This window comes from Canis lupus, chromosome 4, assembly GCF_003254725.2.
Source record: "Canis lupus dingo isolate Sandy chromosome 4, ASM325472v2, whole genome shotgun sequence".
NCBI lineage: Eukaryota > Metazoa > Chordata > Mammalia > Carnivora > Canidae > Canis > Canis lupus.
This window is the reverse complement of record NC_064246.1, coordinates 8,594,808-8,662,939: the sequence shown is the minus strand read 5'-3', so window position 1 is coordinate 8,662,939 and position 68,132 is coordinate 8,594,808. Positions and strand designations below refer to the sequence as shown.

The 68,132-nt window shown below is 48.1% G+C and overlaps 1 protein-coding gene across 1 annotated transcript; it reads right to left on the bottom strand.

Annotated features, from left to right (window-relative positions):
• Positions 1-33,449: 33,449 nt before the first annotated feature.
• Positions 33,450-67,110, bottom strand: C4H1orf198 (chromosome 4 C1orf198 homolog). Its single transcript, XM_025448433.3, has 4 exons — positions 66,737-67,110; positions 52,383-52,433; positions 39,732-40,280; positions 33,450-36,298 (listed from the first exon to the last, which is right to left on the bottom strand). Exons 1-4 carry the CDS (start codon positions 67,076-67,078, stop codon positions 36,242-36,244), a joined length of 999 nt encoding a protein of 332 aa, XP_025304218.1. The 5' UTR covers positions 67,079-67,110; the 3' UTR covers positions 33,450-36,241.
• Positions 67,111-68,132: the final 1,022 nt, after the last annotated feature.

Sequence of the window (68,132 nt, the reverse complement as noted above, 5' to 3'; positions counted from 1 at the left end):
AGCTCCTCACCAGGTCATTTCTGAGACTGAGGGGCCATCATCTCTCACACACATGTTGTTTATTTTTTTTTAATTTATTTTTTATTGGTGTTCAATTTACCAACATACAGATAAACCCCCAGTGCCCGTCACCCATTCACTCTCACCCCTCGCCCTCCTCCCCTTCCACCACCCCTAGTTCGTTTCCCAGAGTTAGCAGTCGTTACGTTCTGTCTCCCTTTCTGATATTTCCCACATATTTCTTCTCCCTGCCCTTATATTCCCTTTCACTATTATTTATATTCCCCAAATGAATGAGAACATATAATGTTTGTCCTTCTCCGATTGACTTACTTCACTCAGCATAATACCCTCCAGTTCCATCCACGTTGAAACAAATGGTGGGTATTTGTCATTTCTAATGGCTGAGGAATATTCCATTGTATACATAAACCACATCTTCTTTATCCATTCATCTTTCGATGGACACCGAGGTTCCTTCCACAGTTTGGCTATCGTGGTTTGGCTATCGTGGCCATTGCTGCTAGAAACATCGGGGTGCAGGTGCCCCGGTGTTTCATTGCATCTGTATCTTTGGGGTAAATCCCCAGCAGTGCAATTGCTGGGTCGTAGGGCAGGTCTATTTTTAACTCTTTGAGGAACCTCCACACAGTTTTCCAAAGTGGCTGCACCAGTTCACATTCCCACCAACAGTGTAAGAGGGTTCCCCTTTCTCCACATCCTCTCCAACATTTGTGGTTTCCTGCCTTGTTAATTTTCCCCATTCTCACTGGTGTGAGGTGGTATCTCATTGTGGTTTTGATTTGTATTTCCCTGATGGCAAGTGATGCAGAGCATTTTCTCATGTGCGTGTTGGCCATGTCTATGTCTTCCTCTGTGAGATTTCTCTTCATGTCTTTTGCCCATTTCATGATTGGATTGTTTGTTTCTTTGGTGTTGAGTTTCATAAGTTCTTTATAGATCTTGGAAACTAGCCCTTTATGTGATACATCATTTGCAAATATCTTCTCCCATTCTGTAGGTTGTCTTTTAGTTTTGTTGACTGTATCCTTTGCTGTGCAGAAGCTTCTTATCTTGATGAAGTCCCAATAGTTCATTTTTGCTTTTGTTTCTTTTGCCTTCGTGGATGTTTCTTGCAAGAAGTTATTGTGGCTGAGTTCAAAAAGGGTGTTGCCTGTGTTCTCCTCTACGATTTGGATGGAATCTTGTCTCACATTTAGATCTTTCATCCATTTTGAGTTTATCTTTGTGTATGGTGAAAGAGAGTGGTCTAGTTTCATTCTTCTGCATGTGGATGTCCAATTTTCCCAGCACCATTTATTGAAGAGACTGTCTTTCTTCCAATGGGTAGTCTTTCCTCCTTTATCGAATATTAGTTGACCATAAAGTTCAGGGTCCACTTCTGGGTTCTCTATTCTGTTCCACTGATCTACGTGTCTGTTTTTGTGCCAGTACCACACTGTCTTGATGACCACAGCTTTGTAGTACAACCTGAAATCTGGCATTGTGATGCCCCCAGATATGGTTTTCTTTTTTAAAATTCCCCTGGCTATTCAGGGTCTTTTTTGATTCCACACAAATCTTAAAATAATTTGTTCTAACTCTCTGAAGAAAGTCCATGGTATTTTGATAGGGATTGCATTAAACGTGTATATTGCCCTGGGTAACATTGACATTTTCACAATATTAATTCTGCCAATCCATGAGCATGGAATATTTTTCCATCTCTTTGTGTCTTCCTCAATTTCTTTCAGAAGTGTTCTATAGTTTTGAGGGTATAGATCCTTTACCTCTTTGGTTAGGTTTATTCCTAGGTATCTTATGTTTTTGGGTGCAATTGTAAATGGGATTGACTCCTTAATTTCTCTTTCTTCAGTCTCATTGTTAGTGTATAGAAATGCCACTGATTTCTGGGCATTGATTTTGTATCCTGCCACGCTACCAAATTGCTGTATTAGTTCTAGCAATCTTGGGGTGGAGACTTTTGGGTTTTCTATGTAGAGTATCATGTCATCGGCGAAGAGGGAGAGTTTGACTTCTTCTTTGCCAATTTGAATGCCTTTAATGTCTTTTTGTTGTCTGATTGCTGAGGCTAGGACTTCCAGTGCTATGTTGAATAGCAGTGGTGAGAGTGGAAATCCCTGTCTCGTTCCTGATCTTAGGGGAAAGGCTCCCAGTGCTTCCCCATTGAGAATATTTGCTGTGGGCTTTTCGTAGATGGCTTTTAAGATGTTGAGGAATGTTCCCTCTATCCCTACACTCTGAAGAGTTTTGATCAGAAATGGATGCTGTATTTTGTCAAATGCTTTCTCTGCATCTAATGAGAGGATCATATGGTTCTTGGTTTTTCTCTTGCTGATATGATGAATCACATTGATTGTTTTACAGGTGTTGAACCAGCCTTGTGTCCCAGGGATAAATCCTACTTGGTCATGGTGAATAATTTTCTTAATGTACTGTTGGATCCTATTGGCCAGTATCTTGTTGAGAATTTTTGCATCCATGTTCATCAGGGATATTGGTCTGTAATTCTTTTTGGTGGGGTCTTTGTCTGGTTTTGGAATTAAGGTGATGCTGGCCTCATAGAATGAATTTGGAAGTACTCCATCTCTTTCTATCTTTCCAATCAGCTTTAGGAGAATAGGTATGGTTTCTTCTTTAAACGTTTGATAGAATTCCCCTGGGAAGCCATCTGGCCCTGGACTCATGTCTTGGGAGGTTTTTGATGACTGCTTCAATTTCCTCCCTGGTTATTGGCCTGTTCAGGTTTTCTATTTCTTCCTGTTCCAGTTTTGGTAGTTTGTGGCTTTCCAGGAATGCGTCCGTTTCTTCTAGATTACCTAATTTATTGGCGTATAGCTGTTCATAATATGTTTTTTAAATCGTTTGTATTTCCTTGGTGTTGGTAGTGATCTCTCCTTTCTCATTCATGATTTTATTAATTTGAGTCTTCTCTCTCTTCTTTTTAATAAGGCTGGCTACTGGTTTATCTATCTTATTAATTCTTTCAAAGAACCAACTCCTGGTTCTGTTGATCTGTTCCACAGTTCTTCTGGTCTCAATTTCATTGAGTTCTGCTCGAATCTTTATTAACTCTCTTCTTCTGCTAGGTGTAGGATCTATTTGCTGTTTTTTCTCTAGCTCCTTTATGTGTAAGGTTAGCTTTTGTATTTGAGTTCTTTCCAGTTTTTGAATGGATGCAATGTATTTCCCCCTTAGGACTGCTTTGCTGCATCTCAAAGATTTTGAACGGTTGTATCTTCATTCTCATTAGTTTCCATGAATCTTTTTAATTCTTCCTTAATTTCCTGGTTGACCCTTTCATCTTTTAGCAGGATGGTCCTTAACCTCCACGTGTTTGAGGTCCTTCCAAACTTCTTGTTATGATTTAGTTCTAATTTCAAGGCATTATGGTCTGAGAATATGCAGGGGACGATCCCAATCTTTTGGTATTGGTTCAGACCCGATTTGTGACCCAGTATGTGGTCTATTCTGGAGAAAGTTCCATGTGCACTTGAGAAGAATGTGTATTCAGTTGAGTTTGGATGTAAAGTTCTATAGATATCTGTGAAATCCATCTGGTCCAGTGTATCATTTAAAGCTCTCATTTCTTTGGAGATGTTGTGCTTAGAAGACCTATCGAGTATAGAAAGAGCTAGATTGAAGTCACCAAGTATAAGTGTATTATTATCTAAGTATTTCTTCACTTTGGTTATTAATTGATTTATATATTTGGCAGCTCCCACATTCGGGGCATGTATATTGAGGATTGTTAAGTCCTCTTGTTGGATAGATCCTTTAAGTATGAGATAGTGTCCCTCTTCATCTCTCACTACAGTCTTCAGGGTAAATTTTAGTTTATCTGATATAAGGATGGCTACCCCTGCTTTCTTTTGAGGACCATTCGAATGGTAAATGGTTCTCCAACCTTTTATTTTCAGGCTGTAGGTGTCCTTCTGTCTAAAATGTGTCTCTTGTAGACAGCAAATAGATGGGTCCTGCTTTTTTATCCAGTCTGAAACCCTGCGCCTTTTGATGGGGTCATTAAGCCCGTTCACGTTCAGAGTTACTATTGACAGATATGAGTTTAGTGTCATCATGATATCTATTCAGTCCTTGTTTTTGTGGATTGTTCCACTGAACTTCTTTTTAAAGGGGAATTTTAAGAGTCCCCCTTAAAATTTCTTGCAGAGCTGGTTTGGAGGTCACATATTCTTTCAGTTGCTGCCTGTCTTGGAAGCTCTTTATCTCTCCTTCCATTTTGAATGAGAGCCTTGCTGGATAAAGTATTCTTGGTTGTATGTTCTTCTCATTTAGGACCCTGAATATATCCTGCCAGCCCTTTCTGGCCTGCCAGGTCTCTGTGGAGAGCTCTGCTGTTACTCTAATACTCCTCCCCATAAAAGTCAGGGATTTCTTGTCTCTTGCTGCTTTAAGGATCTTCTCTTTATCTTTGGAATTTGCAAGCTTCACTATTAAATGTCGAGGTGTTGAACGGTTTTTATTGATTTTATGGGGGGGGGGATCTCTCTATTTCCTGGATCTGAATGCCTGTTGCCCTTCCCAGATTAGGAAAGTTTTCAGCTAGAATTTGTTCAAATACATATTCTGGCCCTCTGGCCCTTTCGGCGCCCTCAGGAACACCCATTAAACATAGGTTTTTCTTCCTCAGGCTGTCGTTTATTTCCCTTAATCTATCTTCATGGTCTTTTAATTGTCTCTTTTTTTCCTCAGTTTCCCTCTTTGCCATCAACTTGTCTTCTATGTCACTCACTCGTTCTTCCACCTCGTTAACCCTCGTTGTTAGGACTTCTAGTTTGGATTGCATCTCATTCAATTTTTAATTTCTGCCTGATTAGCTCTAAATTCTGCAGTCATGAAGTCTCTTGAGTCCTTTATGCTTTTTTCTAGAGCCACCAGTAGCTGTATAATAGTGCTTCTGAATTGGCTTTCTGACATTGAATTGTAATCCAGATTTTGTAACTCTGTGGGAGAGAGGACTGTTTCTGATTCTTTCTTTTGAGATGAGATTTTCCTTCTAGTCATTTTGTTCAGTGCAGAGTGGCCAAAAAGCAAGTTGTATTGGGAAAAGGAGAAAAAGAGAGGAGAGAAAGAAGGAAAGAAAAGAGAAAGAGGAAAAAAAAGAAGAAAAAAAGAAAAAAAGAAGAAAAAGAGAAAGAAAAAGAAAGAAAGGGAAAAAAAAGGTGGGGGAAGCAAACAAATCAAAAAGCAAAACAAAACAAAACAAAACAAAACAAAACAAAAAACCACGGGGGAGTGTCTTCTGATTCTGTGTACTTTAAGTCCCTTGGCTTCCCCTGGAACTTGTCCGTCTATCTGGTCTTCTGGGGGAGGGGCCTGCTGTGCTGATTTTCAGGTGTTAGCACTTGGGGGAGCTGCTCTGCCCCCTGCCTGGTGCAGGGCTCAGTGGGGGTTGTTCACCCCGTGAGGCCGCAGGAGGAACAACCGCAGTGGCGGGGCCAGCTCTGGAGCCCTGGAGTCAGCCCCTGCAGTAACTCCAGAGCTCTCCGTCTGCAGGGCCTGGAGGCTCCGGGGCGGGGCCGCTGATCTGCTCAGCTGGGGCAGGAGCGTCCTCGCTGTCCTGGGCCCTCCCGGCCTCTGCCTGTCCCGGGGGAGGCCGGATCCTGGGCTGTGTCCCGGCGCCCTGTGCTCCGGGGCCTGCGCTGGTGGATTCGCGCTCCCGCCCCGCAGCCCCCTCCGCGAGCCGCCCCCGAGCCCCCCGAGCTGCTCCCGCCCCGCCCCCCTCCGCGGAGCCGCCCCCGAGCCCCCCGAGCTGCTCCGGGTCCCGCCGTGCGCGCTGCAGCCCTTAGGGAGCTCGGCGCACTCTCCCGGGGCGCAGGTGTCTGTTAGTGTCCCCGGGAGCCCGAGGGCATCCCCGCCCTCCTGGGTCCTGCTCCACCTCCCTGGAGCCCCTTTCCGCCCGGGAAGGTCGGTGCAGCTCCTGCGTCTCCGGGACGGGGCTCTCCTGTCCTGGGGACACTCGCCCCGGCCTCAGCCCGGCTCCTCACGGGGCTCCTCCCCCTTGGAGGCCTTTGTTTCTTTCTTTTTCCCCGTCTTCCTACCTTGATAGAAGCGCGAACTCTTCGCACTGTAGCATTCCAGCTGTTCTCTCTTTAAATCTCAGGCCGAATTCATAGATTTTCAGGGTAATTTGAAGGTTTTCTAGGTAGTTTGGTTGGGACAGGTGATTTGGGGACCCTACTCTTCCGCCACCTTGCCCCTCCTCCGACACGTGTTGTTTAAACACAGCTGTAGCTGCCAGCTATCTGCACTTGAACAAGAACTTCATGAGGTTTGAAAACCTTTGGAAATCAAGACCAAGAGTGGGTAGAGCTTTTTTCCAGACACTGCTGAGGTTGAATTTTTTAGACTCCTTCCAAAATATGTCAGTATTCTTCCCCAAATCCAAGCCACCGAAGGCCTACTAGGATGTCTTAGGCATCTGTCTCTGATCTTGGGCCTTGGTTCTGAAAGTTTAGTCAAACATCACTTTTTAAATGTAAATAGCAAAGCTGTAGAGTCAAACTTTCCTTTTTGATGAAGATTCTCTCTTTGACCAAACTCAATCAGCTTCTTCAGAATCTTCTTCCCAACTAAGCCTCAAATTTTGGACGTCTTTGTTCATCTCCGCATTGTCCAATTTTAGCAAGAATCCTGCTCGGTCAGGTTGGAGCTTCTCTGTCCCCACCAGGTGATGTCTGACGGCCTATCCAGCCCTCAGCAAGAACCCTGTTGGGTCAAGTTAGCCAGAATCCTTCCTTGCCCTGATGTTTCTCCTCCTTTTCCATTCACTGGCCTCCCCTCCCTGCCCTGCTCCTTCCCTGTAAGTTCCCACTTCCTCTTATTCAGAGTTGGGCCCCATCACTCTCCCAGCTGCAAACCCCACTACAGTGGTCTCTACACCTATTACACTGGGCCTCCAGAAAGCCTGCCCTACCACCTTTGCCAAGCATCATAAATAACTTTCCCTGGACATCATGTCCCCCCCCCCAACCCCTCCCACCCATGTCAACCTCCAGCTGGAGTGTAGGTGTCTGACCATCTGCTGCCCAGTCCTACCTCTCAGCCCCTGCTCCTAAGTCAACAGCATTTATTTTCCAGACTAAAACTTTTCCTCAAACAAACCAAACCACAAGCACACATCGCCCAAAGTATTTTTATCACCATAGTGCTGAAAGAAATAGATGGAGATTTATTGAGGTGCCTATATGAATTGGAACAATGCATATAATCCCCATGCATGAGATCACTTAGAAGGAAGCTGCAGGACATTATGTGCCTATTAAATAATGGAAAATGAAATGTGCGCTGTAAAAATAAGCCTTTCAGCAAGATAAATGAGATCATTTTCTTGGAAAGAACTCGGCCAGGAGTGGAAAAACTTCCACCCTCCTTCACACATGTGAGGATGTCAAAAGGCCAGAGGCCAACACGTCCTACGTGCATTCACTAGGGCTGTGGGGTTGGAACTACCTTTCACTCTCGAGGAGGAAGAGAGGAGTGTAGAGAATTCCGCCTCCCTTGCATCTCAACTTTCTGGGCACTGCCCACAGTTTTGCTGACCAGATGGCCCACAGGAATAAAAACCAATGGGCACCTCACTTCCCCACTCCATAAATCCAGAAACCGTAATGTTGGAAGAGGGTAGAAAACGTACCCAGAAGGGATTACTTATTAGTGTTTCTACAGCCTATAGAGCAGAAGTGGCATGCCCATCTGGAGCTCGATGGAAGAGGAAGGAGGAAGCCAAGATGGCTGGTGAGAGACAAGTGGACACGGGAAGTGTGGGAAATGGTGCATCTAACAAAAATGGGTAAATCGGTATGGGGAGCCTGTTTCCATTTGAGATTTGAGGTCACTAGAGAGTATCAATGTAAAGCCATTCTGACAGGAAATGGAAATGAAGGAGTGGATTCTTAGTGGGATTTTAGAGCTGGGCATTTGAATTTGGAAGGTACCAATTCAGATAAGCTATTGAAAAGTCAAGCTTTCACAAGATAATGAGCATAAAAAGAGAACATCCAAGGGACTAGAACCTTAGAGGAGCCTAACATTAAGACACAGAAGGAAGGAGAAACTTTAAAAGAGAGAGAGAGAGAAAGAGAGATGGAGATGGAGATAAGCAGAGAGAAATATAAAGTATCCTGTGGCCCAGGGTTTTGTCCGGTGGAGGAGAATGGGATATGAATTGAATCCTGGGCTGTTTAAATCTAAAGTCCACTTTCCGCGCCATTATTTCCAGAACAAAAATGCAACCCTCAACTCAACCCTTCCCTCCTCTTGGGGTCCAGAGTCTTCTAGAAGTACAGAAAACCTCTGAGTCTTCAGCAAAAGTGTCTGGCTGAAGGTCCCAGGTGAACAGTGGGAGTGAGCCAGCAGTTGAGGCTCAGGAAAGCAGACTCTGCACCGTTCCTGGTCAAGAGTCACAGACCCAGCAGGCAGTAAGCTGGAATTCAAGATGGGTCTCTCTGAGGCCAAAGGCCAGACTCTGTCCACAGTCCTAGGCTGCCAGAAGGAGAACCTTTAGAAGAGGAGAGGACCAACTCCTTACTAACAAGTGAGAGAGGCTTTGAGATGCTGATGAATAGTTTGAATGTGGTAAAAGGCGCCCAGTGGCTTTCAAACGTCCAATCATGGGTGGGCAAGGGGTTGTGGAGGAAGGGTGGTTCCAGAACGCACAGTTGAGAGACTTGACGATGAAGACTGAAGACGTAACATTAGTCAGTGGAGAACTCAGAGTGGCAGCAGGGACAAGGGAAGGCATTTGACTGCAGATGAGAGAGGACATCTGTTTAATAGCAGAGCATAATGAGCTCTTTGAGACTGAGATTGAGACGGGAGAACAAATTCAATTCAGTCAGCCACCAGCAAGGACCTCTGGGGGCCGGCCCTGGGCTAAGCAGTGGTGACACGATGGTGAATAAACCGCAGTCCCTGCCCCCACAGGGGCTGGAGCCTGAGGGCGAGTGAGAAAGGCCACCGTGGACCACTGTAAGACAGAGAACAATGCCCTCCTTGCCACATGAAAAATGTGCTGTCTGGAGAGGGTTGATTGCCTCGCGGTCCTGTGCTTTACCCTCCTGACCCTGTCATTTGGAGTGCCTCCCCTTAGGCTCTGGGACCCATCATGGGACTTGTTTTGTGTTGCCCAATGGGACACAACTGGAGGGTTGAGAAGGCTCACACATTTGGGCTTATTCTCTGCTTCCACCAAAAGAACATTCTGGGCTAGCCTGGAGGTAGAGAGGAGAGACACATGGCCAGGTCACCCTGATGTCCCAATGCTCCTTGACTGCAGATAAGTCTTGACTTATCTTGACTCCAAGATAAAATGGCCTGCTGAGACTCCCAAAACCCTAACCCACAGATATAAGTTAAATGAAGTCCCATTGCTCTAAGTCCTCGAATTGGGATGTTTTCATACAGCCTTTTGTGGCCATACATAACTGATACACCATTTGAGTAGAAAAAAGGGAGAATTGTTTTGGTTTATTTTGGGGTGGCAGGAATGACCGAAAAAAGAGTGAAAAAAGGGAAAGGATGCAAAGCCACATAAGCAGGATCGTAAGGAGATAAAAGTACATGGAGTGGAAGGTGGGGCAGCAGTCGGTGGGGGCAAGACTCAGGGCCGGGGCAGGGGTAGCGTGCCTGCCTGGGAGGGACCCAAAGCCACTCTTGAGAAGCTTGGGTTCGTCCTCTGGACTGAGAAAGGACCCTGAAGGGACCCGGCTGCCATAGGAAGGGAGACGGGGCTTCCCTAAGAGAATGGGGAGAGAGAAGGGACCCATCCAGCTCCTCCCTGCAGCGTAGAGGCAGGAGCAAGGAGACCGTGGGGGAGATTTGAGGCCTGGGGCTTTAGCAGAAGATCCTACAGCCAAGGGATTTAAAGTGGGGGGTAAATCTGTCAAGGGGGGAAGCCAGGAAATTCAGCAGGGAGATGCGGATTCAGCAAGTTGAAAGAAGGCCAACAAGAAAGTCCCACGGAGAGCTGAGCAGGTGTGGGTGAGGGGGGCAGAGCCCCCGCACAAGGAGGGTGTGACCCAAGGGGCATCTGCACCGTCGGCTCTGCCCAGGGCACAGGAGACAGAGACACTGTCCTGGCAAACTGTAGGCCCTGGATAAAGATCTGGGGTGATTACTCCCCTGGGTCAGGTGACCCCGGGTGTCAGGACACCCGCAATTCATCTCTTCAGGATCTTTACAAGATCTTTCGCAATGAGGGAGACCAGAAAATCCAAGACCTAATGATGTCCATGTGGTAGCGCAGACCCGATCCCACTTCTCCTCCGATGCCTGGATCCTCCTCGTTCCCCAGTGCTGGGGCCGGGCCGAGGCCTGGCAGGCGGAAAGGCCGGGGTCAGTGATGCGGGGGTAGTTTATGGCGCAGGGCTCTGGAGCCTGGGCTTCGCTGGAAAAGCCCTTCTTGTTCATCTTGTCCAGGGAAAATATTGCCTCCGTCCTCCGGGAGAGCTAGGTTCCGGCTGGCTGGTGAGGCCGCCCAGCATCTGGCAGGGTATTAACCATGAGCCTTTTGGGTGGAAAAATAAAACTCTCCACCTCTCCTGCCAAAAGGATATTCAAACTGGCAGGCCTGTTTTAAATGGGGGCTAAGAGTTGTCAGGGAAAAACAAAATGTATACAAAAAACGAGCTGCCCAAGAGCATGAATCCTAAGGCAGCAGGTCCAGGGGAGGGCTCTGCCAGCAACTTCGTGGCCAGGGGGCAGGTTTGGCTCGGATTTCCAGAAACAGCCTGTGGTGATGCCTGCAAGTGGAGACCTTTTCTCCCAGAAAGACTGGGGAACTCAGTTCAGATCATTTGCTTTTGGGGGTTCAAGTATTTCTCTTTTTTGCCTCCACATGTTGATGGCTGACCTGGACTGAGGCCTGGCCGAGGATCTTACCCCCAAAAGGCTGGAGCTCTTGGGACAAGAGTCCACCCAGTAAGACTGACTCTGCAGAGGCTGGTTGTTCACTTCATCCAGCTGGTGAGGCTAAATCCCCAGGCTCCAAACTGTCCCTGTTTATGAATTTCTACCATGTCCTAAAGACAGCAGGGACAAATAAGGTTTTGTAGAGAAAATTGACAAAACTACTTCTGTGCATCTAGAAGCTAGGGTACCTTAGGGGCTGTGAGCTACCTCGGACAGCATTTCCTTCTTCAGCAAATGGCCCTGGGGTTCGGGCAGCCACCACCCCCTAATGTGGTGCAGGAGCCACACCAGATCACATCCAGGAGACAGGATGATGGAGATGAGAGGTGCACCCAGCTGCTGCCCAAGGAGACGCCCAGAGCCTGTGGCCAAGGAACAAAAGGAAATGGCTCTAACAGGAGCATCTGTGTCCAATTACTCCGGAAGAGCACAGCACTTTGGAGAGTGCATTTTCTTCCACAACACAAGGAAGAAATACAAGTGCAATCCAACAGACCCTCCCATCCAGCTTCTTCCCTGAGTCAAATCTATCACATGGGCCCCTCAGAGTCACACCCCAGGGTCTGCTCAAAGTCATACCCCTGGGTCCCTTCAGAGTCACACCCCCGGGTCCACTCAGAGTCATGACCCTGGATCCCCTCAGAGTCACATCCCCAGGGCCTCTCAGATCACACCACCCCAGAGTCCCTTGAGAGTTGTATCTTCTGAGGCCAGATTAGGACAATACCCCTATCAATGTTAGAACCTGTGGACAGGACAGAGCACCTGTGAGTCAGAAATCTAGAATGTGTATGATGGAAAGAACCCCAGTGATCACACTGTATAGTGGTTCTTATTTTTCGGAGTCAGGGACCCCTTTGAGAATCTGAAAAGAATACACGGGCCCACAAAAATGCGCACATTGTTTCAGAGTCATAGGTTCTCTGAAGCCTCACCGTGGACTGCAGGTTAAAGCCCTCTGTCTCCTTGAGACATAGATTCAGATTGAGGTGTGATGACTTATTACTTGCAGAGGAGGACTGGTGCCCAGTAACCCAACCCAGAGCCTTCTTTTTTCACTCCATCCATCAGCCTGATGGATTTCAGAGCCTTTGGAGGCCCAGCGGCCCTTCCGTGGAGGCCTAGAGCTTCCCTGGCCCTATGCTAACTTTGGCCTCAACCACACCTGTCTCAAGAACTCCTATCAGGCCCCGCCACCCCTCCCACCTTTACGGCTTGCATAATGGCTTGAGGTCCCAAGCCCCTAGGTAGGCAGGTCAGCGCGAGCTGGGGCTCAGACATCAGCAGGCTCATCTAGGAACCCCGCTTCCACGAAGGAACAGGGCTTGGCATGCAGCAAGCCTCACCGTGAGGCCTCATCTCAGGCCGGCCATAAGGGACCCAAGGAAGTCACGAGGAAACAGCATACCACCTATGTCAGATCGCTCTTCCCTTCCGTGGACCATCGCTCCAACAGATCCCAAGGCCTGCTTAGGGACAGTGACTCGCTCTCTGGCACTAACATCCAGCTCAAGCTGAGCTCGTTTCTGAGTGCACACTTGTCTTAGGAAAGCCCCTTTGCACCCAGGGTCATGGAAGTGCAGGCTGCTCCTGCTGCTGTTTCTTTCTGTTCTGCCTCGGAGACTGTGCCAGCCAGCCTGCCACCATTTGGGGGACTGATGGACGAACAAGAGGAGGAAGTGAACAGCTGGAGCAGCCTGCCAGCAGAGAGGCAGCCACAACAGATGCCAGCTACATGCCGACACAGCATGGCCCACAGAGTTCCTACCCCTAAGGAGCTTATAGTCCAGGGGACATACCAGTAAAGGATGCTTTTAACTGGTAGTGGGAGGGGGAATTTACTTTGTGATATGACATGATTATTAAGACCACAAAGAGAGGAGAGACTCCTACCCATGCCAAGGTTTACTAAAGTTGAATCCAGACAATTCGAGAAGGAGTCACCTATCAGAACTGTGTCTCAGGGAGGCAGCAGGTAGCTGAGCAAAAAAGAGCAGGTGTGAGGGATGAAAGGGACACCTCACAAACCGAGCACCAGAATGCGTTCAACAGCTGCCTGTGGTTTGGGTTTGCATTTGCTACATAAGAAAAATCCTGATACAGTGCAAGTGAGCAATAATTTAAGCTACAGAATATAGATGTTACAAAATGGCAGGGGGAAGAAAGTTTCAGGGAGTTTGCTCTCAGGCTGCTTTCACAGCAAGCTCACTGATAACAATAACATGTGTTAAGTAGTTGCTCTGTGCCGGGCCCTGCTGGCTTTACATTTTCACTCAGTCCTCCCAGACCTATTATTAAAATAATATTTGTGTCCTCCAGGTCCCATATTATACACGAGGGACCTGGAGGACAGAAAAGTTAAGTAACGTGTCCCATGTGATTTACTAATAAGAAAGCACTTAGAAATCCAAATTCATTGCTGTAGGTAATGGAAGCAATGTGCAATTGCACCCCTGACAAGGGAAATAAGTGAAGGCATGAGGGGCTTTGGGTAGGTGGTCTGGTTCTAGAAATCAGGCCGTTCGTGGAATAGCATAGTCTCCTAGGTGGCACTGCATGGCCAAGGGTTCCATGGAACTCAGGGTGCTGGCCATGAGAGGAAGAACAGAGAAACTGTCTGGAAAGCAGGACCTGCAGAGCACCCTCTTGTCCCCAGGAACCCTACATGGACCCCAGCTAGTTTTGGGAGGCAGGGTATGCAAGCTGAGTGATTCCACAAGCAATTGCTATTCTGCTTGCTGCCCAGGAACCACCCTGTCTGCCTCAGGGCATGATCAAAGTAGACCCTAATCCAGAAGAGACCCAAGGCTTGGGGTGAACAGAGCTGGTGTGCCAGAGCCTGAAGACAGAAACCAAAGTCTGTGGGTCCAGTACGTTGGGACCAGTAGGGCCCTGGCCCCCAGCTCTGGCACTCTCCATGCACGTAATGCACTAGGGGAAGAGCTGAGCGGGCAGGAGGCTGGAGGGTGGGAGCTGGTACATTGCAGGGCACCCAGCATGGCCAGGGGCAGGCACCTGACACTCTTGGGAGTCAGGAAAATGGCAGGGCAGGGCAGCCAATCCCACTGCAGGGAGCCTACCCAGCAAGGTGGCATGTAGGAGAAAGCAGAGGAAAGTGCCCACCTAGAGCAGCCTGCAAGTGGGAACAAAGTCGCAAAATGACATCATGCCTTCTAGAGGTGATGGGCATTGTCTTGGAGATGGTGGCCAGGAGAGGGACAGGAACACGGCTAGCTGTATAGAAGTCTGTGAGACTCTTCCCCACCCAACCCTGAGCACTCAAAGATGCTTTTGAAGTTGCATTTTAGAGGATCTGGCTCCTCCCTGGATTGCTCTACCCTGCAGTCCAACAATCAAAGCCACATAAGATTCCAGCAAGGCCATCTGGGGGCGGGGGGCGGGGGCGGGGCGATCCCCTGGGCCCTGACATTGGCACTCCCATTAAACATTGGTGAAGGCTAAGTGTAGCACCATGGCCCAAGGCCATCTCACCCAGAAGAAGGACTGCTGACTCTTCTCCAAAACGGAGAATGTGTCCAACCCATCTGTGTTTAAGAGACAACTCATTCCTGGAGTATGAATGTCATGGCCACTTCGTGCAGCAGCCAGCGCTTGCTGCCTCCTTCACAGGCTGCCCTTGGCCCGCTGCTCTGCCTCACACATACAGCCGTCCTTCTTGCCTCACCTCCTTTGCTCCGCCAACCCCTGGATACTGCTCTAGGCTCTGCTATTGTTTGGTTGGATGCCTTGAAACAGAATGCTCAGCCTCTATGTTCAACAGGAAAACAGAGAATGATGGATACCATCTTCCTTGCGGGGTGAAAGAGTCATTGTAAAAAATGGCCTGGTAAAGATTCAAAACCCACTGGTTGTTTGCAAGAAAACCTGCTACATAAACAAGCTGCTTGACCCAGGGCCTATTTTGTACCACACTTTGAGGTCAGTTTTGTTTATTTTCCTGGCTCGAAATCCCTAAAGGTTGTGATGGGCCAAAAGGCAAACCTGCCCTTTGCAGAGGCCCTCTCTTCTCAAATTAATCTGACAACTCACTGGAGCATCAGGTTGGGAGGGAGTGGATATATAACCTTGAAGTTGGTGGTGGACTCCCTACAGGAGAGACGAAGGAGCATGGGCCCACTGAGGAGAGGTCTCCTGCCCAGCATGGAAAAACCATTTCATTTCTCTGGACTGGACCTTCTCATCCTCATGATAAGGATAATGACACCCACTTTACACTCGAGGGTCCTGCACATTGTCCGATCTGAGCTTCCCAAGAGCCCATGTGTAGCTACCAGCAACCCCCATCTTACAGAGAAGGAAACAGACTGTCAAGCCACAGGGATCATAAGTAGGAGGAAATCTCAGCTTTCTGTCTCTGTGACTCATGGGCATCCAAGACACATCAACCGTAACACAGAGCTATTACAACATGAAGCAGATGGAAAAAGGTACAGGGAAGATACTCTGGAAGGGGAGGAAACTCTATACTATGCTGCCCAGTAGAAATATAATGTAAGCCACAGATGTAAGTTTTAAAATCCTTACAGGGGATCCCTGGGTGGCTCAGCGGTTTAGCGCCTGCCTTCGGCCCAGGGCGTGATCCTGGAGTCCCGGGATCAAGTCCCATGTCAGGCTCCCTGCATGGAGCCTGCTTCTCCCTCTGCCTGTGTCTCTGCCTTTTTTTCTCTCTGTCTCTGTGTCTCTCATGAATAAATAAATAAAATCTTTAAAAAATAAAATAAAATCCTTACAACTAGAAGTCTGTATCTTTTGATCACCTTCACCCAATTCGCAACCCCTCCCCATTCTGGCAATTACCACTCTGTTCTCTGTATCTGTCAGTTCAGTATTTTTTAGATTCTACATATCAGCAAGATCATATAGTATTTGTCTTTTACATATCTGAATTATTTCACTTAGTATAATCTCTTCATGTTTCATCCATGTTGTCCTAAATGGCAGGTTTCCTCATTTTGCATGGCTGAATAATATTCCATTGTATATGTATGCCACGTTTTCTTAATCTGTTCATCCATCAAAGGAACACTTAGATTGTTTCTCTGTCTCAGCTATTTATTGTAAATAATACTACAATGAACATGAGGGTGCAGTTATCTTTTTGAGAGAATGATTTTGTTTCCTTTGGATAAATACCCAGAAATGGAATTACTGGATCCGATGATGGTTCTTTTTTGATTTTTTGAAGAACCCCATACCATTTTTCACAGAGGCTATACCAATTTACGTTCCCACCAACAGTGCCTGAGGGTTCTTTTTGCTCCAGACCCTTGCCAACACTTGTTGTTTCTTATCTTCTTGCTTTTAGCCATTCTAACAGGCATAAGGTGATATCTCATTGAGGTTTTGATTTGCATTTCCCTGATAATTAGTGATATTGAGCACCTTTCCATGTACCTGTTGGCCTATATGCTTTCTTTGGACAATTTTTTTATTTTCGGATAACTACATTTAAAAATGTAAAAAAAAAATAGATGAAAGTTATTTTAAATGTTATATTTTGTTAACTTTATATATGCAAAATATTATTTCAGCATATAATCAGTAGAACAAGATTATCAATGAAATATTTTACATTGTTTTTGTTTTTGTTTTTTTTACAAAGCTTTCCAGGTCTGGTATATATCCTGTACTTCAAGCACACCTCAGCTAGCACAGGCCTATTTCAAGTGCTCAGTAACCGCATGCGGTCCCTGCCTAATCTATGACACAGCTCAGCTCTAACCAACAGCAGGATAAGTTCCTTCTGTAGAGCTGTGTCTAATCCAGGTCAGCCATGAGCTTACACAAGGCCAACTCAGAGGCGTTGGAAAATGAGAAGCCAAAGCAACCCAAACACTTACACTATGCAGTGGTCTCCAATCTTGATTTTTTTTCCACAGCAAAGATCTGATGCAAAGCTTCAATGTAACAAAGATCAAATTAGAGCTCCCTAGTTGAAGGAATCAGACTAACCACCAAGCCTCTTTTTTTTTTTTTTCCCCCACCAAGCCTCTTTAAGGTGTTATCCTGAGGCCTCTCTTGGAGGTGTAAGAATTCAAATATCACAGATTACAAACTTCTGATGGAAGCCAGCTCCCTACCTCACTCAGATGTGGTCATGACTCAGAGGTCTGACTGCATGGCTATCCAACCTCCCCTCTGGCACCTTGAGGGCCAGGTGGCAAGTGCTGATGCCCACCGAGGGCTTGGACTAATACTTACAGGTATTAGTAATATTATATTTGGACTCAGTATATAGAGGAGGAAACTGAGGTGGAGAGAAGAAAAGCTATTTAGTCCAGATCATGCACACATTGATCTGCTTCCCTCAGAAGCCCATGAGCTTCCCACTAGACCACCACATCAGCCCCAGAGAGCTCTCACAATTAGGAGTCTAAATATAGGCCAGGCCGTGGCACCCTTTAAGATAATCAGATTCCTGAAGTTTGAAGAAACACACGTTTCTGACATGCTTCCTAGGCTGTGTAATCCAGGCTTTGAAATAAATACATTTGCTTTTAGTGTCTAAAGCACTATACACCTTTGGAAAATAGTTTTAAATGTCTTAGATAAATATATTTTGTGAGAGACATATTTAAAAGCACCTACAGGCTTGAAACCATGCTATGAAGGAGTGTGGATTCATCTAACAATTACTGAGTGACTATTCTGTGCCAGAAAGTTCAAAAATGTTATAACATGCTCATGCATAATTTGGAGGGAAGGGTAATGAAGCTCAGAGAGGGGAGATGATTGAATACAGTTCTGAAAGCCAGGATGAGGATGGATCCAGGCCAGCCCACTCCTGAGGCTTGCTGCATCTTTTGGTGACTGTCCTTCTGAGCTGGGCTGCTCATCCTGGAAAGGAGACGGTGTTTTCTCCTTCCAGAGATGGCATTCTGGAGATACAGGTCCCCTCTCCCTGTGACAGGCACTGCCACAGTGTGCCTCCATCATGGGCACTCAGGGCCATGTGGTAGACAAGGGAACAACAGCTTTTATTTAAAAGAAAGAAGATCAACAACATTAGACAAATAAGGTGGATGCTGAAGTGACTGGGTTAATTTTTCCACTTTATAATAAATATGCATATGAAGAGAAGGGCCAGTGTGACGCTCAGGAAAATGAATTCTTTATAGCTTTTGTGCTCTATGAAGAGAGGAACATAAAAATTTTATGAACCACAGCTCAGTGAATTTGATGTTGTAAAAGAGGAAGCGTAACGATGTTTCAGAGTAAATTGATTTCTCTTTTAGGAAATGACTACATCCTTGAGTTCAAAGGGTTTTATGGCTTTGGCAAAATGGTCATGCAAGTGATTGGAAGTCAGATGAACAGGGGCTTGAATCCTGGCGTGGTCACTCACTAGCTGTGTGACCTTGAAGAAGTTACTTAACCAATCTGAGCCTTGGTTTTGTGATCTATAAAATGGGATTAATAACAATACCAATCTTACAGGTTTGTAAGCATTAAATGACAGAAAATAAAACATCAAGTATGCCAGCTGGCACATGATAGATGTTTAATAGATGTTAATTCTTGTTATAGTAATTCAGATATATCAGAGAGCTCTTGCTCTCTCAACCAGAAACGATGAGACATACACACCGCTCTATAGCCATGGGGAACAGGCAAGCTTGCCTCCCGAGGCAGTTCCATCTGAGAGTAACAGGTCAAAGTAGCATAGAAAGTGAAATCCTGCTTCTTCTGTGGAGCCTCCCCCTGCCCCATGCCCCTGTTCTCCCTTCTGTGACTCTTCTCTAGATCTCCAGTCCTGATGGGTGTAGGTTAGAAACTTACAGTGACTTAGAGTCAAACAGAGAGTAACAGTAAACACTTTTCAATGGTAGCTCGCTTTGCCTCCCCAACTAGACTTCCTTGGAGCAGTGAGAATGCTTTCTCCTGTCTATATTCGGCCGGGGTCCCAGTGCTGGGGGTGGGGTGCCCTTGCTGGTCCACTAACCACCTTAGCACAGAGGATGGGCACAGGCCATCATGGGAGAGTCTCCCTTGGGTTCTTGTCCTCAGCGCTCTCTCATCAGGCCCCAGCCACCCTCTCAGGATTCTTCCTCCTTGTCCCAGGGCTCCTCTGGGATGGGTGCCATCTGTCATCTCAGTAACGGAGGGAGAATGGAAACAAGGGACAGTGCCTTGTGCATGGCCAAGGCCCTCCAAAGGTAAGACAGGCTGTGCGTCTATCCATTCATTATCACTAAATGAAGCAAACAGTGCAAATAATCATTGAGTGCTTCTATCACACAAAGCGTTCATCTGGCCAGGCAAGGTTTTGTCTGCTTTTTACTAGTTATTCACTTGGGTACTCTGCCCTTTTCAGAACAGAAATGCTCTGTAGACTTTTGGTGGGGGGAGCAGTGGGAAAGACATAGGAGTTATCGTGCTCTCCATCAAACCACACCAAGGTTTAGGGGCTTACAATAGCAACCATTTATTTGCTCCTGACTGTGAATTGGTGTTTGGGCAGGGATCAGCGGGAAGGGTTCCTCTCAGTTCCCTGTGTTGTCAGCCGGGCTTCTTCACCTGTTTGCACTCGGTGGGTGTTATGGCCACATATTTGTATCATCCCCAAATTCATATATTGGATCCCTAATTCCCAGTAGGATTGTCATAAGAGAGGAGCCCCCATGATGGATTGGTATTCTTGTAAGAAGAGGAAGAGAGCCAGCCCTCTTTCTTCTTGTGATGGGAGTGCTCTTCACCAGAAATCAACCATGTTCTTGGATCTCCAGTCTTCAGAAATAAAAGTCTGTGGTTCATGCCATCCCAGTCAGCCTGAGCTAAGACAGTTAGCAAGCAGTAGACTGGCTGGCCCCAATGTCCTTTCTCACACAACTGGCAGTTGGCTTGGTCAACTGACTCAGCCCTCTTCCAAAACTGCCCACCCACCGGAAGGCCAGACGACCTCTCCATACAGAGGTGGAAGCATTACAAGAGAGCATGAGTGTTGGCAGTTCAACTTCTGGAGACTGAGGCTTAGAAGTCACACAGTGTAACTTCCACTACATTCTTTTAACCAAAGCAAGTCTGGGGCCAGCCCAGATTCAAAGGGAAGGGACTCCACCTCTTGCTGGGAGGGGTGATGGTTGTGATCAGGGATGGAAGGAATTGCTAGAGGCCATCTTTACAAACAATGCATCAAGTGTGTTTGTTTAAGAGGTAAATAATATATAAGATTAAACCAACAGTGACACCCAGGCTTGATTTAGGGAGAGCCTATTGCTGATGAAATGGTTTTATTTCTCGTATTGCCTTGACTGTGGGGGATCAGGTTGGCTTTAATCCATACATTATCTTCTCCCAGTCTAAACTGTGGGTCTCATCTGGGCTTTTGTCAGGATGATAATCGATTCCATTGCTCTAGAATGGTGACCCATTTTGTCAAGCTGCCTCCCAAATGGCTCTGAAATCCGTTTTTCCCCATCTCCACTGCTGCCCATCTGGGCCATACCATCATTACTTCTTACCTGAACTATTCATTGCAGTAGTTTTCCATCAACTTTCCTGATTTAAATGTCCCTTCCTCAGGGACATTCTGGTAATCTTACCAGGTAATTAAAAACATGTCCTGTGGTAGGCAGACTAATGTTCCCCTCAAAATATCCCACCGCAGTCCCTGGAATCTGTTACATGGCAAAAAGGGAAGGAAGCTTGCAGATAGAATTAAGGCTGTTGATCTGCTGACCTTGAGCTAGGGAGACCTATCCTGAATTTTCCAAGTGGGTCTCATGTAATCAAAAGGGTGGAAGAAGGAAGCAGAAGAGGAGAGTCAGAGGGATGGAAATGTGGAAGAACAGTCAGAGAAATGCAACATTGCTGGCTTTGAAGACGCAAGAAGGCGGTCATGAGCCAAGAAGGGGGGCAGCCTTTAGAACCCAGGAAAGGGAAGGATGGATTCCAGAAAGGAATGAAGCCCTGCTAACACCTCAATTTTAGCTCAGTGAGATATTATTAGACTTCTCACCTATAAGACTATAAGATAACACATTCAAAGCATTGTTTATGGTAATTTTTTATATAGCATCAGAAAACTAATACCTATCCTCAGCCAATTCATGGGCCTCGCTCTATGGTCACTGCAGATGACCACCTTAGGGGTAAGGATTGGGAGTGGGAGATGGAGTGAGGTCCCTGGAAGGCCCTCTACGACCCAGGAATTGCTCACTCTTCTTATCAATAATAAATGGTGATTTTCACAGTACTACAAACATTTTTATGCAGCTTTGTCCAAATAGCTACTTCAAAATCAAAAGGTCTCTCATCAAATTGGCTATGCAAAAAAACTCCTTCAGAATGTCTGGTCTAACAAACCAGCCTATTCACATTCAATTTAACTAAAATATAAGGAGAAAAGGTCCTGATAGGTCATTGCATCCCTCAGCCTGCTTTCAAGTGGATCCAAACCAGGCCAGCTTGTTGCCCGGGGCCCAGCCCCTGCTTGATGCACCCACTTTAACAACTGAGAGCTTTCCTTCCATTCATCAAGTCCATCCAGCTGGGACTAGCCTTCCAGGAGTTAGGAAAAGTTCAGCTGCCATTATCATGTGCTAGGATCAGCTTAAAACTTTCTTTTTTCTCATGTTCCTTTTCAGGCTTTTGGAGAGATTTCTGGGATCAGGGTCTGCCTACGGAAAGAGCTCATGAAGTTCTAGGGAAGCATAACAAGTAAAACTGTAAAGGAAATTACTCATATGAGCTAAGTAAAATAAACTCCATCCTGATTAGGCACTATAGCTCAAGGTGAGTAAACCGATTTATTTTGAGGTGAGTGGAAAATATTCAAGGGTTACATTGTGAGTTACCTTTTGTAATGCTTCCTAAATGGTGTCCCTCCAATCCAACTCCATCCTTACCCCACCCTTCTCCATAGAGCTGCTGGAGTGATCTGTCCTGACACTCTCCTGCTGATAGTTGACACAAATTGAGAAGCTGCACAGACTGGAGTGGACCAGCTGTCTTGGAAACAGGGTGGGTCATGAATCTGAGCACATTGCTATGTCCCCTGGCCATGTGGATTATAATCTCTCTTTTCTCTCTCCCCAGAATTTGCTAATTGGTTGGAAGGTGGTTGGAGCCAAGCCTACTTTGGCCAACATCCTAGGGAATGACTTTGCAGATGACTGTGAGTTAACCATACCCTAAGACTTTTCTGACCCAACATCCTTTGCTTCCCTCTTTGCTCTTCAGAGGTTAGAACTGCACAGTCATCCAGTGGCTCTCCCAGACCAGCCCCTTTCCATTTTCCTGCACAGATGTTTCCCCCAGGATATCTCTTATACATCTCATCCTATCTTGGAGTCTCTTTACAGGAGGACCAAAGCTGATACCCCTAGAATGCCCCATATTCTAAACTTATTCATTTGCTTTGTTGTGGTGCCATGAATCTTGTTTTTCTTGTTTTTCCTATTTAGGAGTCTTTCATGTTCTGTCTCCCTTTCTGATATTTCCCACTCATTTTTTCCTCCTTTCCCCTTTATTCCCTTTCACTATTTTTTATATTCCCCAAACGAATGAGACCATATAATGTTTGTCCTTCTCCAATTGACTTATTTCACTCAGCATAATACCCTCCAGTTCCATCCACGTCGAAGCAAATGGTGGGTATTGTCGTTTCTAATAGCTGAGTAATATTCCATTGTATACATAAACCACATCTTCTTTATCCATTCATCTTTCGATGGACACCAAGGCTCCTTCCACAGTTTGGCTATTGTGGACATTGCTGCTATAAACATCGGGGTGCAGGTGTCCCAGGATTTCATTGCATCTATATCTTTGGGGGGAAATATCAGAAAAGGAGACAGAACATGAAAGACTCCTAACTCTGGGAAATGAACTAGGGGTGGTGGAAGGGGAGGTGGGCGGGGGACTGGGTGATGGGCACTGTGGTGGGCACTTGACGGGATGAGCACTGGGTGTTATTCTATATGTTGGCAAATTGAACACCAATAAAAAATAAATTTATAAAAAAATAAAATAAATTCTTGAGGATGGGGGCAGGCTACTTCACAGATGGCGCTGTGTACTTTCTCTTGCATCCTAGAAGGAAGATCCCAGAGTCTTCATGGCAGAGGCTCACTGAGCTGCCTGGTTCCTAGCCCTCCCCTAGCCAGCTTGTTCAGCTCTCCCATGACATGGTGGTGGGTTCTTGTGGATTCTTCCAATACATACAACTACCACTTCCTCCTATGTTTTCTTCTAGACATAGTTTTAGTTTTTCTGTTTGCATTTATGGCCCTTTGGAAGTTAATGTTTGTATATGGTGTGAGGTAAGGGTCAAGATAACTTTTTCCCCAAATAGATATTCTTCTAGCATCTGTTGAAAAGTCTGTCCTTTCCTCATTAAATTATTTTGGCATATTGATCCAAAAAAAATCAACTATAAGTCTGGGGTTATATTTGGGCTTTCCATATTGTACCATCTTATTACTGTGGATTTATAGTAAGTCTTGAAATCAGACCAAGTCCTCCAACTTTTTTTTTTAAAGATTTTATTTATTTATTCATGAGAGACACACAGAGAGAGAGAGAGAGAGAGAGGGAGGCAGAGATACAGGCAGAGGGAGAAGCAGGCTCCATGCAGGGAGCCCGATGTGAGACTCAATCCCGGGTCTCCAGGATCACACCCCAGGCTGAAGGCAGCACTAAAGCACTGAGCCATCAGGGCTGCCCCAAGTCCTCCAACTTTATTCTTCTCAACATTGTTTTGGTTATTCTAGGTCATTTGAATTTCCATATATATATTAGGACCGGCTTGTCAATTTCTACCAAAAAAGAAAACCAAAAACAAAACCTAAAAATCTGCTAGGATTTCATTTGCATGACACTAAATCTGTACATATAGATCAATCTGGAAATAATTTATATCTTAACAACATTGAATCTCCAAAGAATGAATATAGTGTATTTCTTTATTTAGGTATTTTTAAATTTCAGCAATGTTTTGTAGTTTTTAACATATATATTGTACACATACTTATCATTCCATGTTTTTTTGATAATCTTGTAAATGATAATAGAAATACAATTTTTTTCTAAAGATTTTATTTATTTATTCATGAGAGACACAGAGAGAAAGGCAGAGACATAGGTGGAGGGAGAAGCAGGCTTCCTGTGGGGAGCCTGATGTTGGAACTCGATGCTGGAACCCCAGATCATGCCCTGAGTCAATGGCAGATGCTCAACCACTGAGCCACCTAGGCATCCCTACAATTGGTTTTTGTATATTGACCTTCTTTGCTGTGACATTTCTAAATTTGCATATTTTTTCAAGTAGCTTTTATGTAGATTCCTTAGGCATCCACATATCTATCCTATGTATATGATCATGTCAACCGCAAATAAATAGAATTTTACTTTTGTCAGTTTCATACCATTTACTTCTATCTCTAGGACTACCAACGTAATGTTGAGTGGAAGTGGTAAGGGCATATATCCTTGCTTAGCCCTAATCTTAGTGGAAACGCACTCAGTCTTTTCCCTTAAATATGTTAGCTGTGTGATTTTCATAGATGCCCTTTAACAGGTTGAGGTTCCTTTTTATTTCTAGTATGCTAAGAATTTCTATCATGATTGAATGTTGAATTCTGTCAAATACTTTTTCTGCATCTATTGAAATTATCAAATGGCTTTTCGGCTTTATTTTGTTAACATGGTAAATTACTTTGAATTTAAAATGCTAAAAAAATGTGTGTGTCAGTCAATGTTCTCCAGAGAAATAGAACCAATAAGAGATTAGATATAGATAGAAAGATTTTATATATCTATAGATAGATAGATGATAGATGATAGATAAAAAAGAGGTATATAGATTATTTTACGGAATTGGCTCACGCAATTAGAGGGTTGACAAATGTAAAATCTGAAGGGTAGACTCAGGCAAGATGTGGTATTGCATTCTTGAGCCAGAATTTCTTCTCTGGGAAAACTGTTTTTGCTCTTAAGGCCTTCCAACTGATTAGATGAAGACCACCCATATTATCCTTTACTTAAAAGTCAACTGACGGGGATCCCTGGGTGGCTCAACAGTTTGGCGCCTGCCTTTGGCCCAGGGCGTGATCCTGGGGTCCCGGGATCCAGTTCCGCATCGGACTCCCAGAGGAGCCTGCTTCTCCCTCCTCCTGTGTCTCTGCCTCTCTCTCTCTCTCTGTCTTTCTCTATCATGAATAAATAAATAAATAAAATTTTTTAAAAAGTCAACTGACTGTAGACATTACCCACATCTATAACATACCTTCACAGTGATTATATCACTGAGGAGTATCTATCTATAGCTTAGTCAGGATGACACAAAATTAACTACCACACTTGCCCAAGATTCTTGGCATAAACCCCACTTGACCATAAGGCATTATTATTTTAAGTTACTACTGGATTTTATTTCCTAATATTTTATGAGGCATTTTTGTATTTGTTTTCATGAAGGATATTGATTTGCAGCTTTCTCTCTCTCTCTCTCTTTTGGTAATGTCTTTTTCTGATTTTGGTACCAGGTAATGTTGGTCTCATAATGTAAGTTGACCAGGATTCTTCTTCCTTTTGCAATATTGATATGATAAACTGGTATTATTGGTATTTTAATAGAACTCACCAGTGAAATCATCTAAACCTGGAGATTTTGGTGGTGGGGGGGGAGATTTCAAATTATGACATCAATTTCTTTTAAGGCATATTCAGGGCTTCTATTTCCTGTTGAGTCACTTTTAATAGATTGTGTCTTTCAGTGAAGTGATCCCATTCCATTTAACTTATATGATTTGGCATAAGATTGTTTTAATATAACAATCTTTTATTGTCCTTTTAATATCTGAAGGATCTGTAGTGATAACCATTTTTCATTCCTGATAAGACTAGTTTGTGCTTTATTGTGTGTGTAAATGAGGTGTCTTTCTTTTTTAATTAGCTCACCTAGCACTTTATCAATTTTAATAATTCTTCTCAAAGATCCAGCTATTGAAATATCAACTATTTTACTATTGCTGGACCATTTTCTATTTAATTGGTTTCTCCTCATTATTATTTCTTTCCTTTGCTTAGGTTATTCTTCTAGTTTTATAGTAAAAGCTTAATTAACTTTTTAGATCCTTCCTTTTTAATATAAGCATATTTTAAGCTGTACTTTTCCCTCTAAGTACTGCTTAGTTGCATACCACTAATTTTGACATGCTGTATTTTCTGTTCAAAATGTTTTCTAAGTTATCCTTGTGATTTCTTCTTTGGCCCATGAGTTATTTTAAAATCTAATGTTTAATACGTAAATATGTTAGGATTTTCCAGATATCTTTCAGTTCTGAATCTCTAATTTAATGCATTTCAATCGGAGACCATACTCTGGATAATTTCAATTCTCCTAATTTTACTGAGACTTATATGGTCTAGTACATATTGCATTTTGGTGAATTTTTCACATACATTTGAAAAAAATTGTATTCCATGGTTGTTGGGTAGAGTGGTCTACAAATGTCAATTGTGTCAAATTGATGGTAGTGATGTATTTTTATATCCTGATTTTCCATCTACTTGTTCTATCAATTATTGGAAGTGTTGTAATCTCAAACTATATATGTTTATCTATCTCTCTTTTCAGTTCTTTCAGCTTTGCTTCATGTATTCTGGAGCTCTGTCGTTAGCCGTATAACAAAGACTGCTATGTGTTGATTAGTTGATCCCCTTTTGATTATAAAATGTACTTTTTACCCAACAATATTCATTGTACTAAATCTAATTTGTCTGATAAAAATATATCAATTTTAACTTTCTTTTGATTAGTAACTGCATGGTATATTTTTTTACTGTCCTTTTACTTTTAACCTATGTCTGTGTATTAAAGTGCATTTCTTATAAATACCATCTGGCTGGTATTTTTCATCCAGTCTAACAATTTTTGCTTTTTAATTGGAGTTCTTAGGCTGTTTGCATTCAACATAATTATTAATTTAATTGTTCATAAGTCTACCATCTTGCTATTTGTTTTATATTTGTCTTTGTTTCTATTTGTTCTTTGTTTCTATTTTTCATCTCTTCGTGCTTTCTTTTTTTTTAAATTTTTATTTATTTATGATAGTCACAGAGAGAGAGAGAGAGGGGGGCAGAGACACAGGCAGAGGGAGAAGCAGGCTCCATGCACCGGGAGCCCGACGTGGGATTCGATCCTGGGCCTCCAGGATCGCGCCCTGGGCCAAAGGCAGGCACCAAACTGCTGCGCCACCCAGGGATCCCCTCTTCGTGCTTTCTTATAAATTTTAGCATTCATTTTATTTCCACAATTATCTTATTATCTATACATCTTTCCTTTAATTTTTAGCAGGTTCTAAACAATTTATATGTTTAATTTGTATGTTTATCAGTCTGACTATAAATAGTATTACATCACTTTATGTATAATGTAAGATCTTTACAGTAGTATGCTTCCATTTCTACCTCCCATCCTTTCAATTATTGTTGTACGTTTTACTTCTCTATGTTATAGATGCCACAACACATTGTTATTATTTTTTCTTTAAACAATTATCTTCCTAAACACTTTCAAGTCTGAAAAAAGCAGTTATATTTACCATTTTATGCCTTCTTCATTCCTTTGTGCAGATGCAAGCTTCTGTCTGGTATAATTTTCCTCTTGCTTAAAGAACTTCATTTATTATTTCTTGTAATGCAGACCAGCCAGTGACAAATTTTCTCAGCTTGTGTGTGTATGGGTGTGTATGTTTATTTTGCCTTAAGTTTTAAAGGATTTTTTTTTTGCTGCATATTAAATTCTAGGCTGATAGCTCTAATTTTATTTTCAGCACTTTAAAAATGTTCTGTTTGTTTCAAGCCTGCATATTTGGGGATGAGAAGTCCTTTTTTCCTTCTTCTTCTGGGTGTTTTTAAGAATTTCCTCTTTATTACTGATTTTCAGCTCTTTGTGGCATGTTGTGTGTGTGGCATGTGTGTGTGTGTGTGTGTGTGTGTGTGTGTGTGTGTGAGAATGGGAGCCTTATGCAGGACTTGATCCCAGAACTCTAGGATCATGACCTGAACCAAAGGCAGATGCTCAACCACTGAGCCACCCAAGTGCCCCTGTATCATCCAATTTTATTCCATTCCAATGAAATCTTCATTTCAGAGAGTTTTATTTTGAAGTTCCATTTCTTTCCTTTACATTCTTGAGCATATAGATCATATTTATAATAGTTGTTTTAAAATCCTGTGGGGTATGAGTCACATTTCCCACAAATGAGTCACAGCTCATTTGTATGTCTAGTAATTTTTGATTGGTTGTTGAACATTGTGAATTTCATGTTTAGTGCTGGATTTGGTAACATTCCTCTAAAGAGTGTTGGACACATCCTGATGGCCAGCTAAGTTATTTGTGAATTGGTTTGATCCTTTCATGTCTTGTTTTTGAACTCTGTCAGGGCTGATCTTGAGTACCCTTTAATTCCAAGGCTAATTTAGCCCTGTCTTTAGTGCATGCTTCTTCTAGGATCTCTGATGAGGGCCCCACATTCAACATGACCTGCACTTTGGCTGGAGGGAACCTGTATGATTCCTGGCCTTATGTGAACTCTGGGAATTATTTATCTTATTAATAACTACTATTTCCCTGGTGATTGTTCTTGCCTAGCTTTCACTCCACACATGTACGGGTTGGCTTTAGCCAAAGACGTAAGGGAATCCCTATGCAGACCTCTGGAGATCCTCCTCTCTGGAACTCTTCCCTTTCAATTCTAGCCCCCGGGCCTCCCCAGCTTCATTTGCTTCACATCAGCGAGATTGCCAGGCACCGTTTGGATCTCCCCACTCTGTGCTACAGTCCAGAAGTTGTCTCTCACATACTGAGGGGGAATCGAGGCATATTTCTGAAACTTTTTTCTTTACAGTCTCCCCTGCAAATTCCAGCCATCTTTTCCTCCCCAAACTCTTTCTCTTCAGCATTGTGAGACTTCCTGCGGCATGGTCTAGAAAATGCCTGAAGTTAAAAAGCCAGGACAATCATAAGGCTCACTTCACTTGTTTCCCTCCTTTTGGGATCACTGCCCTGCAATGCCTGCTGTCCAAAATCTATACTGTATTATCCCTCATGTTTTCTACAATTTTCTGGTTGTTTATAACAAGAGTGTTGCGTCTAATCTGGATTACCATATCATGGTTAGAAAAAGAAATCTTATTTACTTTTTGACAATTTTCAGCTATAAAGTTGTTTGTGTGGTCATATGTTTAGTCTGCCTCCTTCACTAGAATGTGAGCCCCAGGAGTGAAGCAGCTGTGTTACTGAATTCCCAGTGCCTAGCACCAGGCTGCAACACAGTAAGAACTATGAAAAAATATAGATATTATTGTAACCCCAGGGCTAGGTGTCAGCATGAATCAGTAGAGGGAGACAAAATGAAGGGGCGGAGGAAGGGAAATGGAGCACATGGCACAATGACAACTGCCAGAGCCCAGGTGGTTGCCAGCCTTGCATTTGGATCCCATTTCCAGTCAGGATTGTCCCTGTGACACATGCTTTCCACTTGGCCCTGTACATTTTCACAATAAAAGACTGGCAATAAATGCTTCAAAATGCTTGTTTTGTGTTAAGGCAGTAGACTATGTTTTCCACACTTTCTGTAACACAGTTAGAAAATTTTAATTTCTAAAGATCCTTACACATTATTACTATGATTTTACTGCCTAACAAATCCTGAGTTGGGTAAACTTCAGATGGCTGTGGTCAAGGAAGCCAACTGATAAAACCACCTTCTCTGCAGAGTGCCCTTCCAATGTAACACAGCCTGTGATCTCTGTCCCCTCAAGCAACAGGGCATCACGTATCACTAAGTCCTACCTTCACTCTCCTCCCAAACTGCTCAGTCACCCCAGCTGCTGTTACAGAAGTGAAGTACCTGGATTGATCCAGGAGGCTTCATAGATGTTGGCAGCTATGCATCTATAGTCACACAAATTGCAACCGAACAGAGACAAGCTACAAATGTTCTAACCAGTGCTGACCAATCATACCAGCTAAACAAATGAATCTCCTGTCTGAACTGAGAGAGAGATCAGACCAGATCTAGATTATGAGAGATATCAAATTCCTTGTAAGTAGGCATCTACTGGCATGCATTCACCATTGGTGCATTCCAGATCTGTTGTATTTCTTTCTGCCACCCTTATTTCCACCTCCTGTCCTCCCATAGCAACCATTCCATTGTTAAATGTCTTGTTTTATATGCATATCTTTTAAATTTATACAAATGGTTTTATTCTGTATTCCATTTAGTTTCCTGCTTTCTCCCACTAATATATCGCTTAGCTCCATCCATGTCGCCATGTGTGCATTTAATTTGTTTTTTTTTAAATATTTTATTTGAGAGAAAGTGTGTATACATAAGCAGAGAGGGAGGGGCAGAGGGAGAGGCAGAGGGAGGAAGCAGCAGACTCCCTGCTGAGTAGGGAGACCCACATGGGGCTGGATCCCAGGACCCAGAGATCATGACTGAGCTGAAGGCAGACACTTAACCCACTGAGCCACCTAGGCACCCCTGCTTTTTTTTTTAAGAGGTGGGGGAAGGGGCAGAGGGAGTGGGGGAGAAAGATTCTTAGCCAGGGTCCACACCCAGCACAAAGTTGGACTTGGGGCTTGATCTCACAACCCTGGGATCATGACCTGAGCCAAAATCAAGTTGGATGCTTAACCGACTGAGCCACCCAGGCACTCCTAATTTCCTTTTAAGGGCCACATCACGTCTTTTCTAGCCATCTTCCCAATGACAGACCTCCAGCTTGTCTCCAGTTCCACAGAAAAGCACTGCAAGAAAAGAGCCCTGTGTATGTTCCCTTAAGTGCCTGTGCGAGAATTTGAGAACTATACCCCAAGGGGGAATTGTGGGGTCACACAGCATACATACACTTGGCAAAATAGTGCCAGATTACCCTTGACACAATGGCTCTGCTGGTTCCCTAACCTAGGGTTTCTCAACCCTGGCACTACTGGCATTTTGACGGAATTATTCTGTTGTGGGGGCTGTCCTGTGCACATAGGATGTTTGGCAGCACCCCCGGCCTCTGCCCTCTAGAGGCCAACAGTAGACTCTCCATTAGTCGTGATGATCAATAAATTATCTCCCTACACTACAAACTGCCCCCAGGGGAGCAAAATCACCCCCATTTGAGAACCACTGCTCTATTTCATTTCTGCCAATACTGCCAACACTGGCATTAGCCATTTTTTTTTCTCATATGTTTGATAGTTTTTAAAGATTTTTCTCTAATGTTAACTGTCTGTTGAGGTCGTTAGCCTCTTGATTTGCAGGAATGCTGTAATTTTTTTTTTTTTCTTTTTTTGCTACAGATCTTCTTGATACTTTATTGGAACTGACCGTGTAGTGATCTTCTCCCATCCTTTCAGCTTGTTAACTCTCTCCATGGTGTGCTTTACTGACAGAAATCTTACATTTTCATGTATCAGATTCATCAATATTTTGCTTTATGGTTTGGACTTTTAAAACTTTTATTCAGGAAGTCCTTCCTTGCTCTGGATCACAAGATATTTCACTCTGTTACCCTTACACTTTTACATTTAATCATTGGTCTCGAATCAAAAGCTCATCTTCTATGTAGCATCGGGTAGGAACCCATGCTTCCGTCTCTCCACAGGTGAATCCCTCTCCCCCCTGCCAGCTTGTGGTCCCGCCCTGATTGTAAATGGAGTTCCCATGTATTCATGGCTTTGTCCCTGAGGCCCTCCCCCTATTTCAATCATCTAATCAACTATCCCATCAATACCCATATTGCCTTTCTATGGCCTTCTAACATCTTTGAGTGACAATTGGTAGAGCAAACCCCCTTACATTTCAGTGAACTATTATTTTTCCATCTACAGTTTAGTGTAAATTTGTCAAATTTTTCCAAATATCCATTGTGATTTTTGTTAACACTGCACTAACTTTATAAGATGATTTTATAAAATTACATTATCCCACCCAGGGTTATTCACATCTTCTATTTTCTTTTTGTAGTTTTCTTTGAAGAAGTTTTTATATACCTGTTGATGTCGATTCCTGGATACTTTTCTTCTTTCTTTGATTGCCGTTAGGAGTTGGCTTCTTTTAATCTGTGACTTTGTATTAAAGTGCATTTCTTGTAGATACCATTTATTTTTCTATCTTTCTATTTAAGTTTCTAGTTGGTGCTGCTGCTCTAGCTGTTTAAGGTGATCTTATATCCAGACCTGCTCACTTGTTTTCCCCCTGACTTCAGGGGGGATTCAGAATCACGATACCCTCCTAAGGTCCCTGTTGGGATTAAGGCACCTGGAAGGCTGATAAGTTCATTAGAAAACTACATATGAGCAAAGGCTCAGACCAAAGAAAATGCTAGAAAAGCACTATGAATATTCCCCTACCCCACAAGAGGGTGTTCTTGAAGCCCCAGATTCAACATCTTCCTTACTGGCTGCAGAATGCACCCAGGTAGATGTTGCCTCTATGTTGATGGCTTCTTCTTGCATAGAAAGTTTACGAATACAAATATATATGTATTTGTACCACATACTGAGCTACCGTAAGCTGTCAGACCTATAAGCTTGGGAGTGATTCTGATTCCTCTCATAATGGATCGATACAATAATCCAGATGCCTGTGGTCTCCGAACCGTCATCACAACCACTGCACACCAACAAGTCAGCAAGTCCAATCACTTGCTCACCCAGGAACCCAGTGCCCGAGGCAGCAAGGCCCCAGTGGGCAGGATGGTAAGTCAGAAGGCTGTCAGCCTGAATCACCATATTCCTGAGAAGTACTAGTTTTAAAAGCTTTTTTAATACGGAAAATTGAATCTAAAAATTCCCTTACAGGGGCACCTGGGTGGCTCAGTGGTTGAGCATTTGCTCAGGGCGTCAAGTCCCTGGGATCAAGTCCCACATCGGGCTCCCTGCATGGAGCCCGCTTCTCCCTCTGCCTGTGTCTCTGCCTCTCTGTGTCTCTCATGAATAAATAAATAAATAAATAAATAAATAAATAAATAAATAAATAAATAATCAATCTTAAAAAAATAAAATAAAAAATAAAAATTCCCTTCCATCTGTAGTCGGTAACTTACCACCTGCACCTGAATGGCTGGAATAGGACTGCTGGCTATACTTAAGCTTGTATTTCTTCCCAAAAAAATCCACTTCAATCAGATTCAAGGTGGGAGCTTTCAGGGAGATCCCATCTGCTCTTCTGAGTTAGTCACTAGATTCGATAAGCTTGTCTCTGGGAAGACATGGGTTCCACGTCACCTGCTGGCTAGACAGGAGCCCTCCAGGATCCAGCCCGCCCTGACTGCTAGGGGCCTGGGCACCTCGGTCACCACATCCTGCCAACCTGCAGGGAGAACGAGTCAGGCCTGTGCACAGTGGGTTTCCAGAAGAGGTTTCACGCTGCTTAAGGAGTACAAATCCTCCTCCTCTGTGCTCGACAGCAATCGTCCTGATCGGCTTCCAGACTTCAGTAGAGGCCCCAAAGAGACACACCTAGCATATTTTAAATGGCTTTATTAAAGGCTATTAATATAAAATACAACCAAGTTACAAGTTGTCAGTAAGAATTTTTCATTTTCTTGAAAAGGTGTATCAAAGAAAGGGAGGAGCAAAGAAAGGGAGGTGGCTCTGACATCCACGTGGGGGCCGTGTGTGGCAAGGGCCGGGTGACAGGCCCCAGCAGTCCCCATGTGGGCAGCACTCCCAAACCCAGAGAGCGGGGTAGGGACCCCCAAGTCAAAGAACTGAAACTGGTTTCTGACTTCCTGGGGGAGACTTTGCACAACAGTCACCCAAAGCAAAACACTAAATCCTTGAGCTGAATTCAAGTGCACAGAATGAGGGTGTGGGGTGGGCACCCAAACCAAATACAGGCTTCAGTCGAAAAGTGTGTATTTTTAAAATAATAAATATAAATTTTTGCTTCTAGAAACGCCACCCTGATACATGGGCAGAGGTGGGGGGGAGGTGGGTGGCACACCTAAGAGCTTAATCTGTCCTTCCGTGGACACACGGAACAAGGTCCCCAGGAGGGCGGGGCAGGACTGTCCCTGCAGACTGCCCGGGGTGAGGAGATGTGCGGGTGGGGGGATGGCCCTCTGGGCCTCCACTTCTCCCTCTCGCAGTCCCTTACTTCTGAAAGCAGGGCAAAGCAACAGACTCTAGGATTCCCTAAGTTTTGACTTTACATTTAATCTCAGGAGGCTGGCCATTACGAAACTTGAAATGCTGTGGTAAGAGATGACTAAGCACCTCGGAGTCGCGACTCCCGGTGGCACTAGGGGGGCAGAGGCTTCCAGCCAACCCCGCGGCCCCTCAGCTCCCAGGAGAACATGAAAGGAATAAACTGGGCTTTATGAGAAGGTTGGCAGGAAATGAGAATCATCTCCCAGGAGGAGACAGATCACCTTGGGCTAACTTCCCGGATGTAGTTCATTCCTCCCTGCTACATCAGCACCAACGAATACAAACTCACACCCGTACATCCCTCTCGCTCTTTTAAGGAACTGTGTTTGCGAGCCTGGGTTCTGAAGGAGCGCGGGCCGGGAGCCAGGCGGTCGGGGCTGACCTGGGGGCGAGCACTAGCTGCTGGGCCAGCTAGCCTAGGCCCCTCTTTCCCTCTCCACCAGGCTAGAAACCCTTTTTTCCTGGCACGTTTCAACTATCTTTAAATGGTAGAATAAGGACCTATATTTGCCATAATACAGCCAGTCACCAAAGCAGGAAGGTCAAACCCACAACCTTAAGAGACCAAATGAGGCTTAGGGATATAATGCGATTGGCAGAAACCAACCCAAAAGTTGGCCAGGGCACAGCTTTGGCAGAACCGTTCCCGGAAAAAAAGTTGTCACGTGCTTTACCTCAGAGCCAGATAAGATAGTCTTGAAATCACGTAAGAAGGTTGTATAAAACAGGAATGCATTTTTAAAAAGACACACTTTGATACTGAAACTGGGTGCTCACTGGCAGGACTCGTAGGGGTGGATTAAGGCTTCGGGTGAGGAGAACACAGTGAGAGACAATGTGTAGATCACACTCGGGCACGTCTGGCAGGCTCACGCAGCTCAGAGCCACTGGTCAGGGCACAGGCTTCCCGGGGTGAGGCCCACGCTCCTCCTCGCCCTGCCCCTCGCCCTGCTTCCCCGGCGGCCTCGGAGCTGCCTCCACCAAGCAGCAGTGGGTAGCAAAGTCTCACTCTAAGAGATGCCTTTGGAACAACTGCCAAGGTCTCCAAGGTACACTGCAGGGCGATACAGAAACTTGACTCTTCCACTTCTGCTGATGGCCAGGGATGCAGAGGGAGATCCATCAGGAGAGTCTGATCAGTCCTCAGGATGAAGGATGTCCATTGTCCCTTCCAGACTCATGCTGGAAGGTTCTAACCCAACTAATCAGGAGAGTCCTGTCTTCTGATACCTGCCATCTGCCCTTACTCCTGCAGATGCTCAGGACAGGGAACATCCATCCACCAGGCCACTAGGTAGCAAAGAACTTCCAAAAAGAAACAAGTACACACCCAAGAAAAGTGGTAGCCCTACAACCTCTAAACCTAGATACAAAATAATGAGAAGTTAATATAAAACTTTTAAACATGCAACTCTTCTTAAACAATGATGAATAATTTGAATATGTTATCAGGGCAGCTTAGGACCATTTCTGCTATGTGCCAACAGTCTGTTTCCTGGAAATGTTGAGGGTGGAGGGTGGCACACAAGGCAAGAAGGGTGGCTTCAGGAAGCCCTGGACAGCTGGGAACGCTGGGTAGGAACTAGGGGCACTGGGGGGTAGGGGGAGGTGGTGGTGTCATCTTTCCATGGTTACAGCCAGCCAGAGTGCTGGAGCCACTACTGCTGAGGACATCACCAACAACCCCCCAACAGAGTTCACCTGATCAATATAAAGGGGAGAGGCTAAAGGAGAAAGAGACGGAAATCACTTTTACAACTTTTGTGACACAATGAGAAAACTCTTGCTCTGAGCGGGGTGAAATTTGGTAGAACTGGGAACAGAAGCTTTATGTAGAAGATCTACAGTCTTTAAAAATTCCAAATGCAAAACTTCTGTTATCAAATCATTGAAAATAGCATATATATCTGGCCTTACCAAAAAGAGAAAAAACTGGAAATCTGGACAAGGCAATATATACCAGTTTCCAAATGATTAAGAAAAGTGTACAGAACCAGGAAAATACACAGGGAAATACTGCCTGTTTTATCCTCCTCCACCACACCACTTTGGAAAACACTTAGGGGTTCTTGGTTTTATCATTATTATTTGGTCTAATACATTTTACCAGTTGTCCAGAAAATCAAATCCTGTCTTCAAGACGACATTACTTGAGGTGACCTGTAGAAGGGACATAAACACCAAAGTAAGACACGGCTTGGTTTTTTTTTTAGGGTTTTTTTTTTTTTTTTTTAGTTATACATAATCTAAAAACAGCATCTCATTTAAATTGACCCAAATGAAATAGCTTGCTTCCATGTCAGAGGCTCCCCGACCTCATTTTGCCTCAGTGCTTGGAACTAGAAAATGAAATAAATTTCAATGTGAGCCACACTCTGCCAGGATCCAGCACTTTCTTCCGTCTGTCCCCGGGCAAGTCAAGCAACTTATAGAGAAAAGGAAAAAAATGTATCTTTTCTATTTGTGCATGGACAGGCATGTTGAAATGCAGTCACTGTGGAATCAGAGAACAAACCATGGTCTTTCGGATGCTCTTTAACACAAGCATGCATATCCACTCGGCGGGGTGCAGCCTTCATGGGCAAGGACGCATTGTTGCTCTGCCCTCCATGGAGCTGGCATATGGCAAAATGCTTCCATGGAGACAATGGCACCAATGAATTAATAAGCTGGTTCCCTTGAAGCTTGTCTCAGGCCGGTCTGGCTGCATCTGACACTGATACAAAGTGCGCCAAAATGTGAAAACCCAAAAGAACTCAGGCAAATTGTCCTCTCTCTGCTTTCCTACCTGTTTCTTCAATGAGGTTAGTATCTCTCTCTGCTCTGCACCCAGAAATCTGTTCTTTCAGAGGATTCCATGTGTTGTCTTTGCCCACACCCCCTACACACCCTTTTCTGCGTCGCTTTACCATTAGGACTCTCACATATTTTACATAAAAGCTTCCTTCAGAGGAAGACCCAGGTGCCAAGTACCAGAGAAAGATCACTAGGGAGGCACGGAGGAGAGTCTGGCATATCTGGAAGAAGGAGCAGCTGGGTGCGAAGGTCAGAGACACAGGAGAGGGCAAAGCCACCGGGCAGGGTACCATAGCAGGCAGGACAGGGAGGTGCCGAAAACGCTGGCTTAAGATGGTGAGGACACCGAGGAGGACAGGCCGGAAAGCTGAGGTACCGCTGATGGAGGGGAGACGGAGCTCCTGTCACAGGGCTCCCCTTCTTCAGGAGGGCAACTCACGAGGTCATCTGCTGAGAGAGGAGTGGAAGCACCTGGAACCCCATTCCAGGAGACACCCAGACGAGGACCACAGCTCAACACCACAAAACTCAACTGTTAAAACCAGACAAGGGATCGGAACAGACACTTCTCCAGAAAAGATATACAACTGGCTGATAAGCAACATGAAAAGACAGCCAACATCACTAACCCCTGGAGACATGCCAACTGAGACCACGATGGCCTATTGGTACCATCTCCCCACCATCAGGACAGCTGTGACGAAAGAAGAAAGAAAACAAGTGTTGGCAGGGATGTGGAGAAACTGGCCCTCTCCCGCGCTGCTGAGGGAATGTAAAATGGCGCCGCCACTGTGGAAACAATATGGTGGTTCCTCAAAAAGTTCCACACAGAATCACCACGTGATCCATCCGTTCCTCTCCCAGCTCTATATCCCAAAGAACGGAAAACAGGGTCTCGAACAGATGTTTGTACAGCTGTGTTCATGGCAGCCTTGTTCACGGTAGCCAAGAGGCAGAAGCCACCCAGTGGCCATCCACAGATGATGGATACACGAAATGTGGTAAATCCATACAGTGGAATATTATTCAGCCTCAAAGAGGAAAGAAATTCTGTCACAGGCTACAATGTGGATGGACCTTGAGGACATCACACTGAGTGAGATAAGCCAGACACAGAATGATGGAAACTGTATGATTCCACTTAGAGGAGGTACCAAGAGTATCAAATTCACAGAAATATCAAGTAGAACAGTGGCTGCCAGGGGCTGGGGGGAGGAGGGAACAGGGAGTTGTTTAATGGGGACAGAGTTCCATTCTTCAAGATGAAGGACTTCTGTGGCTGGCTGGTGGTGGTACGTAACGCTGTGAACGTATCTGATACCACAGGGCTGTATACTCAATACAGCTTATTTTATGTTATGTGTATTTAACCACAGCAAACATTTTCAAAAATATGTGTTAGAAGAAGGGGAAAAAAAGGACAGCCATAGAGTTCAGATGCTCGAAACGTGGAGAAAACCAACAAGGCACACACGGGGGGGGGGGGGGGGGGGGGTGTCCCTCAAGTGCGACCGCCTGCCTTGTCAATAGGTAACTTCCCCAGGCTCCAAAATCCTACAAACTCCTCTCTTCCTCCCTCTGGCCACCCTCATTTGTGAGCAGGTGGCTCCTTCCCATCCCCACTTCCCTCCCTGCCTCAGGACTCCGCACACACTCCCACGCATGCAGAAAGTGTCTGAAAGTTAGGAAGCATCAGTGCTCCAGGAAGCGCTGTCATCTCCAAGATGGATGGGACACAGACCTTGTTTGTGTTCTCACTCAGGTGCAAAAGCAATCCACGATGTTCTCCAGTAACAGTTCAGACATGCCTATAACCAAACCACTGCTTTGTTCAGCACAAAGCAATATCTCAAAACCAAGGCCTCCCTCTGAAATATCATGACTTTGGGCCATGATCAGATAGTGGTTAGTATTCTGCGTCGTGAAATACAATGACTTTGGGTTGCGTTTGTATTTTTTGTTTGTTTTGTGCAATCCTCCAACACTGAAGCCGTTTAAAGTCATAACCAAACACACTGTGCTCTTCACTGTCTCAATCTCTTAAGCAATGCAGACCAACTGGTAAAGACAATGGTCAAGGCTCTCACAAAGAAACTGGCAAGCACTCAGAAGCCATTCACCCCACTCTTCTGGTCTGTCCCTTTCTTCATGACACATTCCTCTCACCCGCAAACTTCTCAGATGCTTCTTTTGCTTCCCCCCAAAAAGAATTCCTTTCTTAGGATTCCTCCCGGGACATACAACACTGTCCTATTTGGCAATGAGTAGCTGCCAATCACTCCTTGAAGCAAGAGTCTCCTGTGGTCCCTGAGAACAAGCGCGACCACGCTTGGTGGAAGCTCAGGGGTCCTGCCTGCTTCCTCCATGCCCCCTTTGGGGCATCTGCTGGTCCCTTCCTCCCCAACACCCCCACCCGACTTTACAGACATCTCAGCTGGTTGGTATCCAAATCCCTCCCATGCTGACCGCCTTCTCCCTGGGAGCTCCTGTGCTCACTGCCCCGCTGCAGGCCCTCCCTGCCCTGCCCTCACACACCCAGGGAAGGGCAGCGGGCATCTGCAACATCTACGTGTAACAGACAAACAAGTCATGGCACCAAGACAGACCCAAGAAACACATCTCCCTGCATGTTTATCAGTCGCTGAGTTAATAACCCAGCTCTCCTGATCCCCCAAATCATCCCAAGGAATGAGCAGGAGAAAGAAGGGGAAGGGGAAGAAGAAAGCACGGGCATTGGTGGCCCACCCATCCTGTGGGAGGCCCCCCTGGGTCACTCCTGGAGGGAGGGGCCACCCACCTGTGTAGGCATGGGTTCCGAGAACAGCGCGTCCTCTACATCCTCCAGGTCCTCCCGGCGGTCCTCAGGAGAGGGCAGCTTCCCCCCAGGTTCGGACAGGGTGGCTTCTTTCACGGTGCTGGTGCAGGCCGGGACAGGCTGGGCCCTCTCGGGCTCGATGCTGGTGCAAGGAAGGACACGCTGCTCCTGGCGAAGGTTGCTGGGCCTTTCCCCCTTGGCCTCCCTGTCCTTCAGGGCGGGATCCTGCCGGTAACAGGCAGGCAGGACCTTTTCACCTTTCTCCATGGACTTGATCTGGCTGGGGGTCAGCGACTGGAACTCAGCCTCGGGCCCCTCTCCCCGGGACCGCTCTGCATTAATCTTCCAGAAGGAAGCTTCCTCCTCCTTCCGGGCAGGACCCAGGGCATCCAGGCTGGAGGACTTGCTGCCCTGAGAGGGCCGGAGGGCCTGGGAGCCCTGGCAGGCTTTTGACAGCTGTCTCGGCTCGCTGGCCATGCCACTGCCCGGCTCTTGGATGGAAAGGGAACAGACACTGAACTCCATCTGACTCTAGAGCCGGGACAGAGAGGAGGAAAGAGTAAGCCTTACAATCCACCACGATGGGTGTGCCCCCCACACCTCGCCCACCCGACCACCTGAACCCAGCTGCTGAAAGTTTCTGTCCTGAGGGCTTATCTCCAGGGCTGCCGTGTGCACACCTACCACAGCAGAAACCCTGACACCCCGGCCCTGCCCCACTGCATGCCACCAGCAGCGTGGAGATTCCCACTCACTGAGAACTCGGGCTTCTCTGCCTGGTGAACAGAGCACCCACTTGTCCCAAGAGGGATTCCAGCACCTTCTAGAGGAGGGGCTGTCTGGCAGTGACCACCCACCCCGGGAAGGTGATGAAGAAGGTGTGAGGCTCAGCACAACACCTCACAGCAGTGAGGGTCAGCACCCAGCCCCAGCACCCAGGCCCATCGCTCCCCACCCATGGGGGCAGGTGGTGGACAAGACAGCAACAGAGCCAGACCCTGCTTTCCTGTACTAAAGCAAGAAAGTCAAGGGTGGGCTTAAGGGCGGCCATGGGGACCCGACCCTTGCCCCCTTGCCTGACACTGTCTTCACAGCTGCTGGAGACCGCATGTTCAAATTCTTAAGTGGAAGCCCTAACTCCCGAAGTGATGTATGAGGAGGTGGGGCCTTTGTGAGGTGAGCATGTCATGAGAGTGGGGCCCCCATGATGGGATCAGTGTCCTTCTAAAAAGAGACTCCAGAGCAATGAGCTCTCCCGCCATCCAGGTACACAGGAGGCTGCTGTCTGCAAGCAGGGAAGCGAGTTCTCACCAGAACCCCGTCACACGGGCACTAGGACCTTCCAGCCTCCAGAACTGCGAGAAATGAGGTCTGCTGTTTAAACCCCCTCCCTCCTCCCTGTGGTATTTGTTATGGCAGCACAAGCTGAGCAATACAGTGTGTCCCACAGACAGGGCCTCGGTGGAGATGCTCTCACTCATCAGTACTCTGCATCTCTGACCTTGTTCCCAGTCCCATAAGCCAGGATGCTGTCACCCACTGGAGACCACAAACCCCCAAGGCCAGCGCAGGGTCCACGCTGTGCCTGAGTGTCCCAGAAATGCTCTCCTCGATTCAAGGCTGCTGAGCACAGCAACCTCTCACAAGGCCAGTGCTGTGCTGTGCGGGAGGACACATCATGAGACGGAAGGACACCGAGGCCCTGGCTCACGCAGAACACACTGGAGGGTGTAGTCTCCCAGGCTCTGCACAGTAAGCAATGTGTGGCCTCAACAACCATTCCTATGATCCATCTTGAATGTTCCTGTCTTCCTCCCTACTTCTCCCTCAGATCCCCTTCAGCTTTTTAAAATAAACATAATAAAACTACAATACAGAGAGTTTAGGAATTAGAAAAGAAGAAGTCATTCATAAGCTTTCCTTCTCCCATAACTGCTAACTTTCGTATTTTACATCACTGTTTTCATACACACATTTTAGGAGGTTGTGATTCTGTTATGCATGTAATTTGAGGTATTGTTGGGGCACCTGGGTGGCACAGTCAGGTGAGCACCCAACCCTTGATTTCAGCTCAGGTCATGATCTGAGGGTCATGAGACCCAGCCCTACATCGGGCTCCACACTGGGCATGAAGCCTGCTTGAGATGCTTTCTCTCTCTCTTCCTCTGCCCCACCCATCCCCTTTCTCTTTCTCTCTAAAAAACAAAATAAAGGGCAGTCCGGGTGGCTCAGTGGTTTAGCACCACCTTCAGCCCAGGGCGTGATCCTGGAAACCTGGGATTGAGTTCCATTTCCCTGCATGGAGCCTGCTTCTCCCTCTGCCTGTGTCTCTGCCTCTCTCTCTCCGTGTCTCTCATGAATAAATAAATAAAACCTTTCAAAATAAATAAATAAATAAATAAATAAATAAATAAATAAATAAATAACTTGGGATATTGTTTTTTATACTTAATCGTAAGCACCATCCATGGTGTTACATGGTCTTTAGAACCATAATCTGTCCCAGGCACAAGGAATTTCATCATGGAGCTGCCCTACCAGGTCCTTAGCTATTGTCTTTCTAATGGACAACTGGCTACTTCTACTCTGCACTGTTCTAATTAAGGCTGCCACAACCATCATCATGCATACAGCTCTTCCTCGTGTGGCACTAGTTTCTTCAGATACCTTCCCAGAAGTAAATATCAAAATGCAAAAGGTTTAAACCTTTCCTCCTTTCCTCTTTTATGGTTCTAGATGCACACTTGCTTATCTGTTTTCCAGAGCTGCCCCAGGTTCTAATGCCAGCAGTGATATATCAGAGTATATTCTCAGTTACTGATTCCGTGAGGGAACAGCATAATTTAAAAACTAAGTTGGGGCACCTGGGTGGCTAGTGGTTGAGCATCTGCCTTTGGCTCAGGTCATGATCCCAGGGTCCTAGGATCAAGTCCCACATCGGGCTCCCTGCAGGGAGCCTGCTTCTCCCTCTGCCTTTGTCTCTGCCTCTCTCTGTGCATCTCTCATGAATAAATAAATAAAATCTTTTAAAAAATAAATAAAAACTGTGCTAACTTAATACACAAAACATGGTTCTTTATGACTTTAACATATATCCCTTCACTTGGTTTTATAAAGAGCACTTGCCCAGACTCACCCCAATGGGCACAGACATGTTTGTTAAGGAAGGATGAAAACATTGCTTTTCCCGTGCAAACTGTAGGCTCTGAACCCAGACAGCAGCACATGCACTCAGTCTGACTTCTCCTAAAGACCTCTCCCTGATGGCCAGAGGTCTCTCATCAAGGCTCAAGAGACAAAAGGTGATGAGACTAGGAGAAACTAAGTTCAAATCTCGAGCACAGGCTGCCCCGAAGCTCACTGTTGTAAGAGAACCCTAAGGAGAAGACATCAGAGCTCTGAATCTGCCAACCGTGGGATCCTGAGTCCATCTAACGCATCACGCACTTTTCCTTGTCATTGGGCTGCGTTTTTAAAAAAATTTTTCACCCTACAAATGAGCAAATGGAGATTTGGAGCAATTGAGCAAACTGTCCTAGGTCACTAATCCATTAGGTGTAGCTGGATCTCCACCTGGATCCAGCGATTCCAGGCCTAAAGCTGTGCTGGGCATCATGCCATGTATAAAAGCCAGTGGCCACCGGGGACCACATTCACATAAATACCAGAAAGCCTTGTCCATAGCAGGATTTTTGTAAGCACATTAATGATCTAATTTGATTTTTAAAGGACTGTTTCTGAATGAACCACTCTCAGTACTCTGTATATTTCCAAATTCCACAACAGAATACAGGGAGGCTGTGGGCATAGAGATGACGATTTCTTTAAATAAGCAAGTTGCTAAAGATACCTCGGAAGTGGAGACCAAGGCTTAGAACAGAGTTGAGTTTGATCTGGAAATTGCAATGTAAGGAAGGCACTTAAAACTGAGCACTTCATCAAGTCCCAGGCTTTTTTAGGATCAGCAATTTCTCCAGTGGGATCTCTGCTCAGAAGCCTCTGGAAGGCTAGGCTGAGCACTTGCCTATGTGGAGGGCAGCCATGGACTGAGCCAGGGATGCTGCGCAGAGGAGGGGGTCACAGTGGTTCCCAGACTGTAGGGCACCCAAGCAGCACTGGCTGGAAACAACCTTGAACAGAGTAAAACAACGGAGGCTGTACCCATGGCTCCTCGGGTTATTGCAGGCCATGTGGCATTCCTCAGGGGACAGTGTCATCTGTTTACAAGAGACAGCTATGCTGACATTAGAGGCTACTTGGTTTGGGGGCTTTGGGGGTAAAAATGGGGAAAACAACATACAGAAGAAAATTTTTTTAGCATATCTGCTTCAAAGCCTTTTTCCCTGGGTGTGTGCTGTTTGTAATTTTGCAAAGAAAATAGAACTACGCTCTCCTTAAAAAACAGTCCTCCCTGATCAACAGCGCTGGTGCTGGGTCTTAACCCGGAGGAAACATGTTCATTACGTGTATTTTAAACACACACCTGTTGGGGACGAGCAGGGTGGGAAAGATCAAAGGAGCAGGTCTCCTCCCCGCCTCATCTAGATCCATCTCACTGAGCTCCAAAACTCCGGGAACTCTAGCACAACTGGAGTGGAGCAGGGTCTGGGGGAAAACAAGGCTGGTCCTCCCAGGACTGGGGGCCCCCTTCCGGGATCACTCATCCTACCCTGGGGGTGATCTGCAAAGGTGGCTACTCACGCAGCTCCAAGGCAGTGAAAAGTGCCTCGGGCTCATCTTCGAAGACATGCAGTTGCACAGGTCATAAGCAAGTGGCACCCATCGTCTCAGCTCCACGTGCCATTTCAGAGGAGGTGTGACTGCCTTTCTCTCCTGTGCTTTCACCCTACTGGCTTCCCCATGGCCGGCCACCCCCCACTCTCCCAGACCAGGGCTCCCAGGGCCGCTCTGCCCGTGCTTCCCCCGCTGACAGCCGTCCAACCACAATGCTTACGGGCACTGCCCACCTGGCCCACCAGGACCAAACCAGTCACCTGCCCTCAAACCTGCTCTGCCTCAGGGAAGGCAAAGCCACCCACCAGCTACCTAACCCTGAACCTGGGCTTTTTTTCTTTTTTTGGTAAAAAGGGAAAAATAACCATTCTTGCCTTGCTAGACTGCCAAGGAGGATAGCAGATGCCCCTCGGGGTTTGCATCTGAGACCAGTGCCTGGTGTGTAGTAAGCGCTCGGTGAACACAAGCTCTTTGCTCTTCTCAGTTCTACATGGGCGCCAGCAATATTCCCAGGGGGTCCCCTCTGGGCCCTGGCTCCTCCCACACCTCCCTCTGGTCACCAGGGGCGTAGCGTATGGTACCTGTTGTCCACGGCTGAGACATGTAGGGAGTGTCTCTGCCAGGAGAGCAGAGCCAGAGTGAATGCTAGTCTGGAACCCCTATTTTGAGTGCCCAGTGTCCGGCCCTGGAGTCTGGGCTGCAAGGCTCCCCACAAGTACTACGGCTGAGCCACCGTCCTGTCCTGTGGACTCTCCCAGAGCCTGCAGTTCTGGGACTGGTGGGGACTCCGTCCCCCTCACCTCCTGCCATGCCTTCGAAGGTCATGCCATACTAGAGGTTCTGAGAGATGGGGCCTGACACTGCAACAGATCAGTGAGCGGGATGGGGACAGCCCTGCCTCGTTGAAACTGACAGGTATAGTGGGGGAGGAGGTGCCCTCTAGACCCTGTGATGAGCACCTCGAAGTGGAAAGACAAGGATATTCCAGGTGCCATTTCCTTATTTCTGGAAAAAAGGGCTGTTTTTCTAAGAGAGAGTGCCCTCGGAAAGGGAGGTGATGCCCATCCTGTCCCCCAGCACCAAGGAACACTCAGCAAGGGCCTCGCAGGAGGACACAGCTGAGGAGTCAGCGCTCCTGCTTGCCTGCCCTGGGTACAGACAGGAAGTCGGGGCGGGGGTTGGGGGGAAGGACCCAACTCTGCGGTTGCACGCAATCTTTGAGACAGGACATGGGGGAGTCGTGGTGACAGCCCACCCCCAACATCCCTGGCACCAGCTGAAGCCCTAGGGAGGATGCGCGGGAGGGCTTTGTCCAGCCAGGCCAGGACTGGGCGTCAGTCACCCCATGTGGGGAACTGGGTCTCAGCTGGCCATGTCCGTTCTAAAAACAGAAAGACCACAACTGAGCCCAGTATCTATTTTTACACCCCACTCACTGGAGAGGAATGTGTAATATTTCAGTAAAAGGGGAGTGCATGCAGCCAAAACTAACTGTTTGGCTTGGCAGCCTCCAACAGATCTAAATTGTTAAGACAAAGCCTGTAGAAACGTTGTCAGGAAATATAATAGTTTACTGGAGCAAATCTGAATAAATCCACAAACCGTTTAGCATCTAATCTCTCCCCCTCCTCCTTCAAAGAAGGAAGAGTTGGGGAAGATATGAAAAACTTTCGGAATCACAAAACTAGTAGAAGTGACAGCCTGATAGGGAAGGCACAGCATGACTTGGCCACTGGACACTGGGAATGTCAGGCCCTCTAAGCAAGACCTTCCAATCTGGTGGACTCCCTGCCCCAAATCTCAGGGCACAGGCTCGGACCAGGAACTAGATAATATCCTCCTATACTCTTCCCAGGGAGCAAGGGGACCTCCAGATGCATGGATTAATCCTGCTCCGGTCCACGGTGTCCATATGTCGGGCAGAAGGAACCTGGGGAAACCCAACTGAGGACCAACAGGTGCTGAGAGCACAGGGGTCCCAGGTCCTGGGATTATAAGGTTTGGGGACAAATCATAGCCTCTGCCCTCCAACGGCTCATCCTCTCATGCAGACGACAGGAGTGCCATGTCTTCATCTAAGAGGCAACATAGGAGCTACCACGCAGGTTATGCACACAGGCTTGGATGTCTAGTCCACATCCCTTGCTTTATGCCTTGATTTCCTTGTCTGTAAAATGGGGTTGTTGTGAGGCTCACATGAGAGAAGGCACCAAAGGTGCTCAGCACAGATGGGGCTGGGGGGTGCAGGAGCCACTCAACACCATGATGGGGAGAATCGTAAGAACCTGAGCTTGTAGCGGGTCTGGAGGACAGGTTGGACCTTCACAAATGGTTGAGGTGGGGGCTGAGCAAAGGCACTGAGGCAGGAAAGAGCATGGCCGCTGGGGCAGGAGAGCACAGTGCCTGGGGGTCAGGGCTGAGGGGCATAGGACATATGAGCAGGAAAGACCCCAGGCATCAGAGGCACAGGGTTGAGGCCACTGGGCTGAGGGAAGGGACACATTACTCCATACAAAGAGACCCAGGAAAGGTCAAGGTGTCACAGGATCCACTCTGGGTCTCAGGAAGGTGAGCACGGGACAGCACAGGCAGTCAGAGGGCAAGGAGGAGGGAGATCTGACAGCTGGGCAGAGATGGGGTGGGGGGGTTCGGTGAGGAAGGCCAAGAGGCCACAAGCCGCACAGGAGTTAGGCTGTGACGGCAGCACAGTGGGGCTCTATGTTACCGTGCTCCTCAAAGTTCTGCTGGCAGTGAGGAGGGACAGCCACGCAGAGCCACTGGCTAGAAGCCAGGCCCTCCCCTATGCACAGAACATCCTGATGGAATGTCCTTCTGTCCCCCAGGGGCAGGAGCCACCTGCAAGCCAGGCAGACCCGAGCTCCAACTCTCCCCATCAGTTCGAGCTGCCAGCTGGTCACCATCCTCTCTGAGCCCCTGCCGAAATCCTGACCCACAGCAGGAACAGTGACACTGACTTCCCAGGCCTGAAAGAATTCAATGTGTGTGCAAGCGTCTGACTCAGGGCACAGCACACAGGAGCCATGACATCACTCACTGATTTTTCAAAAATTCAGCACAAAGGCTCCTAAGTGCTTACTATTCTTCCCAAGAAGGCGCCAGAAGGGGCTGGAAGGCCACCCTACTCTGGGAATGGTCTATATTGGCCCTCAGAGACCTTTTGATATGAAAGGAATCAAGGAACCAATCCCCACCAGCCGACTTATCATCCCAAACAGGCAGTGCACCGTGGGACGGGGACCAAGACGCCAAGATGGACAGAAGAAAGCCAGACAGCCAGCCAGGAGGGGGCAGGGAAAGGGGCAGCACAGTGGTGGTGGCGGGGGGGGTGTCCCTAGAGCCCAGTGACCCAGCGCCAGGGCCTGACCTGCCTCTGCAGGCATCTCCTCTAAATTCCCCAGCCCAGACCCACTGGGGAATGCCAAGAATCCTCTCTGCTCCCTGCCTCCCTCTCTGGAGCGTTCCAAGTGCTGAGTGTTTTCCTCTTGAAATATCAGTAGCATGAGAGAGGAATCCATTGTGGGGGCCCGGGGGCACCCCCTCCACCAGCTCACCCACCAAGCTGGTAGATGAGTGAGAAAGATGACTGCCACTCACCCCTAGTGGAGGCAGGGGGTGGAGGGCAGTTCTCCCTCTGAGCCTCCCTTCCATGATGGGAGAGGGCAGAGAAACGGGGGCACCAGGCTCTCTTGATCAGAGCTGCATTGTGCTGGGGCAGGGACCCCAGGTCCCAAGCACAGTGCCAGCTCATTCTCTGTAGGTGGGACCACCATGGGCTGGCCTAAAGCAAGGAGCCCAGAACAATCAGCCAAGAACCCCCAAATCCCTGACATTCTCAGTTCTGCCAAGCATCGTGACCTTGGGTCAGGCCTACCCCGCCTCAGCTGATCTACCAAGGGCTATGAAGTCAGAGCAGAGAAAGAGACGGGCACTTAGCCGGCACTCATTAAACATCTGATCAACTGGGAGCACCTGGGTAGCTCACCGGGTTAAGCATCTAACTCTTGATTTCAGCTCAGGTCATGATCTCAGAGTCGTGGGATTGAGCCCCACGTCTGGACTCCGTGCTCAGTGGCGTCTGCTTCCACCTATGCCCCTCCCTCCACTTGTGTGCATGCGCTCTCTTCCCTCTAAAATAAATATATAAATCCGGAAAGGGAAAGGGAAAGGGAGAAGGAAAGAAGGAAGGAAGGAAGGAAGGGAGGAAGAAAAAGAGAAGGAACAAAAAAGTCTGTTGAACTGAATAGATGGAGGGAAGCAGGAGCTTGTACGTGTATCACATGTGTAAATATGTGTCATGGGAATGGGTAAAAATGACAGAGGGAATATGTTGCTAAAGCTTTTCTCCCACATGAGTTTTGCCACCAAATGAAGCCATTCACTCTCTGGACTATTTTTCAAGTGCAGAAGTGTTTACTCATCTCTGAGCCTTAAGTAGAATGTCTGACAAGGAGTGGATGTATAATAAATGTCCACTGAATTTCTGCAAGTCGCTGAATGATGTCACAGAGACAGACTGTAGAAGGGTGGCTGCCAGCTGCTAGGGGAGGAAAGCAGAGCTGTTTAAAAGGGGACAGAGTTTCAGTTTTGCAGGACGAAGAGTTCTGTGGATAGAGGCTGGTGATAGCTGCCCCACAATGCCGAGTACTCAATGGCATGAACTGTCCACCGAGAAATGGCTGAGATGGTCAGTTTTCTGTTATGTGTATTTTTCAATTAAAAATGAAAATTAATTTAAAATAGATAATGGATAAACAATTGAATGAAAGGACTCAGTGTCACGGCTGCCAGGGCATAAAATCCTGGCTTAAAGATGACTACCTGTCAACTACACTCAAAATAAACATTTTTTAAAATAAACAAACTGCTACAAATTCTCGGCTACTCGCCACCAAGAGCTGTGGTCTATTTCCTCACACCTTGAATCCAGGCTGGACTGTGCCTCAATACGAGCAGAACAAAGCAGAAGAGACACAGGGCGATTTGCCAGCCTGAGCCTCATGAGGCCCTGGAGGCTTCTGCGCTCGCCCCTGGGGGACTCTCCACCACCACGTGAAGAAGCCCAGGCTGGCTCACTGGGAACCCAGGGCCCAGCTGACAGCCAGCACCAGCTGGACACAGAAGGAAGGTTATCCTGGAGCAGCCAGCTTCCACGAGGCGGCTGTCGGATGACAGGTGAGCCATCCCAGTCAAGGCCAACAGAACAACAGCCGGCTGAGCCCGGCCCACGCTGCTAAGCCCCAGAATCATGGGCAAAGAAATATCTGCTTTGGTCCATGAAGCTGTGGGGTGGTTTGTTATGCATCAACAGATAACTGATGGAGAGAAGGCAGTGTCAAATGAGGGAGAGCAAGAACCCACATCTGAGCTCCAAATCTTGCACCGGGAGATCGGAGCCGCCGTGCCCTGCCTGAAGCCACCTCCTGTTCGCAGCTCTGCAAAGAGGTTCTCACCAGTCTAGAAGTCCTCAGGCAGTGTGACAGAGCTGGAACACTCTGAATTGGACTGGGGAGGTGAGTGGTGGATCCTTCTAGAACTCGACCTTCACTTGTGAAGACAGGGTAGGTAGGAACAAGCCTCTTTGTTCTCTGGATTGCTATTTGCCTCTGTAAGGTTCTAACACTCAGCTATTTAAGCCCAATCTCAAGAGATCAAACTAAAAGCTGAGGACCCCAAGTGAGCCCGCCAGTAAGCTGAGTCTGGGCTAAGTGGGCAACACCTATTAACTTCTGGAGGCTTCTCAACTGACCGGATTCCTAAGAGACGTGGCTGGCAACTGCAGACACTTAGTGCCAGCATGGGTGTAATCCTTGATCCTATTTGCTGTCCTTGTTCTGGAGACACTTGTGCCGCAGGCTGGCCCCAAGTGGCTGAGCCTCATTTCTGCACCCGCCCCTGCCACTGCCCATCCTTGTCCCAGAATGTCATCTGCGACAAGTTAATAATAGATGGAATGTCCCATCTCACAAATAGCAGATTCGGGAACATTTCACAAGGTAATTTCTTAATAGAGCAGATATTCTCATGGGGCACAAGATGGATTTAGGGCTTAGGATGTTATAACTCTTTTGACCTCCGTGCCTTTATCACTGTGATATCATCAAACAGAGGACCCAGTCCAGGAAACTCTGTGCCGCTTTCTGGGACGCTGAATCCCAGGCTGTTCGTTCCCAACCGGCAGAGGGTCTATTTGCTTCTTATCACTAGGGATCACCTGCAGGGTTAGTGTTTCCCAGTTCCTCACTGGGGAGCCCCTCTAGGAAGACCGAGGGTCCTGGCTGACTGCCAGTGTGCTCATGTACTCTCTACCCACCCACAGCTTCCCTCCCAGTGTGACTAGACGAGGGTTCCTCACTGGTTTTAGGGGCTCCTGTATTTCCAGGCTGCTCCTTGATATCCTTCAAGCAGCATCCAGATCCCTAGGGAGGACCCGGCTTCCAGGCACACTGTTTCCCTCAGTTTGCCCTCTGCACAGATCTAGGTAAAAAAGGACACGTGTGTGACGCAGGTGTTTGCATCTTTACTGCACGATGCTCAGGACCCCAGGGGTAGGTAATCTGAAGGCGGAAGGAATCTGTGCCCGCCAGATGAACATGTGCATCTGCATTAATACCACATACTCTCAAAACCATCTCCCAGCTCTCCTGTGAGGACCATTTCATGCTCTTTCCCATCCCCAGGACAGCTCGGGTCACTTGGCGCCAACAGTCACTCACCAAGTGCTGTCCTCATTCATAAGAACGTTGTCAGATCTTTGATTTTAAGACACAGACCCCACATGAGGACCTCTCAGGTGTCTTGTAGACCTCCTCACTGCTTTGCCCCCACTCTGACTCAACCCTCCACATGCTCCCTGGATGCCCACTTCTTCTGGGACAAGTGATGTGAGCCTAGCAGAAAACCAAGACAAGTGCCTGCAAGTCTTGGCACCTCAAAGTCCTGATGTGACCTCAAGGTGAACTAAGGCACACTGCTGTCTTTGTTACTCCTATTATAGGAAGAGCTCTCCAACACAGCACTAAATGTCCTAGAATCCTGGTCTTTTTCCTTCTTTCCTGTGGGTTACAGACACTTGCCTTTTGGTCCTTTTGCTCCTTATTAATGCACTTCTACTGGGGCAACTAGGGAGGCTCAGGGAAATGCATTAAAATCAGTTAAGCTAGACACTGCTAGGCAACTCTGGCAATAAATAATCAACATCCAAAATAATAATGATAGTAAACAAGTGACTAGGAGTTAGTGGTCCAGGCTGGGCTGTATTCACTAACACCTGTCCATGTGGTCCCACTGCCCCTTCAACTCCATAGGGCGCAAAGAGGTCTTTCCCTTTCTTCTTGCACCCTCAGGTTCCAGCACCTTTGAGCTGACTCCTCCTCCAGGCAATCTTGATGGATCTGCAGCCTTGTCCCTGCCACTGTGTCTCTCCTGCCCCCACACCTACCCAACTTCCTGGCCCTATTGAGTTCATTTTAATAAAAGCAGCTGCCCCCCCATCCCACACCCCAAAAGCTTCCCTCCACAAGCTCTGCCTTGCAGAGTGCCCCTCCCAAAGTGCTGAGTGCTGGGGGGCAAAAGGAAGAGCAGGGAAAACCCCCAACAGGGCTGTCCCTCTTTCCCAGGACGGCTGGGACCCTAGTCAAAGGGCACTGGGGGGCCCTGGCTGCTGGTACTGATGACCACTTTAATTCCATCACAGCCCCACACCATTCTAACCATCCCAGCCCTCTCCCCTCCTGTCTTCTTCCACTAGCAGAAGTGCGTCACCTGCAGCCAGGCAGCGGGGCCCCTGCCTTCTGAGTCCATGCAGTGCTACAAGAAAAACAGAGGACTACACAATTCTTTTTTAAAAGGACAAACAAATCTAAATTTAATCCAACTTACCCTCGTTTCCCAGGAGAAAGGGGCTGAGTGCTCATCTTGCCAAGTTATGTCCTAAAATAAAAATTCAAGAATAAATGTGAAACCCAAACCCAAACATACACCATGCAAACATCCACCCAAGGCCACAGGGAAAACAGACCTTAGGACTCATCCTAGCTCCCAGCTTGGAGCAAGCCTGATGTTTGGCTCGTCTACATAGCATGTGCTGACCTCCTCAGTTTGGCTTTGCCCTCACCTTTCCAGTGGAGGCGGCCAGGCACACCCCGGGGCACCCCAGTCAAAAGGTTGCTCAATGACTGTCTGGGAGGCCCCTTGGGGACTTGATGACGGGGATGTGAGCAGAAAGGGCAAGGGGCTTTACAGGCTCAGGCCTCTACCAGCTACTGCACACGAGGCCATGATGGGAAGAGGACGCAGCCCTCTGAGCCTGTTTCTCTGATCTATAAGAGGAGAATCAAGCTTCCCTTGCAGGGTGGTTGTGATGATCAAATGAAGTAACCAACGATCAGAACATCAGGCAGTAATCCTCTGGGCAGTACCAACGCAGCTGAGCCCCCGCCATCCCCTCGGGCCCGCAGAGACCTGAGAGGCACTGCCCACCAAGGTCAATGAAGAACATGCCAATTTAATGCAGGTGCCCACTTAAGAGTGAGAGCTGTGACACTCTCACCATCACCAACAGAACACGACGGAAAGAGCCCTTTGGAGCAGTAACCAAGAATCTGGCCGTGGCTCTGCTACGTTCTGCTCCCTGGCCTAATAAACAAGTGATGGCAAAGACTGCCTTCTCTTGGCTGGCCCTCCAGGTCCCCAGCCACCTCCCTGTGCCAGCAAATGTCTCTCATCCGTGCCTCACTTCTCCTAGGGATCTCCTCTGAACTGAAAGTTGGGACATACTGGGCGATGCAGACTGAACATGGGATAAGGGATTTTAAATTGACATGTTCCTTCCATAGAGCACTCCCGGGAAGTGAGATCCTCCCCGCAGAGGTGCTCCCTGCCCCCAGAGGTAGATGAGGCTCTACCCTCCTCTGTGAGGCAAACGGGGTCCACAGTAGCCCATGCCGTCCCCGCCTCAGCCTCTGAACCCCCCTCCCTCAGCCTCAGCCCCGATGTTCCTGGCGGTGGGAAAAACAACCAATGAGAGGGAACATGGGCCACTGCCCCTCCACTGGAATTCCAGCTAAACCCAAGTTACTCCTCAACTTACAAACTCTGTCCCTCCAAAAATGGAAGTGGGCTGCTTGGAGGAATGTGAGCGAATGAACCCTTGTGCTGGGAGGGAGGCCTGCAGCCCAGCCTCGGGTGTCTGGGCTCTGGGTCTGGGGGTGGGGGGGTGGGGGTGGGTAGGTAAAGGGAAATCAATTGGCAAATGTGCTTTTTTTTAAGATTTTATTTCTTTATGAGAGAGAGACAGCACAAGCAGGGGGAGGGGCAGGCGGAGAAGTACTCCCATTGACAGCCTGTCACAGGGTGCTCAACACCAGTTTCATGACCTGAGCCAAAGGCAGATGCTGACCAACTGAGCCACCCAGGTCCCTCTGTGCTCCTTCTACCCAGGCATGGGACAGCCCAGTGGCCACCTCAGTGGACAGAGGAAGGGTCAGGAGAGTGAGGAGGCAAAAGGAGGCAAGGGGACAGACCCAGTGGTCACAGGCACCTTGGCGCTGGATCCCCTTATCCTGTGGTATGATCTGTCCTTATATATTAGATATACAGCTGAAATCGGCAAAAATTAAAATAAGGCTTTTGGCTTTGCCAGGAAAATGAGTGTAAGACTCAGAGGACCAGAGACTGAGCCTGGAGCATGCACTCACCAGTGGTTGCAGCCTGCATATTAGCTGACATTCCAAAGGGGTCGCAGACAGAGAAAGGGTCACACTGTGATTTCTCCCAACTTGGTGTCAAGTCAATAGTTTTTTGTTTGCTCCAGCAAGAAACTCAGTCAAGGGGCAAATTCCTTAGATTTCTGCAATTCTGAGCTCATAAAAAATAATAAAACGCTTAACAAAAATAAACATGCCAAGCAAAAATGTTATTGCAGCTCTGATGTCAGCCGTGGCTGCACACTGCAGCGTTGGGAACAGGCTCTCCAGGCAGCTGGATGCAAAATGGCATCAGAATTGCCTGGTGGCAGTACATGCACACATAGTGTTCTCTTTCTTCTCTCCCACGATGACCAGCAGACAACCAAAATGTAGCCAGGCACATGGTTTGGATGCTCACATATGCTGTATGTAGGGTGGCTTGAAGGGTCCCCACCTGCTGCCCTGGTGCTCAAGATTTGAAACTACCAAGGCATCAAAACACATCTGCCACTTAGACCACGAGATGTCATGGAGTGGGGTTCTAATTTGGCCAAGAGTCCTCACAAATTCCTCCCCATAAGGGACGTTTGTGCCACAGACAATGCTGCACCTCTCTAGAAATTATTTCTTCTCTGGAGCACAGCACAGAAAGAAGCCTAGAAGTCACTAGATCCCAAAAGAGCAGCACAAAAAGCAGAGGGGATGCCACCAAGAGCCATAGGACATACAGTCCCTGGAAATATCAGAGGCCAACACAACATGTGGGAGGCTCTGCTCAGGCTCGTGTGGCTCCAAGGACTGCAGGACGGACGTATACCAAGTCTTCTCTCCTCTGACATCCGAGAGGCCCAGGCTCCCTCTTACTGGAAAATGTTCACTCAACACATTGTTCACCTAACAGGAAAGGTGCTTAATAAAAAGGGGCGGGGGGGGGGCAGCCTGGTGGCTCAGAGGTTTAGCACCACCTTCCGTCCAGGGCCTGATCCTGGAGACCCGGGATCGAGTCCCATGTCAGGCTCCCTGCATGGAGCCTGCTTCTCCCTCTACCTGTGTCTCTACCTCTCTCTCTCTCTGTGTCTCTCATGAATAAATAAATAAAATCTTTAAAAAACAAACAAACAGGGACACCTGGGTGGCTCAGTGGTTGAGCACCTGCCTTCAGCTCAGGTCATGATCCTGGAGTCCTGGGGATTGAGTCCCATATCAGGTTCCCTGCGGGGAGCCTGCTTCTCCCTCTGCCTATGTCTCTGCCTCTCTCTCTGTCTCTCATGAATGAGTAAATAAAATCTTAAAAAGAAAAGAAAAGAAAAGAAAGAAAAGAAAAGAATAGCTATTTCTCTGCTCAAAGTACCAGAATGCATATTCACACAAAATCTCCAGCATTTGCTTTACTATTCAGTAAAAGATGGATGCCTAAGTGTTTTTAAGATCTCTGTGGGCCCCAGACATTTGTACTGGCTGCAGCTAGCAGTGTGCTGGAGTGAGGCTGCACCAACTCCAGAAAGTGGTCCGTGAAATGTTCAGGAATTTTTTGAACCTGCTGTTAAATATAGCCATTGGTAGAAATTAAGTTACATAAGCACAATTAAAACACATTGTATTAGGGTCGCCTGGGTGGCTCAGTTGGTTGAGACTCTTGGTTTCAGCTCAGGTCGTGATCTCAGGGTCCTCAGGGCCGTGAGATCGAGCCCCACATTGGGCTCTGTGCTGAGCATGGAATCTGCTTGAGATTCCCTCTCTCTCTCTCTCTCCCTCTGCCCCGCCCCCCACCCAAATGAGTAAATAAAATCTTCAAGACACACACACATACTGTCTTATAAACAAAAGTAATATACTCCATACCCACAAGGATGAAAAATCACAAGTGTTGGCAGGGATGTGGAGAAACTAGAGCCCTTGGAGCCCTCATGCACCACTGCTGGGAAAGTGAAATGGTGCAGCCACTGTGGGAAACAGTGTAGCAGTTCCTCAAAAAAATTAAACACACACACACACACACACACACACACACACAAAAATTAAACACAGAGTTACCATTAGATCTAGAAATTCTACCCCTAGAGATACAGCCAAAAGAACTGAAAGGAGGCACTTGAACAGACACTGTACACAGAGCTAGCTGCAGCTTTAGTTGTAGCCAACATGTGAATAGAACACAGATGTCCATCAACAGATGAATAAACAAAAGGTGGCAAATCCATACAATGGAATCCTACTCAGCCTTCAAAAGGAAGGAAATTCTGGCACCAGCTACAAGCAAACCTTGAGGACATTGTGCTAAATGATTATGCCAGTCACTAAAGGGCAAATATTACATGATTCCACTTATCTGAGGTACCTAGACCAGGCAAATTCATGGAGATGGGAAGCAGAATAGAGCTTACCAGGGGAGGGAGGAATGAGAAGTTATTATTGTTTAATGCATTCAGAGTGTCTGGCTGAGGTGATGGAAAAGTTCTAGAAATGGACAGTGGTAATGGCTGCAGAGCAGTGGGAATGTACTAAATGTCTACTTAAGAATGGTTAGAACAGTACATTTTCTATTATGTAGATATTCCCACAGTAAAGGAATCTGAAAAGGCAACACTGGATGAGTCCAACTGTACAACATTCTGGAAAAGGCAAAATCATAGGCAGTACAAAGATCAGTGGTTACCAGAGTTGAAGGGAGGGCAGAACAAAGATTTTAAGGCAGTGAAAACACTCTGTACCATACTGTAGTGGTGGACATTCTCCTCAAAACCCACAGAATGTCCTGCAAGAGCAAGCCCCAGTGCCAACCATGGACTTTATACAATAACCATGTGTCAGCGTAGGGTTAATCCACTGTAGCAAATGTCCCACTCTGAAGGCTGATGCTGCCTGTGGAGGTAGGGGTTTACTACTGGGCTTTTCTGAGAACCTAAAAAACCACTTGCAACATGTTCTGCTCCTCCATGGGCCCCAAACAATCAGCAAATGCTACACGTCAGAGCTGCACCCCCGACCCCCCCCCGCCCCACACTCACTGGAACCAGGTGTTAAACAGTGACTAATACATTCAGGGCTGCAACCGATATCGAACACACTGAAATTCACCATATTTGACATGAAGTGCAAATTTTGCAATTCAACTTTAAAGTGATTTTGGTTAAAAAAAAAGTGATTTTGGTAATTCTGCTTTTAAAATTGCTTCATTATGAGCAACTCCTCTATAATTGGGTACAATTCCTCTGTATAAGTCATAACTATTCCAAAATTATTCTAAAATGAGAAACTCTGGACTTAAAGTTGATTTCAAACATGGGGAAATATTACAATTATTAACTTTCCCTCTTAATGAACTGGATTAGAGAGTACTGAGCATTTACTCTTCAGTAACTTTTTTTCCACTTCCAAGGCCAGGCCAGTGAATTTGTATTGTTGCATCTCAAGGATGGGACCGATAGCATCTGTGGACAGCACGGCCTGCGCTGGCTGTCCCCGAGGTCGCTCACAGATCTGCCCGATGAAGGAAGCCAACCCAGAGGCATGGGCTTTCTGAGGTGACCTCTGAGCGTTTCCCGCCCACCGCCACCACTGCACAAAGCCAGGCCACTAGCAGCCAGCAGACAGGAAGTAGCACCTTCCCTGGAACGTGGAAAGAGCTGACTTCAGAGACCGTGCAGCACGTGGGAAGTCGAGCCTACCCTCTGGGCTTCCCTGAAGGCTGCGGGCCCGTCTGCCACCTGGGCCTGAACAAACCACACCTTCTCGTGAATGCCCTCTCTGTGGCACACCTGTCTGAGGCAGTTGATGGGAATGGTCCCTTCCTGGGTGCTCACTGGCCCAGGTTTCACACAGGCACTATTCATGGACACCAGACTCAAGGCTCTGTCGAGAGGGCCCCCTACCCTAGCTGTTCACTGTCCCCAGACCTGGCTGTAAATCGGCATCACCTAGGGTGCTATGATAATAGGCAGAATCCGTAGCTCTCACCTGGCGTGATTTGACAATGCTAACAACTCCACAGGTAACTCTCAGGCAGCCAGTCCATTGAGGGACAGCAGCTCTGTCCATCGTGAGCACGTGGCCACACAGCCACAGCAGGCTGCTGGTGCCCGTGGGCCTCCAGGGCTCAGGGGTCCACCCCACGTGCAGGGGTGCCCTCCATCAATACTGCTAGGTGGCTCTCGTCGTCCCCAAACAGGGACTCCCACTAAAGCAACCCAGGGCTCGTGCGGCTCTCACAAGCCCCAGGTTTTCTGGGCCAGCTGTCTCCCTCTCTACTTTGGAGCGGGCAAGATCATGGCTCTGTGCATTAGTATAATCCACCGAGGCAAATCCCAGTCTCCTAACAGGCTGCAAGGCTCCAGCATAAGGAGAATCCCATTTAAAAACATGTATTTCTGGGATCCCTGGGTGGCGCAGCGGTTTGGCGCCTGCCTTTGGCCCAGGGCGCGATCCTGGAGACCCAGGATCGAATCCCACGTCGGGCTCCCGGTGCATGGAGCCTGCCTATGTCTCTGCCTCTCTCTCTCTCTGTGACTATCATAAATAAATAAAAAAATAAAAACATGTATTTCTTTATTCTTTCCCAGCATTCAAAGATTACAGACAAAACAACTGCACTGCACGTCCAGTGCCAGCGCTGCAGAGCTACAGTAGGTGTGCGACCACCAACAGTAAACACTCCTGTCTGCTAGGGTCACAACGGCCCCAGAATGTCGGAATATGGTGCCCGGTTCGCTCAGTTTCAGGGCTTACAAAAGTTGGAATCCCAACCCCTGAGCGTCCCATGGATAGATCTGAGCAATTCACAAGCGGTGCCAGGGTCCCTCGAACCCTAAATCTTCCCTGCACTCCTGAAGCCCAAAAGGTAGAGGAGTTTCTAGTTGACAGATACGGTGGCATCTTGAGTCAAGGGTAAATTTCAACTGTGAATACTGGAGGTCAGAGAAATCGGGCTGAGACAGCAGAGCCTGGGAAGGAGACAGGAAAGGAACTCCCCTCCCAGTGGGCTGCTTGGTGCCAGTCTCTACCTCAAAGAGATGGTCGCACGGTTAAAACAGGTGAGACAAGCCCACACTGTGATATTTAATCAAACACGTTCAAACGTTACATCCTCCCAAACACCTGCTGATGTTCACAGCAGCTTCACTCACGGTGGCCAAGACCTGGAAGCAACCCTGATGGCCTCAGCAGGTGAACGGCCGAACTACCGTACGCACCGACAATGGAACGTTACTCAGCGCTAACAAGAACTGAGCTCCAGGCCCTGGGAAGACACGGAAGGGCCTCCGGCGCATATTGCTACCTCCTGACAGAAGGCAACCCGAGAAGGCTACGTACTCTGTGGCTCCAACTGTATGGCATTCCGGAAAAGGCCCAGTCCGGAGACAGTACAAAGATGGGTGGCCGGGCAGCGCGGGTGGCTCAGCGGCTCAGCGCCACGTTCGGCCCAGGGTGTGATCCTGGAGACCCGGGATCGAGTCCCACATCAGGATCCCTGCATGGAGCCTGCCTCTCCCTCTGCCTGGGTCTCTGCCTCTCTCTCTCTCTCTGTGTCTCTATGAATAAATAAAATCTTAAAAATAAAAAAAAATAATAATAAAAACAAACAAAGATGGGTGGCTGCCAGGGGTGAGGGATGGGAGGGATGAGGGGCAGAGCATGGAGGGCTCTGACTTCCGCTCGATGCTCTGACGGTGGATACGTCTTTATACCTTTGTCTGGACCCACTGGATGCACACACCGCGAGGGAACCCTGATGGAGCCCACGGACTCCGGGCGAGGCTGATGCAGCGTGGGGCTTCATCCACTGCAGCAGATACCCCACCCCGAGGGGTGTCAGAGCGGGGGAGGTTGTGCCCGTGTGGGGACAGGGAGTATAGAAGAAATCTCTGTACTTTCTGCTCTGTCTTGCTGTTAACCTAAAATTGCTCTAAAAAACAAAGTTTGCTTTTTAAAAAAGTGGGTGAGTGAGGAAGAATGATTAAAATATGTCCCCCTTTTTTACCAACTGCTTCTTTTTAGGGACTTTTATTTATGTATTTATGGAATCGATGCTTCTCCTCCTGACTTGTAATATATTTAACTCCGCTGAGATAAGAGGGTTTCCATAAATGCAAGGACAAAACTGCAGCCCAACAAGACAAAGGCAGCTAGGACTGATCTAGCGAGCAGCTTCCACCGTGAATACAAATTCAGGGGCCCTGGCCCCCAAGACCAGGGCAGAAACGAAAGCTCGGTGCCATCATGGTAATGGGAGCAGGGGGGCAGATGATAGAGAGTTTTGCGGAAAAAAAAAAAAAAAAAAAAAAAAAAAAAACAGAAAATGAGTAGGATGTTTAAACAGACCAGGCCCTCCTTTGCCTTTCAGAAAAATTGATTTTTTTTTTCCTCCAGTATTAAGGGAATCTCTTGCTTATGAGTGTGAAAGGGACTCCTGTCAATGAAAGGGTTCTAGATTGCCAACATGCTTCTCAGCTCTGCCCTGTCCCTCCCTGTGTGACAGTGAATAAATCATTAAATTTCTTTTCCAAACTCCGTTCTGTGGCAGCCCCTGGGTCACCCTCCCACAGGAGCTAGGGAGATGGCCTGTGTGGCTGCCTGAACCCCCCAGGGCTCACCTGTTCCACACCCTTCTTCCCCTACATGGGGTAGCAGGCCAGGTGCTCTCTGGGCAAAGAACCATCAGTCAGGAAGGGGAAGCCTGTGTGAGAGGCCCAACAGCCTCCCCCTTGAGGCCCATGGAAACAGATCTGGACTCGTGGCCACCACCTTCTCAACTCCTGTCCAGAGCACAGAACCCCAGATGCAAGGACATGAAAAGCCACGCGAATCAACCCAGTCATCTTTTCTAAAAACTGCATGGCTCTACCAGACAGAAGGTGGGAATCATAATTATACATGCCACTTTCCTTAAAAAAACAAACCCAAAATACTGAGAAAGTAACTCTCAAATTCCCTCATTTTGGGGTTTTTTGTTTTTTGTTTTTTTGCCAAAATCCAAAAAAAGGAAAAGCCAAACTGCTCAAGCAGAAGGGGAAGAGGTGACCTCACATGTGACAGGTCCTGTGTCAGGATATCATATATCCTACCAAACCCAAATCTGATAAAAAGTGAATACTTGAGCAAAGTTCTATAAAGATACCACCAACGGCTTCACAATGCTGCTTCTGCATTGTCTGGATCTTTTCACAGTAACATACATATACATCATCTTACATACCTTACAGCAATTTAGTTTATTTTTAAAAAAACAAACATCTAGGGGTGTCTGGTTGGCTCATTCAGAAGAGCATGTGACTCCATGGATCACAGAGTCATTGAGTTTGAGCTCCGTGTTGGGTGTAGCCCCCTCAGATCACTTCAGGGAAAGGCACTTCAGCCAGCTGGGAGCAAGGGCCAGATGGGGCAGTGGGGCAGGGGCCCTCGGAGGCCTGCAGAAGGAAGTTCTGACCTCAAGCCATGCGGAGGGTATCAGGGAGTCAAGGAGGCCAAGGCTTGGCCCCAGAGGAGGAGGTGAAGGCAGAGAGGAACATGGGGGCAGCCCAGCCCCTAGATCCCTGCAGGAGGGGGAGGGATGCAGGCATCTGAGGAGACACACTTCCTTCCCACAGCAGCTGGTCATGCTAAGCTGTTGAAGAGGAGGCGGAGCTGTCTGGCTCCAAGGCCTGAAAACTCTGTGTTCTGTGGCATGCAAAATCCAGATCATCAGGGTCCCTGGGGGCTGGCATATGGCACGTGGCAACCCCCTTCCTGGCCAGCTTCACCTACTTTACAGGAGGTGAAGGAGAGACAACTAGGTCCATGAAAAGTAAACACGCCAAATTTCTGGGGTTACCTGCTTATGGCCTGCAACACATCCCTAAAAATTCAGTTTTGAGGCTGGGGTGTTTTTTTTTTTTTTTTTTTCCTATTTGATAATAGGAAGCAGCAGAGGCAGACTGAGTGATCTCTAAAACCTTCTAAAATGAAAACCTCTCATCTCCCAGAGTAAACCAAATTCCCTAAACTTTATTGCTCAAGGAAGAATGCAGGAAAGTCAGCCTGCTGAGGGCATCTGTTTGCAAACATGCCTTCATGTTCATTACCAAATACCAGAGGAACCTCATGGGCCACTCAGTTCACAGAGGGAGACCTAGGCCCTAAGCAGGTGGCACCTTGCTGGTGGCACGGCCAGGAATGGAAGCCAGGTCTGGGGACTCCAGGTGCTCCTCTTCTTTCACTAGCAGAGTAGTAGTCCACCAGCAGCTAGTCCGAATTCTCTACACACAAGTTGCTTGGGGACATGACGGAGGGCAGAAGGGGTTGGTCACCTTGTGTTTAAATTTTAATAAGATCACATGTTCATGTGTGTGTGTGTAGGGGGGGCGGATTTTAAAGAAACTGGTGAAGATTACGGGCAGCCTAAGCAGCTCTAAAGCTAGAATGCCTCTTGTTTCCAATGGAATAGGCTTTGAGAAATATTTGCTGAATTGATTCCCAAGGAAATAAAAATCTGGAAACTGACAGGTCCCCTCATGGCTTCAAGGCACAGAAGCAGCCAATCTCCCTCTGTACCAGGCTGGTCATCCCAGTGAAGCGGGGAATCTGAGCCCTGATCTTTTTTTGCTGTATAGAAGACAGCAAGGGTACAAATGACACAGATGCTATGATGCTGGCCTAGGCAGAGCGGTCCCACCACGGAGGCAATGGTGATGTGTGAACTGAGCCCTGACCGTACTCGGGGCCACCAAGATCAATGACCATCAATATGTAATCAGCTTTCTACTTATTTTTTCCTGGATATGTAAGAATGACTAGAGGTTGGTCATACTTGGAGCCTGTATTTCACGATCTGACTTAAAACATGGAATACAAAAATGTTACTGGTGATGGGGGAGAGGGTGATGTCCTTGTTCTTCAGGGTAGCTGAAAGGGGAGGGGACACAATCGGAGGCTGATGTGACTGCTGATCCGGAAATAGGCCCCATTACGGTCACACTGGGAACAGAGCAAAGTGAAGCTTCAAACACGGGCCCCAAGGCACATCACCAGAGCCCACCAGGACAGAGTCCCTTCTCATGTGGACAACTCTGACGGGCTGACTCCAGGCTCAGCAGAACAGCAGAAATGTATTTATTCCATGCAACAGCAGAAAAGGCTTTATTTCATGATAATGATTTCGGCAAGTGGAAACGGATAGACTAGCTAATAACGCACTTAACACCTAAACGACACAGGGGTTAGGGACACCTGCATACTTGAAAATCCACACGTAACTTCTGACTTCCCAAAAAATTTACTGAGAGATTACTGTCAACCAGAAGCCTTATCAATAAGAAAAGCAATCGATTAACACATATTTTGTATGTGTATTTACTGTATTCTTACAATAAAGTGAGAAAAAGAGAAAATGTTATAGAGAAAAAAGTAAGGAAAAATACGTTTCCAGTACTGTATTTCACCCCAAAAATCTGCATATAAGTGGACCCATGCACTTCAAACCTGTGTCGTGCAAGGGTCAATGGCATTCTTGACCCGAAGCAGCTACAACAGGCCTTTCGTGGACGTGACCTCTCCTAGCATCCCGTTAATGCCATTCCCATCACAGAGGCCAGAAAACCGCAGCTCAGAGAGGCCTGTGATTTAGTCTCTGTCAAAAAGCCAGGAGATAAAAAAAAAAAAAAAAAAAAGCCAGGAGATGGGGGGAGCCGAAACTCAAACCGAAGCCTGCCAACAGAGCCCAGGCTCCTCCTGTTAAGAAAGGCCCTCAGAACCCAGTATACGGGGTGGCCTTTCCTGGAAGTACGAAGAGGCTGGCGCCTGCTCATCATCTAGTCAGACACTGGCTCTAGAGAGAGCCCATTCACTCAAAGCACCCGCCAGAGGAGGTCTATCTATAGCTGCTGGGGGCTGGGGGGGGGGAGGGGGTCCAGCTGGAGGGCCCCGGGAGGGGGGGGGGGGACATTCTCTCTTCCACAAGGCTTTGGAGGACCTGGGACATCAGGAGCCAGATCAAGTGGAAAGGGATAGGGTGCCCTACTCAATCTGGTTTAGGGCCCTTTTGGACAAACCTGAGTCACCTATCTGGGCCTCTTTGTCCAGCAGCGTAGCCGGGTAGACCAGTCCTCCCCTTATCCATCGCCTCCTGTGTCCAGGAGCCAGCCATCCTCCATGAACAGCGCTGGGCATGACACAACCAACTATGCTGGTGTCAACCTCTTGCCAGGTTTGGGGAAATGCGTTTTAAACTCCCTAGTGCTGGGGCACCTGGGTGGCTCAGTGGTTGAGCATCTGCCTTTGGCTCAGGTGGAGATCCCAAGGTCCTGGGATCGAGTCCTGCATCAGGCTATCCGCAGATAGCCTGCTTTTCCCCCTGCCTATGTCTCTGCTTCTCTCTGTGTGTCTCTCATGAATAAATAAAATCTTTAAAAAACAAAACAAAAAAAACCCTCCCTAGCGCCATTAATGCACACGGCCACTGTAAGCAAAAACAGACCCCAGGCAACGTTCCTAAGTACCTCTCCTGAAATTCAGCCGCCCCGTAGCTGTCCACCATCTCTGCTCAAGTTGGTCAGAGGCATTCCAGGGCACCCTCTCGGGCGTTTTGTAAAACTGAGTTGGAGTCCAAAAAACAGGAGGGTTGGCTCCTGGAAGGGCATGCCATTACCACAGTGAGGAGTTCCATTTGCTTTTAAATCACACTGGGTTTACAAATTCAGAAACAGCTCAGTCTGGCACCCAGTTACGGAATTTGAGTACAAAATTCACTTGGCCACATCTTTCCTTATCAGTGATACTGAGCCCTTATATGGCAAGAGCTTTTTGATGCTGAGCAGGCATGTGGATATTCTTAGCTGGACACAAGCTAAGGAAAAATGACAGTCACTCTCCAACATCTGTAAGTACTTACAGGTTTACTTCCTCTCCTATTTATTTACTCATGACTTTTCCAAAGAGGGGCCGCTTGCTTTTTCATCCCCAAATCTGAGCACAAACACTGCAAATGTCTTTATACAGATATGGATTTTTCACACTGAAAATGTTTGGGCTCTTAAATACATTCTGAACCTATATTTTCATCCCTCCGGCTTACCACACCCTTGTTTTTCCTGGCAAAGCCTTCAGAGTTTCAAGTCCAATGGAGTGGAGACTTTTCTTTGAGTTCTGTCAGAATAAGGCAATGCTGGCAGCATACTTCTCTCCTTCACACACCCATTATATTTAAGTGGGTTTACGACCACAAACATTTTGTATTGATCAATGTCTCAACACACCCAAGCCTGAAAATTAGCTTTAAAATTCAGAATTAACTAGAATCCCTTTCACAATCCACAACGCCCTGGGGAAACATCGCCAAGCTCCAGCTCCCCTCCTGCAGGCTCCCAGCCTTCAGAGTGTGGGTTTCATGGGTCTACTTCATTTTTATACTTCTTGCTCCTTTCCAGGTTGCCCTTCATGGTAAAAGTTTAGCGTGAAAGGCCAGATTCTAATGGCACCAAATGGGTTTTAGGGAAACAAAAAAACAGAAAGAAAAAGATCAAGTTTCTGAGCAGCAGTGAACACTCAGTCCTTTGTGACTTAGAAGAGGGCATCCCAGAGTTTTTTCTTGTATAGCTCTAGCTTTTCTCTCCTCTAGAAGTGTGGGCTCGGCGTCTAGACCAGAGACCCAGGGATGTCCTTATATGTGGCAAAGGCTTGGTGGCGCCCATTTAAGCTCACCCCTTCGTGTTTTGATAGAACAACAGGTCTCCATGCTCACCTCCACACCAGGTGAGCACATCACATCGTGCTCACCTGGAAAACCTCTTACGTTTGGCCTCCTAACCCGGGAAGGCACCTCTCCCTTCTCTTTACCTTGCTTGACAACTTCACTCGCCCCATACAACTCATCACAAATACTATGATTAACATATGTAATTTCCTGAGTGCCTTCCCTGGCTGGCAGGGGGCCAGTTTACACCAGGACGGGGGAGGGGCGGGGAGAGAAGCTGAGGATCTAAGAGGTTAAGTCACGGTGGAGCGTCTGCCTTGGGCTCGGGGCGTGACCCCCGGGGTCCGGGATCGAGTCCCGCATCAGGCTCCCCGCGGGGAGCCCGCTTCTCCCTCTGCCTGAGTGTCTGCCTCTCTCTCTCTCTCTCTCTCTCATGAATAAATAAACAAAATCTTTAAGAAAAAAAAAGTCACCGATGGCCATAGAGCTAAGGAGCAGAGTGGATTGGAACTCCGGCTTGGCTGGCTTAAAATCCCTTGCAGTTCCCGGGGCCCGCCTCGCCTTCGGCTGCGGGGGAACTGCCTGGCCCGGCGCGGCCCCGCGGAGCGCTGTGGGGCCGGCTCTTGACAGACCTCCGCGCCGCGACTCTCCCCTCCGTCCGGGGAGCCCCCCCCCCGCGCCCCGCGCCCCGCGCCGGCGGCCCCGGGACGCACCTCCCCCGCCAGCCACTTCCATCCCGCGCCTTCCCCTCCGCAGCCCCCACCCCGCGGGCGGCGGCGGCGGCGGCGGCGGCGGCGGCGGCGGCGGCGGCGCTCGGGCGGGGGCACCGGCCGGGCCGCTGGGGGCGCGGGGAGCCCAGAGCCCCCGGCCGCGCCCGCACCCACCTCGTCCCCGAAGCGCACCACCTTCTGGCCCGTGGGCCCGCGCAGGCCGGGGAAGCGCGCCAGCTCCTCGGAGTCCCCCGGGTCCCCGGGGCCGCGCGGCGCGGGGGCGCCCGGCCCCACCAGGCACCGGTCGATGATCTCGTCTTGCTGCGCGGGCGGCAGCCGCGCCCACTCGGGCCCGTACTTCTCGCGGATCTTCTCCTTGTCCTGCATGATCTTCCTGGCCATGGGGCTCAGCGACGAGAAGTAGGTGAAGCGCTTCCGCTCCCGGTCGTCCAGAGGCCGGTTCCCGCTCATGACCGCCGAGCGCGAGGCCGCGATAGCCGCCGCCATCGACGCCATGCCCGGCCGCCCGCCGCTCCCCCCGCGCCCCTCCCCGCGCCGCGCCCCTCCCCGCGCCGCCCCCGCAGCCCGGAGCCCCGCCCCCGCCCCCGCCCCCGCCCCGCCCCCGGAGCGCGGCGCCCTCCCGCCCCCAGCCCCGCCCCCGCGCCCGCTAGTCCCGGGAACCCCGCGCCCCACGGCCCCGGGGCTCGCCCTTCGCGCCGGCACCCCCGGGAGCCCCGCGGCCCTCACCCCGGGTACCGCGCCCTCCTGGAGCCCCTCCCCCGGAGCCCCGCCCCTCCCGGGCCCGCCCCTCCTGGAGCCCCTCCCCCGGAGCCCCGTCCCCGGGCCCGCCCCCTCCCGGAGCCCCGCCCCTCCTGGAGCCCCGTCCCCGGGCCCGCCCCCTCCCGGAGCCCCGCCCCCGGAACCCCTCCCGGGAGCCCCGCCCCTCCCGGAGCCCCGCCCCCAGGCCCGCCCCGCCCCTCCCGGGGCCCCGCCCCCTCCCGGGCCCGCCCCCCCCGGAGACTCGCCGCCACGCCCCTCTCTCGCGTGCTCGGCGCCCTGGGGCTTTCCCGCCCCGCCCGGTCTCCAGGGCTCCCCTCGGGCGGCCCGGGGGGCGGCCGCGCCCCGGGTCGGCTCCCGGCGGTCTGACGGGGTCGCTGCTGGGGACCGTAGAGCCACGTGGTCCCTTGTGGGACAAAGGAAACTTTGGTCGGTGCGGTTCGCCTAGGACAGCCGGTTCCGGGCCCGGGCCGCCCGCCGCCGCCGCCGCCGCGCTCCCTGATGGCCCGTCTCCTCCGCCTTCGTGGAGCGCGGCCGGGCCGGGCCGGGGCGGGGCGGGGCGGGGCCGGGGCGCGCCGAGCGACAGACGAGGGCTGGGCACCGGGCAGCCGGGGCCGGGGGACGAGCTGGGCCAGCGCCGGCCGCGTCCGAGGAGGATTCGTTCCCGCTCCTCCCGGGGAGACGGAGGAATGAGATGAAGTCGCGGGGCCGCGGGGCGGGCTCCCCAAGCCGCCGCGTGGTCTTGCGCTTCCTCCCAGACCAACAAAGTGACAGGATTTGCTTTGGAATCTCA

What these genes read in the sequence shown, in the direction of transcription:
- C4H1orf198 (XM_025448433.3), bottom strand. Translation starts at nt 67,078, where the DNA reads ATGGCGTCGATGGCGGCGGCTATCGCGGCCTCGCGCTCGGCGGTCATG. An exon ending in TGGTGCGCTTCGGGGACGAG is followed by an intron (nt 52,434 to 66,736) that starts GTGGGTGCGGGC and finishes TTTTTATTTTAG; the next exon opens with GACATAACTTGGCAAGATGA. An exon ending in CGGAACCCATGCCTACACAG is followed by an intron (nt 36,299 to 39,731) that starts GTGGGTGGCCCC and finishes TCCCTTCTACAG; the next exon opens with GTCACCTCAAGTAATGTCGT.